General features: G+C 46.3%; 1 protein-coding gene across 1 annotated transcript in view; it reads left to right on the top strand.

Moving 5' to 3' along the window:
• The first annotated feature begins 71,605 nt into the window (after positions 1-71,605).
• LOC136577891 (bifunctional hemolysin/adenylate cyclase-like) overlaps positions 71,606-72,089 on the top strand; it is a 1,494-nt gene continuing 1,010 nt past the window's right edge. The window contains exon 1 of the mRNA XM_066577810.1: positions 71,606-72,089. This exon is cut by the window's right edge and continues 1,010 nt beyond it. Coding sequence (XP_066433907.1) covers positions 71,606-72,089 — 484 coding nt within the window.

Below are 72,089 nucleotides of genomic sequence, written 5' to 3'. Positions count from 1 at the left end.
AGGGGATTCCGAATTTTTTAGGTTGTAAAGATCTGCGTAGTATTTTTGGAAGGCCTCTGCTATTTCTTTTGATGAGATTAAAGATTTCCCTGTATGGTCTTTGATGGAGGAAATATGGTTCTTAGTTTTAGCTTTTTTGATCATGGAGGAGAGCAATTTGCTCCCCTTATTGCCATGGGCATAAAATTTATATTTCAGATACAGGTGTTTTTTGTTATACCTTGATTCTAGCAGGCGTTTAAGCTCACGTCTTAGGTCCGCTAGTTCCACAAGGTTATTTCTTACTTGGGATCTAAGAGTCTATCTATTTCGAGTTGTTGTTGCTTCTTAATTTTAGATCCTAAGGAAATGAACAGGCCCCTCATGTATGCCTTGTGGGCTTCCCAAACCACTGGAAACTCTACGTCCCCAGTGTTATTGAGTTGAAAAAATTCCTCTAGCATACTAGAGAGGCGGTCCCTCTCCAGATCTGAATCTAGCAGGGAGGTGTTAAGTTTCCAAACCCATTCCCTGTGTCCATCTACGGTGAGAGTGAGGTCTATGTGTATTGGGGCATGATCAGATATTGTAATTGGTTCTATTCTAGCTCCCTTTACTTTAGACAGAATGTTTTGGGAGACATATATGTGATCTAGTCTCTGGAGCCAGTTATAGACTTGGGAATAATATGTAAAATCTTTTGTCGAGGGGTTGTTCGCCATGCGTCCACGACTCCCGCCTCCTGGAGAGCTTTATTTACTTTTTTGATTCGTCTCTGGGCGATCCAAGATCTGCCCTTCGACGAATCAATTAGAGGGTTGAGAAATAAATTAAAATCTCCTCCTAGCACAATTGGCCCCTCGGCGAATTCTTTCAGGATATTAAGTTGCTCGACCAGCCAGTCTACCTGGTTGGTGTTGGGTGCGTATAAGTTCGCTATTGTTAGCCTTTTGTTCTCAATAGACCCTTTTAGAAACAGTACTCTGCCCATCTGGTCTGAGTGTTTAGCTTTTAGGGTGAACACAACAGATCTATGAAATAAGTTGGACACCCCTTTTAATGCAGACACAGGGTATGTGCTATGGTAACCCTGGGGAAAAATTTTCCTGTAGAGGTGGTATGATTGTCGGCTTTAAAATGCGTTTCCTGAAGGAGTCATATTTTTGTGTTGAATTTTCTGACCAGCTGAGAAACACTATACCTTTTTTGAGGTGTGTTCAGGCCCCGGACGTTGAAGGACGTGACTCTCAATGGCTCCGCGACCCCAGGGACATCCATTGTTGGCTCAAACCGTTAGACGCTACCTTAATATCAAGGAGGGAAAATAGACAGGTTAAGTCACTACTTATTGGTTCTGTATCAAGGTGCAGTATCTGAGGCAGTGCAGTCACCGCGGTCCGATCCGTCTCACCAGTGGTTGTTGTCAGGGTGGATATGATAGCCCGGAGAAGTGGTAGAGGGGGGGAAAGGAGGAGTTAGGTAAGATGGGGAGTAGGGGGGAAAGGGTTAAACAAAATCAGAAGAAACACATAAATTGTAGCACCAGAGATGTCTGATGCTTGAGTATTTACGGGTGAGTTCTGCAGGAAATTCCAGAACTCAGCCATAAAGGTGGGGTGGAACTAAGGCTTGCAGAATAAACTGTAAAGATTGGTTGTTGCCTGATCGGGGGAGCACAAAAAGGCACTTGCTTGTAGAGAAAACGAGGAAAGTTCTAACTTCTGAAAACTGAGGACTGCAAAGTCCAACTTGAAGGTCAAACCAAAGAGTCCAGTATGCAGGTTTCCACGGGTCTTCCGGGTGGTCATTTCTGTGGAAGTCGAGGAAGTTCTGTTGCCCTGAGGGCCTCTCTTTGCTGCAACTATTTCTGTAGTGGAAGAGGACGATTGTCCGGGTGGTTTCAAGTGTCGCTGGTGGCGTTCTCTTCCCTTTGTTTCTTTCTTTGCTTGCTACGTGGTATCTTTGAATGTGTAGCTGTCTGCCAGCTGTCCTGAGTGGGTAGGTGGGGGAGGGTTGGGAACTCCGGTAAGGGGAGCCAGTTAGGGAGATCCAAAGGTTCAAGTCCCAGATGATGCTAGCTTCCCTGAAGGTCCTCCGGGGACCGTATATTTAGCCTTCTCCCTTTGTGGGTCACGCCTATCCCGAAGGGAAAAAGCCAGGCGTATTTAATGTTTTTTGATTTAAGCGCATCCAGCAAAGGGCGCAAGAGTCTTGATAGATCTGTATGTTTGTGCCTTCGTATTGGAGGTTTCTGTTGCTCCTTGCTGCATTTAAAATAGCGGCCACGTCAGGGAATGTCAGCAGCTTGCATAGAATATCTCTTGGGGGTTCTGTTGGGGCCGACTGCAGTCTCAGGGCTCTATGCACTCTCTCAATTGCGATCCCAGAGGCTCTTTCTTCCCCCAATAGTCCTGCAAAGATTTCCATGCTAATTTTATGCAGCGTCTCCGCAGCCCAGGACTCTGGCAGGCCCTTTATGCGGACATTATTGCGCCTGCTCCTGTTCTCTAAATCCTCCTGCATGAGGAGCATTCTGTTGAGGTGAGTGTGCTGATCTTTTACTGCAGCAGCTAGTTCTCTTGTGTGATTAGTTATGTCTGCCGTGGAGCCCTCTAAATCCTCTACCCTCTTCCCCACACTCCTTACTTCTTCCTTTATAGCTGTCAGCTCAGCTAGCAGCGGTCCCATCGTTGTAGCCAGCAGCTCTCTCATGAAATCCTTTGAGGGGGGATCATCCTCTTCACCATCAGAGGAGATCTCTCCTTCCCGCGCTGTGTTCATAGCTGCTGCCATCTTGCCTGCTGTGTGCGGGGAGCAGGCGCTCCGTTCTTTAAGGAACCGCTGCAGATCCGACTGACCTCGGGCCTGGCGAGGGGTCCCTGTGTGTTCTCCAGTCCTTTCTTTAGTAAGTTTCCCCATTTTCTGGAAAGATTGCGGCTGTTAAGTGCCTGAAAGAGTGCCGTAGAGATGGAGCACAAGTTCTATGCAGCCATCTCGCTCCGCGGTCAGGCTCCGCCCCCGGGGCAACATGTATTTTCTCTGGTGTTACCACAGTTATCTGAGACACTAGTTTGGGCCAAACAAAAGGAGCGTTACTGCATTAATGAGATGTTGACAGCTGTACTAGCATCGGAGTCCGCTTTATGCCCACGATTACTAAGGGTGTGTGCAGAGGCCGAGGTCCTGGGCGGAGTGAAAGCCTGCCATGTTTGGGCACTGTAATTGCTTCATGTTTAATACTTTCCTTGGGTTTCATGGGCTCGCCTATGCTGTGGGTGCACAAAGATTTCCCATTGCAGTGTCTTAGCTATCTGACACAAATACACTGAATGACTTGGGTAGGGCACAGACGGTCCCTTTACAAGAGAAGACTGTCAAGCTCTACACAGGAGTAATAGTCATTCTGTAAATAGAGGCAGAACAGGCCAGGGATCGTTCCAGACCACCATTCTCCATTCACAGTAAACAGTCGCTTAAAGATTGAGTGACTCCTATTTAGATGGCCCAACAATCTGTTGGTTTTTAGGTGAGCTAAAAACCAAGCAATTCCAACAAATGAGCAACTTGTTGCTTAATGCCCTTTCAGTGGTCACATGTACATGGCGCGACTATTGGTCGAATTTGCTGTTTCCAATGGTCATTCTGGCGATAATCGCTCCATGTACAAATACTTTAAGTGATTCAGGCACATTACTGAGTACTATTGTACTTTTGCTCTGAGTACTGGTAAGGACCTAAACTCATGGAAATGCACAAATTTTAATGTGCCAATGGCTTGCTTTAGATGATTGTCCCCTAGAGTACACACAAGTACTCTATTGTTATTTCTATCATACAAATATGTAGGAATAACAAAAAATAGCCCCAAAATTGTGCATTGAAGACTAGTTTCCTATGCTGCTGCTTGAAATTTGCTTGATATAATGTAATTAACAGTGTAGTAAAAAGTCTATATTCCTTTTTAAAGAGGACTTAGCATTTATTTTTTTACTAAAAAAGTGATATAAAAAATTAATGACCTTGTAAAATGTAAAATATATATTTTAAAAAAAATAAATAAATAAAAAAAAACTTGCTCTCACTTTTTGCTGTCTATACAACTTACCCAACGTTTTGAAGGAGTTGAATACAAACATTCAGCAGCTGAGGTAGTCATAATCCTTCAAGCCCCTTCAAGTACACCCCAAAAGCCTAGAGTGTTAGTTTTAAACTGGATGACTGTTTGGCGCTAAAATGCCCAACAGCTGTCCCAACAATCGTTCTTGTGCTTTTTCTCATCCATTTTCCCCTGAAAATTAGACCTACCTCGAAAATAAGCCCAAGCATGATTTCTCAGGATTTTTAAGGATGCTTGAAATATATATTGCTACCTTAAAAAATAAGCCATAGTTACAGTTTATTAAAAAAAAAGTAAATTTAACCGCTTAGTGACAAAGCTTGTTTGCGCCTTAGTGACGGAGCCAAATTTTGGAAATCTGACACTTAACATAGCATAACTCCATAAAGGTTTTGCATATCCAAGTGATTCTGACATTGTTTTTCGCTACATATTGTACTTCGTTTAGGAGGTTAAAATAGATCAATAGAATTTGTGTTTATTTTTAAAAGCGCCAAAATTGGAAAAATTTGGAAATATTCTGGGCGCACATTCGAAAAATTTTAATTTTTTTAACTATTTAGGAGACGTACAAATTTAACAGTGATCATCAACATTTTGAGGAACACTTTGTTTTCCTGCACCAAGCCAAGATTGCAAAGGCTCATAGGTGTCAGAAAGATAGATACCCCCACAAATGACCCCATTTTAAAAACTACACCTCTTAATGTATTCACTGAGGGGTGTCATCAGTATTTTTACCCCACAGTTTTTTCAGGGATTAAAAGCAATTTAGAGGAGAAAAAATAAAATTTCATATTTTTGCAAATACGTCATTTTAAAGGCAGTTTTTTTTTATGGTGCACATGAAAATGAGGATTTACACCCAAAAATGGATACCCTGTTTGTCCTGTGTTTAGAAACATACCCATTGTGGCCCTAATATTGTGTCTATATGCGCAATGGGGCCCAAAATGAAAGCAGCAGCCGGTGGCTTTCGGAACAGAAATTTAGCTTGAAGGCATTTTAAGCCCCAAAGCACACTGGTAGGGCCCTTGAGTGGCCAAAACAATAGAGAACCCCCCAAAAAGGCCCCATTTTGAAAACTAGACCCCTTAACAAATTAATGTAGGGGTCTACTGCATATTTTTACTCCACAGTTTTTGAGTTAATCTAAGCAAAGCAGTAGGAAAAAAAATTCGATTTTCATTTTTTTGGCAATTATGTCAATTTAAAAACTGGTTTTTTTGCACAGCACACATATGGATGAAAACTTGCACCCCAAAATGGATACCCCTGTTTGTCCCCTGTTCAGAAACATACCCATTGTGGCCCTAATCTACGTACAGGATACATGACTAAGCCTATAAAGGAGGGAACAGCCATTGGATTTCAGGGCACAATTGAATAAATTCCAGGCCCCATTGCTCACTTGTGCGGAAAAAAAAACAAAAAATCCTGATTCCCTAAAAATAATCCCCCCCCCTCCTCCGCACCCTTTTTGGCGTTCCCTAAGTCTTAGATAAAAGTAATAATGTAAACTGTGTGGTATGTCTGAAGACAGGGGTAATTACAGAGGCTGGTTGGGATGCCCAGACGTGGCAATTAAACTGGGTATCCCTCCTCCTCTCATGCTTTTTTTGGGGGTATTTCTTGACCTCAGTGGCAGGGATGGGGTGTTAAAAGTGGCACTCTGTGAGGCTTCCTAAGCTTGCTGAGGTGCGACGGTCTCACACAGAAGGCACTCAACAAGCTGCTCCTGGAACCGCAGGAAAGTGAGCGTTCCTGGGGCTTCTTGTAAATTACAGATTATAGGTAGCAGTCTGAATAACGCTGGACTCACACGGTCATATGTGGAATCCACTTGTGGAGGCCCGCAGCTGATCCCAGCTGTGAGCTTGGCCATGGCCCTGCGTACGACCGCATAATGTACTGCCCATAACTGTGTACTCCCACAGGCAGTCATGCACAGTACACGTTTTTTTGTTTGTATTTCCAGCACCGTTGCTTAGCAATGATGCGGGTCCCCCCAGCCCATACACGATGTAGCTACGTATGGGCTGCAGATATATCCATGACCATACAGCACAATGGGCTGTATGTTGTGGATATCCGTGGTGTAATAGAGCCTGCTGCGTTCTATTTTGTGCTAGTGGATTACGTAATTCCAACCCGCTAATGTGAATGGAATTGTGTAATCCAATGCATTTGATTGATCTGCGTATTACCGCAGCTCAGATGCATGCAGAATCCGTAATTCCCATCTGGTCGTATGAGACCGGCTTAAGGTAGATCATTACCTTTTTATCACGTGACCAGGGACAACTCAACGAGGCCACCGGTCACTGTTCCAGGCTCTCGGCGACCTTTGGTTGCCAGGAGCAAGGAGATTTTAAATTTCCCTGGCTCCTGTGAATGTGTCTGGAGTTTTGCTGATGGGCACATGTGCAGGGGCCGGGTAAGGGAAGAGGAGGCACATCGAGTCGGGATTCAAATACCGAGGCCTCTGGTAAAAAGTTTAATCTCCTCTCACCGATTGAATCTGTGAGGGAAGATGGAACTTCAACTTTTTTTTACTTTTACGTGATCGCCATTATCCATTGGATAACAGCGATCACGTGACCAGGAACTGCTCACTGCAGCCCCCATGACATCTCCAGGCTCTCAGCCAAGAGCAAGGAGATTTTAAATTTCCTGGGCAATCCTCGACTTTTGCGCATGCGTCCGCCATTTTGCTGATAGGTGCATGCACAAAAGATGGAGTAAAGTCCGCGGATAAAGATCCCATTGTGGGAAAAATCCGGAAACTTTAGTTATGTAATTTCCTCTCCCCTTATAGATACGATCCATAAGGGAAGATGACACTAACTTTTTACACTTTTTATTTTAACTTTTTTAACTTTACATGATCACTGTTATCCGGTGGTTAACAGTGGTCATGTGACCGAGAACCGCATACAGCTGTCCCTGGTCACATCTCCCTGCACTTGACAGCCGGGTGCAGGCAGATTGTAAATTTGACTGGCTCCTGCCTTCTGCGCATGCGTGCCACATTGGCGCAGAAGCCCGCGGCAGGTCCCAATCTCTGCAGGACATCACGGAGGACCAGGGTGAGTATTTTCAGCTGCCCCCATGGATCCGATCCATAACGGCAGCTGAAGATTAAGCTTTTTTAGCCTTTTTTTTTTACTTTTCCGATCACGGGCCCAGGGACCAGTTATATTAGAATGCTGTATGACAGGTGGACTCTTCACCAAAAAAAAGTAGACACCCCCAAAAGAAATTGCACTCAAAATACCCCACGAGACCAAAAACAGTAAGGATTGGCCAGGTGCTGGGCTCTCGCACATGTTCCCCTGAGCTGGAGACACCAAGGCTTGATCTGCACCATAGTTCTGTATTCAGCACACGTGCATGAGGTCATGGTGGCCGATGAAGAGATGAAGGCACATCGCTGCAAATGCACCAAATACAAAGGTGTGTGCAAGTGAAGTTTTAGGAACACATGGCTTTCCAGCGCAGTGAAGCTGGAGACATCAATCACCAGCCAATGAGTGTGATTCGTGCCGATGAAAGGAGTAAAAACCCGGAGTAGTTACGCAAATGAACCACTCATGTAAAGATTTAAAGCTTATTATCATACATCGCACTTCCATTGAAAACACATCTACATGTGAGGGTAAATTTGGCGTCACTCTACTCCCGAATTCACTATATTAGAGTGTTGTGGCTCTAATATAAATGTAGATTGTTGTTCATGGAAAAACAAGTCATCCCCTTAAGATAAGCCCTAACGCATCTTTTGGAGCAAAAATTAATATAAGACCCTCTCTTATTTTCAGGGAAACACGATAGGCCAATAAGGCAGATGGAATAATACCTCCACAGTGCTGCCCTAATTGCATTTTACCCAGAGGAGCATGAATGTCCTTTTGAGTCTCCTCATTCACCGTCTTGGAGCTCTCCCTAAGGAGAAAAGATAGCATTTCTGAGGAGCCATGATCACTCACTGAATGAAGGCAGAGCATGTCAGAGATCTGTTCCAGCTACCCGCCTCCATTCATGGTATAACAGGCAGTCATTCATAGATGAACAACTGCCTGTTTAAAGAGGCCGACAGTCGCTAGTTTTTAGGTGAGCTGAAAACTGAGCGACTCTGACAAGTGAGAAATTCTCATTCACTTGCTGTGTGGGATCCTGTGTTTGCACAGGCCAGGCGGCTGTGAACTCGAGCTTAAGTACGCTTAGAGCAATGAGAAGTCTTTTTGGCCTCCCTATGGTAATAGAAATCTATGGGCATATTCAGCATGCACTTCTAGAGCTTTCTTGGTGCACACACTAGATATATATAAAAAACCATAATGTAAACAGGACCTTATATCATCACCATGGTGTGTCTGTTTATGTAAGCTGAACTGTAGATATTATAGCAAAAACTATTGCAGTGTAATAGTTTGCTAACTGTAAACCATCATAAGCCAACCTACAAGATCTGCCAATAATTTTCCTAGAAGGTACTAAGGCTGGATTGGTACTGTTGTATCTTGACACCACCAGAAGTGGTGGGTGTAGCCAAGTGTTAGGCTGCTTGACAGCCAGGTGACGCCCTCAGTGGCTGATTGGCTGCTCTCTCCACGCCGGCGTTGATAGCCTGCACTCACCCCTTGGCGCTGCAGAGAGTGATCCCGATGCTGTGTCTTCTCCTCGGCTGCTCCTTTCTTCTGTGCTGCAGATAGTTGTCTGTGGCGGCTGCAGTAAGTGACCCCGGGGCTGTGTCTTTTCCTTGCCTGCTCCTCTCTCCCCTCACATGTGCAGGGCCTCCTGGGTGCTGCTACTCACACCCCCCCCCCTTTGTTCATTCGGCGGATCGGCGCTGGCGTCAGCGCAGGGGTGTGCAGGGGACATTCGGATACACGGGCGGCAAGGTCCTGGTGTCGGTGCTGGCAGGGAGTGGGGCTTCTGAAGGAGTTTGTGCTGGGATGGAGGGTTAGGGTTAGTTTAACTGTTAGGCTTACATTATTAGGTGTAAATGCTTCCATGTTAATGCTGGATGGCTCTCACATGGAAGCATTTACAGCTCACAATGCATGCCTAACACTTAAAGGAGATGTCCCGCGCCGAAACGGGTTTTTTTTTTTTTTAACCCCCCCCCCGTTCGGCGCGAGACAACCCCGATGCAGGGGTTAAAAAAACCACCCGCACAGCGCTTACCTGAATCCCGGCGGTCCGGCGTCTTCATACTCACCTGCTGAAGATGGCCGCCGGGATCTTCTACCTTCGTGGACCGCAGCTCTTCTGTGCGGTCCACTGCCGATTCCAGCCTCCTGATTGGCTGGAATCGGCACGTGACGGGGCGGAGCTACACGGAGCCGCTCTCTGGCACGAGCGGCTCCATAGAAGACTGCTGAAGACCCGGACTGCGCAAGCGCGGCTAATTTGGCCATCGGAGGCCAAAAATTAGTCGGCTCCATGGAGACGAGGACGCTAGCAACGGAGCAGGTAAGTATAAAACTTTTTATAACTTCTGTATGGCTCATAATTAATGCACAATGTATATTACAAAGTGCATTATTATGGCCATACAGAAGTGTATAGACCCACTTGCTGCCTCGGGACAACCCCTTTAAACTAACCCTAACCCTCCATTCCAGCACAAACTCTTTTCTTGCTGCTCTCAGCCTCAGAGCTGTGCTGCCTGGACAACAATGCAGCCAATCGGGAGCTAGGGATGTGACAGGGGCATTCCTCTATCCAAGGCCTGTCAAACCGCTAGCTTCCGGTGGCATCAAGATACAACAGTACTGGCTGGATTAACAGGACCGTATTTGTGCACACAAAATTTGCATGCAAAATATGCAGTGAATACAACTCATTGTATTTCAATGAGTTTTTTCACAAATGTAGATTTGGTATTTGCAATTCCATTGCACAATAAAATACACAGAATAATGTATTTTCTTGCGCATTCATGCAGGGAAATAGAACATATGAAACTAATTACACTAATTGGCTATTTTAATAACTGGGACCATGGTTACTTACATGTTTTTTTGTGTGCACACAGAAGAGAACTCAAAAAGGACAGTAAAAAATACAAAGCTGCTCGTAAAAATGCAACACCCAATATTTGTGGTGTTGCAAAAGAGTGCGTAAGTGCACATATGCTGTTTGAATCCAGCCTAAGGGCTCTTTCCCACAGGCACTGCGATTTTCAGCCACCTGCATTGTGGCCGAAAATCACATTAAAACGAGAGGCAGCCGTGACCAAGTAGCGGCTGCGTCACCTGTTTTCTAGCCCATTCAGACGGCCGGGCAGCGGCGTATATATGGCGTAGCCCCGAATACCATCGGCCCTGGAGACAGAGTTCAGCTCTGCTAAACCCCCTCCCCCTTCCCTTCATCTCTCCACCTCTTGCCAGCTGCCAGGAAAGGGAGGGTGTGGGAGCTTAGCAGAGCTAGTGTGCTAAGCTCCCACCCCCCCTTCCCCACACACACACACACACACTTCCCAGCTTATGGGAGCTGCAGGCAGGGGGAGGGGGTGAGACAGGGTAGTAGCTTTACAGAGCTAGTCATGGTAAACTCCCTCCCTCTCTCTTCCCAGCTTTTGGGAGCTGCTGGCAAGGGGAGGGAGAGGGACTGCTAAACTTCCTCCCCCTTACCTTTTCTGGGAGTCTATGGGAACGGCCAATATATTCTGACAAAAGATAGGACAAGTCCTATCTTTTCTAGCATCGCGTAGAAGCGGACGTCCGGAATGCACACCGTGAGTGCTATCTTTTCTGGCCTGCCAATTTTATGCAGGGGAAAATTTGCAATGGAATCCAACGCTTCAGATGGTTGCAATTCCGGATGGCATTTTATCACAGCAAAATAGCTACAACAAAATGCTTTTGTAAAAGACGCCTCAATGAGATATAGCCTTGTTTTTTGCTCCCCCTCAGGACGCCAGAAGGCGAAACATGTTGGGGTAGCCATAGGTTAGATTTTAATAGGCTTTTGGTGGTGCTGACTTATTCATTTCCACATAGGCTTTTGGAAGTTGGCCGTCCATCTCTATGTTTTAGTGTGTGTATGCATAATTACTAGAGATGAACGAACACCAAAATGTTCGGGTGTTCGTTATTCGGAACGAACTTCCCGCGATGCTCGAGGGTTCGTTTCGAACAACGAACCCCATTGAAGTCAATGGGCGACCAGAGCATTTTTGTATTTCGCCGATGTTCGCTAAGGTTTTCATGTGTGAAAATCTGGGCAATTCAACAAAGTGATGGGAACGACACAGCAACGGATAGGGCAGGCGAGGGGCTACATGTTGGGCTGCATCTCAAGTTCACAGGTCCCACTATTAAGCCACAATACCGGCAAGAGTGGGCCCCCCCCCCCCCTCCCAACAACTTTTACTTCTGAAAAGCCCTCATTAGCATGGCATACCTTTGCTAAGCACCACACTAGCTACAACAAAGCACAATCACTGCCTGGATGACACTCCACTGCCACTTCTCCTGGGTTACATGCTGCCCAACCGCCCCCCCTCCCCCCCACAGCGCACACCAAAGTGTCCCTGCGCAGCCTTCAGCTGCCCTCATGCCACGCCACACTCATGTCTATTTAGAAGTGCGTCTGCCATGAGGAGGAACCGCAGGCACACACTGCAGAGGGTTGGCACGGCTAGGCAGCGACCCTCTTTAATAGGGGCGGGGCGATAGCCCACAATGCTGTACAGAAGCAATGAGAAATAGAATCCTGTGCCACCGCCATCAGGAGCTGCACACGTGGGCATAGCAATGGGGAAGCTATGTGCCACACACTATTCATTCTGTCAAGGTGTCTGCATGCCCCAGTCAGACTGGTAATATGTACCTTAAAGGGGTTGTCCCGAGGCAGCAAGTGGGTCTATACACTTCTGTATGGCCATAATAATGCACTTTGTAATATACATTGTGCATTAATTATGAGCCATACAGAAGTTATAAAAAGTTTTTTACTTACCTGCTCCGTTGTTAGCGTCCTCGTTCCCATGGAGCCCGACTAATTTTCGCCCTCCGATGGCCAAATTAGCCGCGCTTGCGCAGTCCGGGTCTTCTGTAGTCTTCTATGGAGCCGCTCGTGCCAGAGAGCGGCTCCGTGTAGCTCCGCCCCGTCACGTGCCGATTCCAGCCAATCAGGAGGCTGGAATCGGCAGTGGACCGCACAGAAGAGCTGCGGTCCACGAAGCAAGAGGTTCCCGGCGGCCATCTTCACAGGTAAGTATAGAAGTCACCGGAGCGCGGGGATCAAGGTAAGCGCTCCGGTAAGCTGTCTGTACGTCCCTGCATCGGGGTTGTCTCGCGCCGAACGGGGGGGGGGTTGAAAAAAAAAAAAACCCGTTTCGGCGCGGGACAACCCCTTTAACAGTAACCGCGTTGGTGGTAATGTGGTGGTGACTGCGGACCTAGTAGCACGGTTGTATTTTGTTGGTTTTCGGAATGTGGCCAGGATTAAGTGGGCCGTGGCGGGGGGATGGTGTGGGGGCTCTCTTGTTGTGTCGGTAAAGGTGAAATTCTTGGACTGCCACCAGACGAACCAATGCAAAGGCATTTGCCAAGAATGTTTTCCCTGTTGGAGGAGGAGGGGGATGTTTTTGAGGCACTACGTGTCCTCTCCACGTGTCTGTGGTTATATGCACCTTAACAGTAACCGCGTTGGTGGTAATGTGGTGGTGACTGCGGACCTAGTAGCACGGTTGTATTTTGTTGGTTTTCGGAATGTGGCCAGGATTAAGTGGGCCGTGGCGGGGGGATGGTGTGGGGGCTCTCTTGTTGTGTCGGTAAAGGTGAAATTCTTGGACTGCCACCAGACGAACCAATGCAAAGGCATTTGCCAAGAATGTTTTCCCTGTTGGAGGAGGAGGGGGATGTTTTTGAGGCACTACGTGTCCTCTCCACGTGTCTGTGGTTATATGCACCTTAACAGTAACCGCGTTGGTGGTAATGTGGTGGTGACTGCGGACCTAGTAGCACGGTTGTATTTTGTTGGTTTTCGGAATGTGGCCAGGATTAAGTGGGCCGTGGCGGGGGGATGGTGTGGGGGCTCTCTTGTTGTGTCGGTAAAGGTGAAATTCTTGGACTGCCACCAGACGAACCAATGCAAAGGCATTTGCCAAGAATGTTTTCCCTGTTGGAGGAGGAGGGGGATGTTTTTGAGGCACTACGTGTCCTCTCCACGTGTCCGTTCCATGTCAGCAATAGTAGCACTCAAGACAGGCCCCAGTAACAATTCTGAAGCAGCAGTATAGCGGGAGCGCAGTCTTCGTTCCATGTAAGCAATAGTAGCACTCAGGACAGGCCCCATTAACAATTCTGAAGCAGCAGTATAGCGGGAGCGCAGTCTTCGTTCCATGTAAGCAATAGTAGCACTCAGGACAGGCCCCATTAACAATTCTGAAGCAGCAGAATAGCGGGAGCGCAGTCTTCGTTCCATGTAAGCAATAGTAGCACTCAGGACAGGCCCCATTAACAATTCTGAAGCAGCAGTATAGCGGGAGCGCAGTCTTCGTTCCATGTAAGCAATAGTAGCACTCAGGACAGGCCCCATTAACAATTCTGAAGCAGCAGTATAGCGGGAGCGCAGTCTTCGTTCCATTTCAGTAGCCTTAGTATAGCCAAGGCACAAGTTACATTTATGTAGCTAAACTGTAGGCCAACCCCACACACCTTTCTGTACCATGAGTGCAGGCGAAGAACATAGAAATTACTATGATTACACTGTAGGTGAGGGCCCCAAAAAATTGGTGTACCAACAGTACTAATGTACCTCAGTAAAAATTGGCCATGCCCAACCAAGATGGCAGGTGAATCGCTTTGGTTAATGTGGCTTAAGTGGTAACTAGGCCTGGAGGCAGCCCAGTGTAACGAAAAATTGGTTCAAGTTAAAGTTCCAACGCTTTTAAGCGCATTGAAACTTATAAAAATTGTTCTGAAAAATTATTTGAGTGAGCCTTGTGGCCCTAAGAAAAATTGCCCGTTCAGCGTGATTACGTGAGGTTTCAGGAGGAGGAGCAGGAGGAGGAGGAGGAGGAATATTAGACACAGATTGATGAAGCAGAAATGTCCCCGTTTTGGATGGTGAGAGAGAACGTAGCTTCCATCCGCGGGTGCAGCCTACGTATTGCTTACGTATCGCTGCTGTCCGCTGGTGGAGAACAGAAGTCTGGGGAAATCCAGCCTTTGTTCATCTTGATGAGTGTTAGCCTGTCGGCACTGTCGGTTGACAAGCGGCTACGCTTATCTGTGATGATTCCCCCAGCCGCACTAAACACCCTCTCCGACAAGACGCTAGCCGCAGGACAAGCAAGCACCTCCAGGGCATACAGCGCTAGTTCAGGCCACGTGTCCAGCTTCGACACCCAGTAGTTGTAGGGGGCAGAGGCGTCACCGAGGATGGTCGTGCGATCCGCTATGTACTCCCTCACCATCCTTTTACAGTGCTCCCGCCGACTCAGCCGTGACTGGGGAGCGGTGACACAGTCTTGGTGGGGAGCCATAAAGCTGGCCAGGCCCTTAAAGACTGTTGCACTGCCTGGGATGTACATGCTGCTCGATCTACGCACATCCCCTGCTACCTTGCCCTCGGTACTGCGCCTTCTGCCACTAGCGCTGTCGGCTGGGAATTTTACCATCAGCTTGTCCGCAAGGGTCCTGTGGTATAGCAACACTCTCGAACCCCTTTCCTCTTCGGGAATCAGAGTGGGCAGGTTCTCCTTATACCGTGGATCGAGCAGTGTGTACACCCAGTAATCCGTCGTGGCCAGAATGCGTGCAACGCGAGGGTCACGAGAAAGGCATCCTAACATGAAGTCAGCCATGTGTGCCAGGGTACCTGTACGCAACACATGGCTGTCTTCACTAGGAAGATCACTTTCAGGATCCTCCTCCTCCTCCTCCTCCTCCTCAGGCCATACACGCTGAAAGGATGACAGGCAATCAGCCGGTGTACCGTCAGCAGCGGCCCAAGCTGTCTCTTCCCCCTCCTCCTCATCCTCCTCATGCTCCTCCTCCTCCTCCTGTACGCGCTGAGAAATAGACAGGAGGGTGCCCTGACTATCCAGCGGCATACTGTCTTCCCCCGCCCCCGTTTCCGAGCGCAAAGCAGCTGCCTTTATGGTTTGCAGGGAATTTCTCAAGATGCATAGCAGAGGAATGGTGACGCTAATGATTGTAGCATCGCCGCTCACCACCTGGGTAGACTCCTCAAAATTACCAAGGACATGGCAGATGTCTGCCAACCAGGCCCACTCTTCTGAAAGGAATTGAGGAGGCTGACTCCCACTGCGCCGCCCATGTTGGAGTTGGTATTCGACTATAGCTCTACGTTGTTCATAGAGCCTGGCCAACATGTGGAGCGTAGAGTTCCACCGTGTGGGCACGTCGCACAGCAGTCGGTGCACTGGCAGGTTAAAGTGATGTTGCAGGGTGGCAGCGTCCGTGTGGGACTTGCGGAAATGTGCGCAGAGCCGGCGCGCCTTTACGAGCAGGTCTGACAAGCGTGGGTAGCTTTTCAGAAACCGCTGAACCACCAAATTAAAGACGTGAGCCAGGCATGGCACGTGCGTGAGGCTGCCGAGCTGCAGAGCCGCCACCAGGTTACGGCCGTTGTCACACACGACCATGCCCGGTTGGAGGCTCAGCGGCGCAAGCCAGCGGTCGGTCTGCTGTGTCAGACCCTGCAGCAGTTCGTGGGCCGTGTGCCTCTTATCGCCTAAGCTGAGTAGTTTCAGCACGGCCTGCTGACGCTTGCCCACCGCTGTGCTGCCACACCGCGCGACACCGACTGCTGGCGACATGCTGCTGCTAACACATCTTGATTGCGAGACAGAGGAGGAGGAGGAGGAGGGTGCTTTAGTGGAGGAAGCATACACCTCCGCAGATACCACCACCGAGCTGGGGCCCGCAATTCTGGGGGTGGGTAGGACGTGAGCGGTCCCAGGCTCTGACTCTGTCCCAGCCTCCACTAAATTCACCCAATGTGCCGTCAGGGAGATGTAGTGGCCCTGCCCGCCTGTGCTTGTCCACGTGTCCGTAGTTAAGTGGACCGTGGCAGTAACCGCGTTGGTGAGGGCGCGTACAATGTTGCGGGAGACGTGGTCGTGCAGGGCTGGGACGGCACATCGGGAAAAGTAGTGGCGACTGGGAACTGAGTAGCGCGGGGCCGCCGCCTCCATGATACTTTTGAAGGACTCCGTTTCCACAACCCTATACGGCAGCATCTCAAGGCTGATGAATTTTGCTATGCGGACGGTTAACGTTTGAGCGTGCGGGTGCGTGGCGGCGTACTTGCGCTTGCGCTCCAACAGTTGCGCAAGCGACGGCTGGACGGTGCGCTGAACTACACTGCTGGATGGGGCCGAGGACAGCGGAGGTGAGGGTGTGGGTGCAGGCCAGGAGACGGTAGTGCCTGTGTCCTGAGAGGGGGGTTGCATCTCAGTGGCAGGTTGGGGCACAGGGGGAGAGGCAGGGGTGCAAACCGGAGGCGCTGAACGGCCTTCGTCCCACCTTGCGGGGTGCTTGGCCATCATATGTCTGCGCATGGTGGTGGTGGTGAGGCTGTTGGTGTTGGCTCCCCGGCTGAGCTTTGCGCGACAAAGGTTGCACACCACTGTTCGTCGGTCGTCAGGCGTCTCTGTGAAAAACTGCCAGACCTTAGAGCACCTCGGCCTCTGCAGGGTGGCATGGCCCGAGGGGGCGCTTTGGGAAACACTTGGTGGATTATTCGGTCTGGCCCTGCCTCTACCCCTGGCCACCGCACTGCCTCTTGCAACCTGCCCTGCTGATGCCCTTGACTCCCCCTCTGAAGACCTGTCCTCCTGAGTAAGCGTTGCACACCAGGTGGGGTCAGTCACCTCATCGTCCTGCTGCTCTTCCTCCGAATCCTCTGTGCGCTGCTCCCTCGGACTTACTGCCCTTACTACTACCTCACTGCAAGACAACTGTGTCTGATCGTCATCGTCCTCCTCACCCACAGAAAGTTGTTGAGACAGTTGGCGGAAGTCCCCAGCCTCTTCCCCCGGACCCCGGGAACTTTCGAATGGTTGGGCATCAGTGACGATAAACTCCTCTGGTGGGAGAGGAACCGCTGCTGCCCAATCTAAGCAGGGGCCCGAGAACAGTTCCTGGGAGTGTTCCCGCTCCTGAGCAGGTGTTATTGTAGTGGAGTGAGGAGGCTGGGAGGAAGGAGGAGCAGCAGACAGAGGATTCGGATTGGCAGCAGTGGACGGCGCAGAACTGCGGGTAGACGATAGGTTGCTCGAAGCACTTTCTGCCATCCAGGACAGGACCTGCTCACACTGCTCATTTTCTAATAACCGTCTCCCGCGTGGACCCATTAATTGGGCGATGAATGTGGGGACGCCAGAAACGTGCCTCTCTCCTAATCGCGCAGCAGTCGGCTGCGACACACCGGGATCAGGAGCTCGGGCTGTGCCCACACCCTGACTTGGCCCTCCGCGTCCTCGGCCGCGTCCACGTCCTCTAGGCCTACCCCTACCCCTCAGCATGCTGTATTACCAGTGATTTGATTTCACAGGCAGGAAATAAATTGGCGCAAGACTGCAGGCCAAATATAATTTTTGCCCTTTTTGGAAAACGAAAGGCCCCACTGCCTCTAGTGAATGAATTATCTAAGTTTAATAACTGTGCTGTGTCCCTGCTTATGTGTCACAGAACGTGAGGGTAGCAGAGTTATTATAACTGTGGCAGAGCAGGTATTTTTTTCCCAATTAAGGAAAGCAAATGGCGAAGCCAGCAGTAAAGCGTAGCTGGGTGCGTCTGATTTAGCAATGTTGTTCACGCAGCTCACACGTGTCCACAGCCCTTAGGACGGACAGAGGCTGGACAAATAGATTTGTTTTCAGTTTTTTTCCACCAAAAGGCAGCACTGCGTATATTCAATGAACATGAGAAGTTTAATAACTGTGCTGTGTCCCTGCTTATGTGTCACAGAACGTGAGGGTAGCAGAGTTATTATAACTCTGGCAGAGCAGGTATTTTTTTCCCAATTAAGGAAAGCAAATGGCGAAGCCAGCAGTAAAGCGTAGCTGGGTGCGTCTGATTTAGCAATGTTGTTCACGCAGCTCACACGTGTCCACAGCCCTTAGGACGGACAGAGGCTGGACAAATAGATTTGTTTTCAGTTTTTTTCCACCAAAAGGCAGCACTGCGTATATTCAATGAACATGAGAAGTTTAATAACTGTGCTGTGTCCCTGCTTATGTGTCACAGAACGTGAGGGTAGCAGAGTTATTATAACTCTGGCAGAGCAGGTATTTTTTTCCCAATTAAGGAAAGCAAATGGCGAAGCCAGCAGTAAAGCGTAGCTGGGTGCGTCTGATTTTTACAGGTTGCAGACGCAGCTCATACGTGTCCACCGGCGTTAGGCCGGACAGAGGCAGGACAAATTTAATTATTTTCCGTTTTTTGGCACCAAAACGCAGCACTGCGTATATTCAATGAATAACAACTGTGTTGTGGCCCTGCCTATACAATTCTTTCCCTGCAGTATCAATGGAGGGTGCAATGGTCTGCAGAGGCGATTTTGAGAAGCAAAAAAAAATGCACCACAGCTAACAGCAGCCTGGACAGTACTGCACACGGATAAATATGGCCCTAGAAAGGACCGTTGAGGTTCTTGAAGGCTACACTCACTCCTAACACTCTCCCTGCCTATGCAGCACTTCTGTCCCTAATGCCAGGTGCAACGGTCTGCAGAGGCGATTTTGAGAAAAAAAAAATTGCCACTGCTAACAGCAGCCAACACACAGCTATCAGTGGCCCTAATAAGGACCTTTGGGGGGTCTTGAAGCCTACACTAACTACCAATTCTTTCCCTACAGCAGCTCCGGTACAAACAGCACTGTCCCTCATCTAACTCACACCGCATCTGAGGCGAACCGCGGGAGGGGCCGACTTTTATGTTCGGGTGACACCTGATCTTCCCAGCCACTCACAGCAGGGGGGTGGTATAGGGCTTGAACGTCACAGGGGGAAGTTGTAATGCCTTCCCTGTCTTTCAATTGGCCAGAAAAGCGCGCTAACGTCTCAGGGAAGGAAGTGAAAATAACCAGAACACCGCATGGTGTTCGTTACGAATAACGAACATCCCGAACACCTTAATATTCGCACGAATATCAAGCTCGGAAGAACACGTTCGCTCATCTCTAATAATTACACACATGATACTAATTGATGACTGCTGGTCACATTTCATTGCTACCACCTTTTTTCCTTTATTTTAAATATAATTTCATGTTGTCTTTGTCTTTTTTGAATAATAAAGTATTTATATTATATTTTAGGGGACATTACCTATGGGTATTTTTTGCCTTTAGGTATTTTTGCCACAATTAGAATTGTGTTTATATAACCCAGAGTATTCCTAGGGCAATTTCATAATATGTTCCTATTTCTTCAAGTAGAGATGAAGTTAATCTTTGATATGATTTTCTTTGAGTCCGTGGCTTATATTGCAAATGGCAGAGTCGTTGGCACAGATGACTAAAGCTCTACTTGATTGAGCCAGTTTGAATATATACAGATTGCTGGAGTAAAGCTTTCAAAAAAATTGATAAAATGTTATTTACAGAGTTATCTTTAAATTTTCTTTTCAAGGTATCATCAAAATCCAGCTAGATTATCATTAAAATATAATAGAAACAGATTTCACCCTCCATTGTTAGAAGCCCAAGGAACCAGTGAACACAGAAGACAAACAATTCACAATAAAAGCGGGAAGCTTGCTCCTGAGAAAGCTAAGCTCGCTTAGAAAGTCTTATATTAAATCCACTTTGGTTTGTTAAATTTCATGGCATGTATTCCCTCCATAGCCTTCAACACCTGAAAAATTAGTAGAGGAATTTGACTGATTATAGGTCTGTTTTGCTTGTTCTACTGCTACTTCTAAAAGGAATACTCAGCAGAACTTGCATTTTTTTCTTCCATTTTGTGCTGTCTGCATGAGTAATTACCTCCCTGATTTCTGAGATGCAATTGAGTTGCTTCCACATTAGAAAAATCTAAAGATTGATAGAGCCATCTCCCCTAAAGGATTAGTTTGCTGTAGTAATTCCACGGAGTAGGTCATTCTTGTGAAAAAAAAAATACCCCGGCTTAATTTCTACTATTTCGAAATCTAGAAATTCCGTCTGAGACTTTCTTAGTTCAACTAAAAGATCCCTGAGATTGAATCATATCATCAGTTAATAGATGGTCCATTCTAATTGTCTCATTCTGGATAATAAGGATTACAGTGGCTTTTATGAAAATTGATGAAAGGCAAAACATGCCAGGGTTCTTCTTACTAAAAGATAAATCTTAGGATGAGTTCACAGTTTTTGTTATAATTTAACACAAATGAAACATAGTATGTAAGGCCAGAAAACGACATATGTCCTTCCAGTTCAGCCCATTACCCTCTATTGTTGATCCAGAGGAAGAAAAAAAAAACAAATGCGATAGAAGCTAATTTTCCACATTTAAGGGGAAAAAAATCCTTCCTGACTCCAAAACGGCAATCAGAATAATCCCTGGATCAACAACCCTACTGAGGTTATTAATGATTATAACATATAATATTGTATCACTCAAGAAAGACATCCAGGCCCCTCTTGTACTCTTTTATCAAATTCACCATCACCACATCCTCAGGCAGAGAGTTCTATAGTCTCACTGCTCTTACAGTAATGAACCACTTTCTATACTGTGTAGAAACCTTCTTTCCTCTAGACGTAGAGTGTGCCCCCTTGTTACAATCACAGTCGTGGGTATAAATAGATGATGGGAGAGATTTCTGTATTGTACCCTGACATATTTATACATAGTTATTAGGTCGCCCCTCAGCCGTCTTCTTTCTAAACTAAATAACCCCAGTTTTGATGAGCTCTCTGGGTATTGTAGTCCGCCCATTCCATTTATTACTTTAGTTGCCCGCCTTTGTACCTGGTGAAGCTATGATATGTCTTTCTTGAGTACCGATGCCCATTTTTTCCAAAAACGTTCATTACCATTTTGCGTTTGTTTTCTACTCTACCCCCAATACAATACAGTGGGCAAGACTAAACTGACTGTTAAACAGCTGGCTAAAAATGCAGCATATTGAATACTTTTTCGGATTAGCTGAAAGCCATTTGGCACTATAGGCTTCCCTGCATTCTCATACAAAACAGGATGAAGCCTCACAACAAAGGGCATAAAAGCCATAGAGGCAGATCATGCGACTGCTGTTGGGGAAGGCCTTGGAAAGAGGGGGTTCCAGCTCTGAATGAATGATCTGTTCTGCTATTTGGTAGTGAGAATATTTGAACGACTCCCTCCAACAGAAGGACTGTATTGTTAGCAAACACGATAGTGGAGAATTGGTCCAATAGTCATTTTAGAGTATAGGGAAACAAACACCGGGCCTTCCTATCCTGGATGGCCAATTCAGATACCACAATGGGGGAGCTCATTTAATTTTTTTCTATGGGACCCCATCTCTTCTATTTATTCCACTGCCCACGTACATAGCTGTATCATATATCCATATTGTATGGATCCATATCATGCGTTCGTAGCTTACTATGACCCAGTACTGTACTGCCATTGGCCACCTATTTTATAGTTTAATTAGTTTCTGTAAGTATCAATATAATTTTATTTGAATGATCTTTGACAAAAGTCGTCTAGATTTCCTTCCTTTCTCTTCCGTTCCTTAGTGGTAAAATCACAATTATAGCACAGACCTCTGCAGTAAATAACTGTGTCCATTTAGATGAAGGAACAGTTTTTGAAGGTGTTAGTAAGACAATTCTCACATCTCTAGTACAATTCAATATTGATGATCTGAACATTTCTTAAATCCAGAATTAATCAATCTTATGTTCTCTTTTATATTAGGTAGGTGGCTGACACGTATACCATGGAGATTTCAAATACGTTACAAATAGAATTATTTGGAGGGATTCAAGAAAATCTCAATTTAATTGCGTTTTGTCATGATGTTAAAGTTGATACTCTAATTTGTTACCAGGACAGTACTTGAGTGATTTGAAGCCACTGTAATGTAATATAGAAATAATAGAATCATCATTAAAATGACAATGAAAAACTGGTCCTTTATTTTATGTTTTATCTCTACATAGTGATATCATTTTATTTCCATATTTATGTGAAGTATGAAATTGCATAATTGTACATATTTACTTTAATATACATGAACTTCATAGACATTTCTTCGAAGGCACCTGCCTACAAGATATGGTCTTTTTGGCTGCTACAATTGTACTAATCAGTTCATGGAAATGTTTTACTACAGAAAATCTATTTAAAGGTGTTATACCACAATTGATCCCCACGGATCCCAATCCCCATCTTCTCCTCACTGCAGGCTGGCTGCACCCATCCACAGTGTGGAGGGTATTTAATGGAGCAGCGAGTGGGCATGTATATGACTTCTTCATTCATTGCAATGGGGCTGATGGAAATAGCTGAGTACAAGAGTCTAGCTATCTCCAGCAGCCAGAATAAGCATGAATGGAGTGGGACCGTTCATGCATGACCGCCATATTATTCAATCTCCTTCTCATTATAGCGTGCGTAGTAAGAGAAAAACACTGTACCCCCATTCTTAGAATTGGTGAGGGCCTTGGCAGTGAGATCGCTATCAAAGAGACTTAATTCACCTATTTTATGGACAACAATTCTGTGCATGCATGACCGCCATATTATTCTATCTCCTCCTCATTATGGGAAGTAAGAGAAGGACACTGAACCCCCATTCTTAGAATTGAGATGAATGGCTTTCCATGTAATTAATTGACTACTTGAGTACACAAGCATGGTCCTCAAAGAGGTAGCCTGGGTTCTTTTCAGCTGATAACCTATAGTCTGGATAGGTCATCAGTAGTTGATGGAAGAAGGTCTGCTGCTTAGGACTCCTGTCAATCAGTTGATCATGTGACCCACTGTCAACTGCAGCAGGCAGGACGTTGTCATTAGCAGACAAGGAAGTGAGAGCACTGCCTTCAATCCCATTGAAATCAATGGGCGCACCACAATTCTATTCCACTTTCTGCTCCTGTTACTGACACCCTGTCCTAGGGTATTGATTTTTGCGCAGATTCTCAGCTTCTTCTACAATGCTGGCAGGTTCTAATAATGAGGAAGACTATCCACTAAAATACATACTATATATAAATTTAATTTCTAATTGAGCCATATTCAGCGATGCAGCATTCCTGTAGAAGTTCATTATGATTGGTCAGGATGGATCTCAAGAATTTCCAATTAAGATTCTTACTAGAGATGAGCGAGCGTACTCGGATAAGCACTACTCGCTCGAGTAATGTGCTTTATCCGAGTATCGCTGTGCTCGTCCCTGAAGATTCGGGTGTAGCTGCGGCTGACAGATGAGTCGCAGCAGGGAGCAGGGGAGAGCGGGCGGGAGAGAGGGAGAGAAAGATCTCCCCTCCGTTCCTCCCCGCTCTCCCCTGCAGCTCCCCGCTCTGCAGCGGCACCCGAATCTTTAGACCCGAGCACAGCGATACTCGGATAAAGCAAATTACTCGAGCGAGTAGTGCTTTTCCGAGTACGCTCGCTCATCTCTAATTCTTACTGAACTAATAGGAAAAGAATAAGCAATGTTTGTCAAACGTTTACCTATACAAAGATCAACTGCTCACCTTTCCTATCTCAAGAGTACAAACCCAATCACCTGAGCAGAAGATGTACACTATTCTACCAAAAGTTATTGGACACCTGAGCAAGATTTAAGAGTATTATTTATTTACATATGGCAATATTTAGAGATGCCTCCTTTGGCCCTAAAGTTATTGGCTACTCTCTGTGGCATACTTTCTATTAACGTCTGATACACTTCAGCAAGTATTTCCCTCCATTCATCCTGCAAATGTTTGTTGAGTTCTCTCAAAGATGAAGGACACTGTTCATGTTTTCTGAACCAAACGTTCCAGTTTGCCCAAAAATAGTGTTCAGTTGAGGACTCTGTGCAGGCCAGTCCAATCGTGGAACTACCATATCCTTAAACCAATGTAAAACAATGTTGGATGTGTGACCAGGCGCATTGTCTTGTTGGAAGTATTGCTGAGCATTCCCAGAGTATTGCCACATTGTCAGCAGTACATTATTGTAAAGACTGTCAAGGTATACACCTTTTGTATTTATGGTTCTTGTCACTATCACCAAAGGACTGAGACCATGTCACATAAAATATACCCAGACCATGATGGACCCTCCACCATACTTAACTGTTGATACAACACACTCAGGCAAAAACTGCTCCTCGGCATCCTCCACATCCAGGTGCTTCCATGTGATTTGAAGAAGAAGTAGGTTGATTCTTCATTCTATAGAAAGTTTTTCCTTCTATAGAAAGTTTTTCCATTTCTGAACAGTCAAGTGACAACACCCCTTGCACCATTGTAGACGGACTGATGCTTCTTTGAGAAAACTTGCCAGACATTTTCAGGATGAATGGAGGGAAATACCAGCTGAAGTGTAATAGACGTTAGTAGAGTATCCAATGTCCTTACAGCCAAAGGAGGCCCCACTAAGTATTGAGATACAGTATATAAATAAATGCTACTTGTTACATCCTCACTGGACATGAAGAGTAAATAAACATAAAGAAGCACGACCGTCATAACAAAACCAAAACACAACTGTGCACAACCAATAAAACACAACCAAAGCACAACTGTGCAAAACAAACATAGAACTAAATATCAGCTCCACTATAAGCACTGCCGGGTGCAAAAAACAGAAGCAAACAGGAAACAAAACTATGGGTAAAATTCAAGCCTATGAACCCCTTACCCAGGAGGGGACACTACCTGATCAGCAAGCCAATCTCTCTGATAAAGAGCAGACCTGCCCACAAACCTCAGCCACTAAGAAATCCCTACCAGGGAACCCTGAACGAAACACAAACAACAATAATAAATAACAGTGGTACTTAGGAAAGACCAGAAGCTCCTAGGAACAGGCTGCACACCTCAGCAATCCAGGAAGGATACTAAATTGACCAGCACTGCAGTCAAGCCTAGGCCAGCCTATATAAAGCAGGGTAACTAGAACCAGGTGAGAGCTGACATCACTCACCTGACACCACGCCCTTCAGGGCCAGGAAAGGCACAGGTACAGCTCAAACATTGCCTGGCCTGATAGCAAGGGGATGATACCAGAACCGCTGCAACACCACTTTTGTTTCTTGCTCAGGCATCCAATTTCTTTTGTAGGATAATGTATATTAATGGCCAATTTCTGTAAAAAAAAAAAAAAAAACATGTCCGAAAATAAATGTATTCAACCTTTAAGTGGTTTGTCCCATCAAGACAACCCCTGTCCATAGGTGGCACCAGAGAGTCAACCTTCTTTCTCCAGAATGAGAGCATATATGCATAACCTTTTTCCCAGGCAGCATTATGCAGCCTCTAAGACTAACTATGCCAATTTGGTGGTCTCCATAAGGAAAAACATTAACCCAATAGAAGTCATGAAAGCTTAAGACTCTCTAAGTCAGACAGAAAAATTATAATACATTATTCTCCCTCTGGTGGACTCAGGGGTTCCACAAATTATACGGTCGGCCATTCATTGTAGTTGCTACATGTAATACTACATTTGCATGACCAGCTAATAGCAGCTTACACTGGCAGAATCAACTGTAGCCGGATGCACAGCTTTCACATCCAAGGGGCTGTCTGTGATGAGACATTTTCCAAAATTTCTTTTTATTTTTCACTTTCTCTCTCTTTCATTATTATGTTATTGTCAGTTATGTTCCAGATAAAAGCAAATAAATACAATAATAGTGTAATAAACTGCCATATCTTACTTTATTCCGGATCTAAACAATGATAATAATGGACTGCTCTCGTATAATTTGTGTTAAATTTCAGTCCAGTTTTCCTTGGAAACACGGCTCTGTTAACGCCTAATTGTATGATTTTGTTTTTTTTCCCCCTAGAACAGGAGACAGGCTACTGGTACAGAAAAACTCACTAGACTTGCATTTAATTTGCATATCATTAAATTTACATTCATAATGTTTGGAAATCTCTAGTCATGATGTGTGCTATTAATGCGGTTTGGACATTACAAAATGTGGATTTCTAAGGTGAAAATAAGTGTTTGGAAATCTAAAATAGATTTTAATGTAATTCCACTTTTTGACTCTTTCTTATTTTATTTCAATGCGTTTTTTAATTTTATTTTTCAATACATTGTAATACATTTTTTTTAATTCTTCATTCTTACAATAAAATTTAATTACCGGTAAATTCATTGTTATTATTCCAATGAAACTGTACAAAAAAAAAAATATAGTGAATCCTTAAAGTACCATACAGCCGAGGGTATTTTTTTCTATCAGATTATCTTGGATAATACAGAAAATGATGCATATGTTAAGTGTCCCTTGATACAATGTAGTTCCAGAAAAACTGTGTAAATACATGTGTAAGCATTCATTATCTCAAATTCTTTGTAGCCCACTGAGAACTGAACAATAATTTTACGGCACAATTACAAGGCTTTTCTCCCAATTGTTAATCCCATTAACTACATATCATGGAGGCATCTATAGAATAAATAGACAATCACCGATTAATCACATCATACGTTTAAAAAAAACGAAAATTACTTATTTTATGCACTGATCTACACTAAATGACCACTTTAGTAGGCACATGGATACTTTCACAATTGGCACTTCCATGTATGGAAATTAGACCTGTGACCCTGGAGTGCAGCATAAAATCAAGTGACAAGTTTTCTGTGGACCAGTATCAGTGTCAATCCACATTTGATGGGAAAATCCAGCAATTTGATTGACTTCCAGCAAGAACTGGTCATCAGTGCTAAACTAGTCAAGGCTAGGTTTTATGGCACCACCAGCACCAATGAGCTCTATGCACATGTACGTGTCCGGGGTGCCATTACGGCATTAGTACTAGACCAAGTGATGTGCCTGCCAGCACAGGTGCAGTGTCATTTGCTGCTAGATGCTGTGGGGAACACATCTACCTTCAGTTTCTTAACTGAATGCCTATCATCCCAGCCAGTCTATCAGTGATTCGTTTGGGCATTTATTCTGGCTCCTCTGTGTAGAGGATGCAGGTAATACCTTTGCTATGCATTTGTATACTGGTCCTTGTTAGGTTGTGATGCTGGGACCTGTTGTTCTATTGGTTTCTTGAAGCACACCTTTACAGGTGTGGGATAATTGAGCTGGCTGAGTGGGGTTTTTCCAGCCAGCCAATCCCCACTGGTCTGGTGCTCATATATACCAACCCTTCTGGCTAGAGGATGCTGGTTTATCTTCACCCTGGGGTTTTGCTATCTTGTGTGTTGTTCTGTGTGTGTCTATAGTGGCGCGTCCTGTTGGGTCTGTGCTAGTGGCCAGACATGGTATGAACTGTCCTGTTCTGTTCTGCATGCTATTCCTGGTGCATTGGTGTGAATTGTGTCCTGTTCTGCTTTGGTCCATTTAGCATTCTGGGAGAGTTAGGTCTGTAGGTTCCAGCGTGGGGCCGTCTCTACTAGGACGATCACCCTGCATACAGACAGGATTCGTGTGGAATTTGTCTTGTGAGAATAGGGACCAACGAGACAATGACACTTAAGTCCCTTTGTCGCAGGCTTGTGGGCTTGTGTCTTGTACCGTATCTATTTCATCTGGTTATGTGTGCAGGTAGGCTAGGTGAGTGTTTTGGTCGTTTGTCAGTCATTCTGTATGTCTGCCCATGAGTAATGTTTACAGGTCACTATCTCTTGGTGCTCCGTGTGTGCATTTGCACAGTATTTTAACGGTTGCAGAACTAGTGCCTTTGGTCTGGACATATCAGTCCTGCTCTGTGTTTAGGCATATCTTTGTCTTGAAATTTCTTAATACTTCTTTGAACATTCTTGGATTTTGGACTACTACTGTTAGTCTGTCTCAGGAACCTTTCATTGTTACTTTTATACTCTGACCTTTGTTTGTTTATTAGTTTTTTCTGTCTAGTCCTTTCCTTGTAGCTTTCCTTTTCTCCTTATTACATCTAGGGATGGTTAGGGAATCTAGTCAGGTTCTAGCCATAGAGTTGCCCTTTTTTGGTTGGGTGCTATGCTCTATTGCCAGGTCAGGTTAGGGCAGCTATTGGGGAAGTGCTGAAGCATTGCATCCTTATATTTTTCCTATTTTCCTTATTACATCTAGAGACAGTTAGGAAACCTAGTTAGGTTCCAGCTGTGGGAATAGGTTTCATGTCCATGGACATAATTGAATTGCGGAATCACCTGTGATTCTCCCGGGTGGATGATCCGCAGTTCAATATGTCCATCGACTATCATTGGGCATCCACAGATCGTGTGCACAGTAAAAAAAAAGCAGCATGCTTCATTTTCTGCGGTTTTCCAGCTTCTGCAGGCTTCATTTAAAGTCAATGGAAGCTGTCAGGATCTGCGGCATGTCCACAGCTGACATCGCGGACGTGCCGTGGACCGCGGGAAAGCAGGAGTTAAAAAAAGAAAAAGAAGACATGGCATATGTGCGCGGCACAGCGTCAACGTCCCTAGTGCATCCGCCATGCAGAAGAAAGAAGATCTGGCAGCGATGGAGGAGTCCGGACAGGTGAGTAAAATGTATTTTTAGCCTCATGTCGGCGGGCCGGGTAGAATCCACTGTGTGCCCGTGGACATGAGGCCTTACCCTTTTCAGAGAAGGTGCTCTGCTCTATTGGTAGGTCCAGTTAGAGTAGATATAGGGAAGTACAAAAGTCTTGATTTTGTTTCTACAATTGTCCATTATACGGTTTCAAATCGCTATCATCTCTGTTGTTCCCTGTGTTTTACATGGCATTCAACATGTCTCAGTACTTGGCCTCTGGATCTGTTTGTTGGTTTTGCTGAGAGGACTGAATGAATGCGACACCAGGATTTCATACACTGCCAACTTTGAGGGGTTTTATCATGCAAAAGTGTTTAGAGTATATGGAGAATGAGGTGATCGAGGGAAAATATCTAATGTAAGGGGATTCTGTGAATCTAAACAACTCATCAGCAAAAGGGGTCAGAGGAGGATGTCAAGAATTGTTCTGATGTTCTAAATACAACTCATGTTCCTATAGCAAAAACAGATAGAAAGATTACGTAAAGCTTTAAGAAGTTAATCAAAACACATCCTAGTGGCATACTCTATTAAACTCTTGTAATATTTGTAGAAAAATTAACTTTATCTTCAAAAATGAATGTCTATTTAAAGTCTGACACTCTGATCAATCATCTCTTAATTCTTCACAGGAAATTCCCAGCCCAGCATCGTTTATTGTTACATAACATTGAATACAAGAAGTAGTTATTAACCATGTTCTGCGTTATCTAGGTTTCTGTACGCTTCTCTTATGAATATTACTTAATTTATTCATTTTCTATTTCACATGAAAGATCCCAGGAAATAATATTATACAGCAGATATTTTTCACCGTTGCCAGCCTTGTTTTGGTACAAAATTGAAAACCAGTATAAATACTAACATTTATAGTATGCTACATGTTATTAATATAGCACCAACATATTCTGCAGTGCTGTACAAACAGAAAATATTAGGACCCAGTACAGACTTGAAAAATCTCCAAAAAAGTTCAAATTGTACAAGTCTCAGGGCTCCCTTACACTGGGGATCGTGATATCGCCGCGAAAAAATCACTGCAAAATCGCAACTTTTTTCCCTCGATTTTTTAAACGTCAGCGCCACTTGTGCTTTCTTGCATATTTCGTTCACTCGATTTTGCCACGATTTTTTAACACGGAAGTCAATAGGACTTTCTAATGTTAAAAGCGCATCGCATTAAAATCGCAAGTTTTTGTTTTGCATTGCGATAAAAAGGAAGCTCCTTAAGGAAACATGGGGGTTTAAAAAAACAAACAAAAAAAAAAAGCAAAACGCAGGAAGATAGGATATGCCGTGATTTTTTTTTCTCGTAACATCACATGAGTGAAAACATCACAAATGTGAAGGAAACTATTGAAGATCATTGGTTTCATACATTTGCATTTTTAAGCACTCTTGCATCGCTCAAAAATCGTGCGAAGGCGCCCTCAATAGAAGCTGTCAATAGCCTTGCAAAGCTGAAAAAGGAATCAAACTGAGGGCCACGTTATTAGAAATGCCCATCTTGTAGCACATTGGAATTCCTTTGGCCTTCAGAACCAAAGCAATTAATTGCAGTGTAGATTCCAGTACGTGTTAAAATCCTTCTACAGAAATATTGGCCCATGTGGACTGTTATCTTGCAGTTATTGCAAATTAGATGAAATGTTCCGTGGCTGTTTTAGTGACAGTTAGGGTGCCTGCACACGAACGGAATTTCCAGCGCGTTATTTTAGGCACATTATCTGCCCCAGACCGCAGCTAATATACTCCTATGAGGATCCGCAGTTGTCCCCAGACGGACGGATTTGTATCGCGTTTTTTCACGCGCGTGAAAAAATCTGCGACCTGTTCTAATTTGGGTCGGATTCTGCGCGTGAAGCCTCCAATACAAGTGAATGGGTGCGTTTCTTCACGCAGTACATCCGCAGTGCAGCTGCAGATGGAGTCACTGGTTGCTATTACTACAGGAAGTAGGCATGGTAGGAGGCGTCCCAACACACAGCACAGAGCTTCACAGGCAAATTTGTAGAGGGAGATAGGTAGTATTTCTTGCCAATGCAGGATGTAAGAATGCAAAATCTGTAGTAATGAATTCCTCTTGTGAATTTTTTTGCAGTGACTGAAATAAAGTCACGCTGGAGAAGCGCCTGAAAAAAGTTACATGGATCAACCATGCCCACAAAGACATCTGCTCACCGGGTGAAAGCATGTTGTCAGAATAATTTAACGGTGCTCGCACAAGCAAGAGGGACAAAAAGGAGTCTGGGTGTTGGTTTTTAAGCTGTTTTCCAAGGAATGAGCAGTTCTCTAGGGGTTGGGTTTACAATAAGGGGTGTCTGCTGGTTTTTCTGCGAGTTTTTTTCCGCAACACATCCGCGTATATCCGCGCGTGATTTTTCACGCATCCGCACCTATCCGCAAGCACATTTAGGTACCATACGCGCGTGAAAATCCGCTAGCAGAATCCGGAACGCTCGTGTGCAGGCGGCCATAGTAGTATAATGAGCCTTGTGTGGCGCAGCATGTAAGCTCTCGCTCCCAACCTGATGGTTACAAGTTCTAACCCCGAATGGTTCAGGTAGCTGGCTTAAGGTCAACTCAGCCTTCCATCCTTCCGAGGTCGGTAAAATGAGCACCCAGCTTGCTTGGTAGGGGGTAGTAAATAAAAACAATTACCTGAAAAGCGCTGCGTAATAAGTTGGCCCTATATAAATAACAAGATTTATTTTATTTATTTATAATGGAGCGTGCCCGAAGGAGTTGTTATAGGGACGCAGTCGTCGAATAGTGAGGAAAGGGTTTGTGGCAGTGAAAGATGTTGTTGGGACGTCGGAGAAGTCCACAGCCCTGCGGATTCCTGTCAGTAGAGTCCCCAGACCCTGTGGAGTTGTGGCTACGACAGCAGAGTGACAGCACTGATCCCTGGTGAGAAAGAGAGCAAGTAATAACTGAAGAGAGATAAGTATTAGAGATGAGCGAACGTACTCGTCCGAGCTTGATATTCGTGCGAATATTAGGGTGTTCGGGATGCTCGTTACTCGTAACGAGTACCACGCGGTGTTCCGGTTACTTTCAGTTTCCTCTCTGAGACGTTAGCGCGCTTTTTTGGCCAATTGAAAGACAGGGAAGGCATTACAACTTCCCCCTGTGACGTTCAAGCCCTATACCACCCCCCTGCTGTGAGTGGCTGGGGAGATCTGATGTCACCCGAGTATAAAAATCGGCCCCTCCCGCGGCTCGCCTCAGATGCCTTGTGAGTTAGCTGAGGGACAGTGGTATCGTGCTGGAGCTGCTGTAGGGAGAGCGTTAGGAGTTAGTGTAGGCTTCAAGAACCCCAACGGTCCTTCTCAGGGCCACATCTAATAGTGTGCAGTACTGTGTTAGCACTGTATTATTTTTTTTTCAAAATTGGATCTGCAGAGCATTGCGCCCTGCAATAGGGACAGAAGTGGTGGTTAGGCAAGGAGAGTGTTAGCAGTGAGTGTAGGCTTCAAGAACCCCAACGGTCCTTTCTAGGGCCACATCTATCCGTGTGCAGTACTGTCCAGGCTGCTGTTAGCAGTGTTGCATATTTTTTTTTCTTTCTCAAAACCGGCTGTGCAGACCATTGCACCCGGCATTAATACTACAGGGATAGAATTGTGTAGGCAGGGCCAGAAGACATACATTATTCATTGAATAGACGCAGTGTGGCTCGTCCTTTGAAAGGGAAAAAATTCTATTTCGCCTGCCTCTGACAGTCCTCAGGGCTCTGGGTACGTGTGTGCTGCGTGCAGAACGTTAAAAAAAATCAGACGCAGCCAGCTACGTTTTACTGCAGGCTTGCGCCAATTTTTTTCCTGCATGGGAAATCCCTGGTCTGCTGGAGCGAATAACTTTGCATCACTGCAGTTCTCTGACACATTTGCAGGGCCACAACACAGTTATTAAACTTAGTAGTATTCATTGAATACACGCAGTGTGGCTTGTCCTTTGAAAAACAAGGGAAAAAATTCTATTTTGGCTGCAGGCTTGCGCCAATTTTTTTCCTGCATGGGAAATCCCTGATCTGCTGGAGCGAATAACTTTGCATCACTGCAGTTCTGTGACACATTTGCAGGGCCACAACACAGTTATTAAACTTAGTAGTATTCATTGAATACACGCATTGTGGCTTGTCCTTTGAAAAACAAGGGAAAAAATTCTATTTTGGCTGCAGGTTTGCGCCAATTTCTTTCCTGCATGGGAAATCCCTGATCTGCTGTAGCGAATAACTTTGCATCACTGCAGTTCTCTGACACATTTGCAGGGCCACAACACAGTTATTAAACTTAGTAGTATTCATTGAATACACGCAGTGTGGCTTGTCCTTTGAAAAACAAGGGAAAAAATTCTATTTTGGCTGCAGGAAATCAAATCACTGGGAAATCAAATCACTGGTAATACACCATGCTGAGGGGTAGGGGTAGGCCTATAGGACGTGGACGCGGGCGAGGACGCGGAGGCCCAAGTCAGGGTGTGGGCACAGGCCGAGCCAGTGCGGTGGCCAGGGGTAGAGGCAGGGCCAGACCGAATAATCCACCGACTGTTTCCCAAAGCGCCCCCTCGTGCCATGCCACCCTGCACAGGTCAAGGTGCTCTACGGTGTGGCAGTTTTTCACAGAGACGCCTGACGACCGACGAACAGTGGTGTGCAACCTTTGTCGCGCCAAGATCAGCTGGGGAGGCACCACCAACAGCATGCGCAGGCATATGATGGCCAAGCACCCCACAAGGTGGGACGATGCCCGTTCACCGCCTCCGGTTTGCACCACTGCCTCTCCCCCTGTGCCCCAACCTGCCACTGAGATCCAACCCCCCTCTGAGGACACAGGCACTACCGTCTCCTGGCCTGCACCCACACCCTCACCTCCGCTGTCGTTGGCCCCATCCAGCAATGTCTCTCAGCATAGCGTCCAGACGTCGCTAGCGCCACAGTTTGAGCGCAAGCGCAAGTACGACGCCACGCACCCGCACGCTCAAGCGTTAAACGTGCACATTGCAAAATTGATCAGCCTAGAGATGCTGCCGTATAGGCTTGTGGAAACGGAGGCTTTCAAAAGCATGATGGCGGCGGCTGCCCCGCGCTACTCGGTTCCCAGTCGCGACTACTTTTCCCGATGTGCCGTCCCAGGCCTGCACGACCACGTCTCCCGCAGCATTGTACGCGCCCTCACCAACGCGGTTACTGCCAAGGTCCACTTAACAACAGACACGTGGACAAGCACAGGCGGGCAGGGCCACTATATTTCCCTGACGGCACATTGGGTGAATTTAGTGGAGGCTGGGACAGAGTCACAGCCTGGGACCGCTCACGTCCTACCCACCCCCAGAATTGCGGGCCACAGCTCGGTGGTGGTATCTGCGGCGGTGTATGCTTCCTTCACTAAAGCACCTTCCTCCTCCTCCTCCTCCAACGCAACCTCTGTCTCGCAATCAAGATGTGTCAGCAGCACGTCGCCAGCAGTCGGTGTCACGCGGCGTGGCAGCACAGCGGTGGGCAAGCGTCAGCAGGCCGTGCTGAAACTACTCAGCTTAGGAGAGAAGAGGCACACGGCCCACGAACTGCTGCAGGGTCTTACAGAGTAGACCGACCGCTGGCTTGCGCCGCTGAGCCTCCAACCGGGCATGGTCGTGTGTGACAACGGCCGTAAGCTGCTGGCGGCTCTGCAGCTCGGCAGCCTCACGCACGTGCCATGCCTGGCCCATGTCCTTAATTTGGTGGTTCAGCGCTTTCTGAAAAGCTACCCCCACTTGTCATACCTGCTCGGAAAGGTGCGCCAGCTCTGCGCACATTTCCGCAAATCCCACACGCACGCTGCCACCCTGCGGACACTGCAACATCTGCCAGTGCACCGACTGCTGTGCGACGTGCCCACACAGTGGAACTCTACGCTCCACATGTTGGCCAGACTCTATGAGCAGCGTAGAGCTATAGTGGAATACCAACTCGAACTTGCGCGGCGCAGTGTGAGTCAGCCTCCTCAATTATTTACAGAAGAGTGGCCCTGGTTGGCAGCCATCTGCCAGGTCCTTGGAAAATTTGAGGAGTCTACCCAGGTGGTGAGCAGCGATGCTGCAATCATTAGCGTCACCATTCCTCTGCTATGCATCTTGAGAAGTTCCCTGCAAAGCATAAAGACAGACGCTTTGCGCTCGGAAACAGAGCCGGGGGAAGACAGTATGTCGCTGGATAGTCAGAGCACCCTCCTGTCTATATCTCAGCGCGTTCAGGAGGAGGAGGAGGAGCATGAGGAGCATGAGGAGGAGGGGGAAGAGACAGCTTGGCCCACTGCTGACGGTGCCCCTGCTGCTTGCCTGTCATCCTTTCAGCGTGTATGGCCTGAGGAGGAGGAAGAGGAGGAGGAGGAGGATCCTGAAAGTGATCTTCCTAGTGAAGACAGCCATGTGTTGCGTACAGGTACCCTGGCACACATGGCTGACTTCATGTTAGGATGCCTTTTTCGTGACCCTCGCGTTACACGCATTCTGGCCACTACGGATTACTGGGTGTACACACTGCTCGACCCACGGTATAAGGAGAGCCTTTGCACTCTCATTCCCGAAGAGGAAAGGGGTTCGAGAATGATGCTATACCACAGGGCGCTGGTGGACAAACTGATGGTAAACTTCCCATCCGACAGCGCTAGTGGCAGAAGGCGCAGTTCCGAGGGCCAGTTAGCAGGGGAGGCGCAGAGATCATGCAGCATGTACAGCGCAGGCAGGGGAACATTCTCCAAGGCCTTTGCCAGCTTTATGGCTCCCCACCAAGACTGTGTCACCGCTCCCCAGTCAAGGCTGAGTCTGCGGGAGCACTGTAAAAGGATGGTGAGGGAGTACGTAGCCGATCGCACAACCGTCCCCCGTGACGCCTCTGCCACCTACAACTACTGGGTGTCGAAGCTGGACACGTGGCCTGAACTCGCGCTGTATGCCCTGGAGGTGCTTGCTTGTCCTGCGGCTAGCGTCTTGTCAGAGAGTGTGTTTAGTGTGGCTGGGGGAATCATCACGGATAAGCGTACCCACCTGTCAACCGACAGTGCCGACAGGCTTACACTCATCAAGATGAACAAAGCCTGGATTTCTCCAGACTTCTCTTCTGCACCAGCGGACAGCAGCGATACCTAAGCAATACGTATTATGCACCCGCGGATGGAAGCTACGTTCTCTCTCACCATCCAAAACGGGGACATTTCTGCTTCATCAATCTGTGTCTAATATTCCTCCTCCTCCTCCTGCTCCTCCTCCTGAAACCTCACGTAATCACGCTGAACGGGCAATTTTTCTTAGGGCCACAAGGCTCACTCATCTAATTTTTCTAAACAATTTTTATATGTTTCAATGCTCTTAAAAGCGTTGAAACTTTAACTTGAACCAATTTTTAGTTAAACTGGGCTGCCTCCAGGCCTAGTTACCACTTAAGCCACATTAACCAAAGCGATTAATGGGTTTCACCTGCCATCTTGGTTGGGCATGGCCAATTTTTACTCAGGTACATTAGTACTGTTGGTACATCAATGTTTTGGGGCCCTCACCTACAGTGTAATCATAGCAATTTGTATGTTCTTCGCCTGCACTCATGGTACAGAAGTGTGTGTGGGGTTGGCCTACACTTTAGCTACATAAATGTAACTTGGGCCTTGGCTATACTGCAGCTACTGAAATGGAACTAAGACTGCGCTCCCACTATACTGCTGCTTCGGAATTGTTCCTGGGGCCTGTGTAGGCTGCTACAATGACTTAAATGGAACTAAGACTATGCTCCTCCTATACTGCTGCTTCGGAATTGTTCCTGGGGCCTGTGTAGGCTGCTACTATTACTGAAATGGAACGAAGACTGCGCTCCCACTATACTGCTGCTTCGGAATTGTTACTGGGGCCTGTGTAAGCTGCTACTATTACTGAAATGGAACTAAGACTGTGCTCCCCCTATAATGCTGCTAGTGATATGTTAGTGGGGCCTGTCGCTAATGCTACGGCTGAAATGTTACTAATTCTGGGCTCTGCCTATACCGCTGCTAATGGTATGTCTCTGGGGTGTGGAAACAGAGGCTTCCCAAAGACATGATGGCGGCGAGGCCATTTCCCACCAACGCTGTTACTGTTAAGGTGCATATAACCACGGACACGTGGAGAGGACACGTAGTGCCTCCAAAACATCCCCCGCCACGGCCCACTTAATCCTGGCCACATTCCGAAAACCAACAAAATAAAACCGTGCTACTAGGTCCGCAGTCACCACCACATTACCACCAACGCGGTTACTGTTAAGGTACATATTACCAGTCTGACTGGGGCATGCAGTGTGGGCCGAAGCCCACCTGCATTAAGCACGACATTACTACCTCAGCTGTGTTGGGCAATGCAATGGGATATTTCTATGTACCGCCGGTGGCTTCCTGGCACCCACCCATGCTGTGGGTCCACAGGGAATTATAAATGCATCTGTTTCCACTTGTAAAGAACCCCAGTCTGACTGGGGCATGCAGTGCGGGCCGAAGCCCACCTGCATTAAGCACGACATTACTACCTCAGCTGTGTTGGGCAATGCAATGGGATATTTTTGTGTATCGCCGGTGGGTTCCAGGGAGCCACCCATGCTGTAGGTGCACACGGAGTTTAACCTACATGTGTCCACTCGTAAAGAACCCCAGTCTGACTGGGGCATGCAGTGTGGGCCGAAGCCCACCTGCATTAAGCACGACATTACTACCTCAGCTGTGTTGGGCAATGCAATGGGATATTTTTGTGTATCGCCGGTGGGTTCCAGGGAGCCACCCATGCTGTAGGTGCACACGGAGTTTAACCTACATGTGTCCACTTGTAAAGAACCCCAGTCTGACTGGGGCGTGCAGTGTGGGCCGAAGCCCACCTGCATTAAGCATGACATTACTACCTCAGCTGTGTTGGGCAATGCAATGGGATATTTCTATGTACCGCCGGTGACTTCCTGGCACCCACCCATGCTGTGGGTCCACAGGGAATTATAAATGCATCTGTTTCCACTTGTAAAGAACCCCAGTCTGACTGGGGCATGCAGTGTGGGCCGAAGCCCACCTGCATTAAGCACGACATTACTACCTCAGCTGTGTTGGGCAATGCAATGGGATATTTTTGTGTATCGCCGGTGGGTTCCAGGGAGCCACCCATGCTGTCGGTCGACAGGGACTTCACAATAGGGAGTTGTACCTGCCTGTGTCTATGAATTAAAAAGCCCAGTCTGACTGGGGAATGCAGAGACACCTTGACAGAATGAATAGTGTGTGGCACACAGGTTCCCTATTGCTATGCCCACGTGTGCAGCTCCTGATGGCGGTGGCACAGGATTCTATTTCTCATTGCTTCTGTACAGCATTGTGGGCTTTCGCCCCGCCCCTTTTAAAGAGGGTCGCTGCCTAGCCGTGCCAACCCTCTGCAGTGTGTGCCTGCGGTTCCTCCTCATGGCAGACGCACTTCTAAATAGACATGAGGGTGGTGTGGCATGAGGGCAGCTGAAGGCTGCGCAGGGACACTTTGGTGTGCGCTGTGGGGGGGAGGGGGGGCGGTTGGGCAGCATGTAACCCAGGAGAAGTGGCAGTGGAGTGTCATGCAGGCAGTGATTGTGCTTTGTTGGAGGTAGTGTGGTGCTTAGCTAAGGTATGCCATGCTAATGAGGGCTTTTCAGAAGTAAAAGTTTTTGGGAGGGGGGGGGGCCCACTCTTGCCGCTATTGTGGCTTAATAGTGGGACCTGTGAACTTGAGATGCAGCCCAACATGTAGCCCCTCACCTGCCCTATCCGTTGCTGTGTCGTTCCCATCACTTTCTTGAATTGCCCAGATTTTCACACAAGGAAACCTTAGCGAGCATCGGCGAAATACAAAAATGCTCGGGTCGCCCATTGACTTCAATGGGGTTCGTTACTCGAAACGAACCCTTGAGCATCGCGAAAAGTTCATCCCGAGTAACGAGCACCCGAGCATTTTGGTGCTCGCTCATCTCTAATAAGTATCAACACAACCCTCTCGCCATGCACCATCCATTATCAGGATTTCCAGGGAGGCTATTTATGTCAGGAGGCCCCTTCAGCAGCGCAGCCCTCACAATCAGGAGAGATAAAGCTCAAAATTTCCGTTAAGGCCTAACGGTCCAATAGCACCTGCATGGAGGCAAATTAAGGTGGAGACCAGGAGTCAAAGCCATACCTAGGTACAATTGCAAGGCTATCAAAGGGAAGCCCATACAATTAGGTTACCCGTTTGTGGATTTAAAGGAGTAATAGTGTTTAATCGCTGCGGATTGACTTTACTGTAAAAAAATATAATTTCTGCTATAATCTCCATCACAAAAGCAAAAAGAAAAAGAGTAATTATGTTTATTTTACTAAACCCTGGCTCGGTATGATTAATTCGTCATCTTCATCACCCATTACATTTCATGCTGTAAGGCACTGGCGTCACGAACAAATTAATAGGAATAGTAAATGTATTCCACAACATTACCTAAGCCACGTGGAGGACATTGGTGTGGGACCTGCTGGGTGAACACCAGTGCACAGTTGCCAATGTAGGAGGAGGAAAGCAGAACCCCGTCACCAACCATCATCCGCCCCTCCACAAAAATACTTATTAGCCTAGGACATCTCTTAATTTTATTCTGTGGTGATAAGAACATCAGTGCTGAATTTAGCAATAATACACCGATTACACAAAAAAGCTTCATACATGGCGCATATATGTTGCTCTGAGGCGTGTGCAAAAACACATACGCCCGTCCCATAGGCATTTATGCACCTGACAGTTGTCCTGTGTAAAGGTACCTTTATTGATCTATGGGAACAAGTAAAAAGTGTTCCGCAAGAAAGTGCTACCTAAAAAGACAGTAATTTAAACAAAATTTAAAGTTTAAGTAACGGTGCCAACTACTTACCCCAAGAGTGCATCCTTAGAAGCGCCAGCCACATGACTGCTAATAATTAACTTACAGTAAAGAAGACTTCAACAAACTTTAGAAGGCATACAAGCAATAGGAGCCTCCTCAATGAGGACCATTAACAAATAAAGCCAAACTTTTTTATGCAGCATGAGAATTAATACAAACAACTCCCACATACAGTGCAGCGCTCATTTAGCATTCCGAATAATAAAAAGGTATTTCTAGATTAAAACATTCAAGAAAATTTCCTTGTACACATAAGTCCCCATAGGATTCCTACTCTGTGTGAATCCCATTTAAATGAGGAAGAGATTTCTCCTGCACAGATTCCCTTGTGTTTTAAATATTCAGATGTTATGAATCATAGAACGTCTCTAATTGTTTGTACTAATACGTGTGACAGTATGTAATAGCACTGTTTGTGGCATTAATTAGAAGATATGATGGCAGCTTGTTCAGCACATTCAGTCTTACTGAATTTACTTACTTAAAGGGAACCTGTCACCTCCCTACGGCACCATAAACTAAGTTATGGGGGTATTATGGGAGGTGACAGGGAATCAGATGATGTATTTTTTATACTCACCTGCTCCCTGGTTCCCCCGGTGTCGCCTGCTGAAGATCGGGTGGCGCACACAAATCTGACTCTTTTCAGATTGCCTTGTGCACACTCTCCCATAGACTTGTATAGGAGAATGCACAGCAATCTGAACAGAGTCCAGCTACTGTCAGACACCAGATCAACAGCAGGGGCTACCGTGGGAACTAGGGAGCAGGTGAGTATAAAAAATACATCACCCGACTGCCTGTCACTTCCCCTAATAGCACTGTTGGGCTGCCTGTCCACGGGCGGGTTTGAATTGCGTTCCCCGCGGGGATAATCTGGCATTGCTATGAAGAGCGCTTCCCCCCTGTCCACGAGCAGAGAATCATTGCGATTCTCCGTGGTCAGCCTATCTTTCAGAGATACCGCAACACCCGTGGACAGCCTTAGCACTATAACTTAGTGAATACAAGTATGACGAGTTTTGATACGCAGCACCTCTTCCTCAGGGAGATACACTGCAGTACCTACACTTAGGGCTGCTTCACATGTCTGTGTGCGCAACTACGATCCCCGGCACAGAGCGTAGTCGAGCACAAGCGAGGGAATTTTTTATCCCCTTCACCAGACGTTCGAACTCCGTGCCATAGTGCAGGTGTTTAAGAAACACCTTGGGAAGATAGGTCCTGCCCTGTCTTTCCCATGCATAATATTCACTAGGGCCGATCCTATCTTTTAATACTATGGCTGAGAAAAGAGATAATGAAAAGAAAAACACTAAAATCCATTAAATCAGTGTTTTTGTTTTGTCCTGTAATGTGGCCGTAATTATCACAGCTGCATTAGGGGGGAAAAACAATTTCATTGTTTTCGCCCTTAGAGCTCGGTCAGACAAGCGGAGATCCGCACGTTTTTTCGTGCGGAAAAAAAACGCACCGCGTGTACAGACAAAAGTCCACGCCTACCAAAGATAGAACATATGGGTGGCAATGGATGTGGCCATGCAAATTCTTTTCCGCACGCAGTGCGTTTTTTTTTCTTGCTCATCTGACCAATTCCTTAGGGAGGTTTTAGATGGCTGTAGGTACAACTATGTTCTGTAGCTCCGAGGTTTTTTTTGTAACCTTGCCAGCCATTCAAACTCCATGCCATAGCACAGGAGTTTGGAAAAAGTATCAGGATAATAGCTCAAGGTGATAGGTAATAATTAATACTACATGCGAGAAAGATAGGGCAAGTCCTATCTGTTCTCACCCGTACAATTAACGGCGAGAATCCTGATAGTTAAAACGAAACCACTGAAATCCATTGAAATCAGTGGTTTGGTTTTGTCCCGGTATGCAGCCGTGATTATAATGGCCACATAAGGTAAGAAAATAATTTTCTTGTGTTTTTTTCGCCCTTAGAGTCATGCACTGCCATTACCCCCACCTTATACACCAAGAAAGGACTGGATTGTGGCACTGGAGAGTGCTTCTTGCAACTCAACACTTCCTTAGGTAGGCTGTGCAGAGGGGTAAACCCATCTAGTAACCAGATATTATGTGGCAAAATATTTAAATAGTTTTTTTGCATTACTAGATTATTAGAGGGATAAGGTTGGGTGTGTGGATCCTCCCTATGGGAGTGAGAGTGATACTAGATAGAGAAAAGAGAAAATGTTCTCCTGAGGTCTCTCTGTCAATGAGAGATTGGAAATGCCTTATGGGTTTTGAAGGTGAACTACTACCAGAAGTGCATGCTGGATCATTCACAGTTATCGAGAGGGAGAACTGATGACCTGCAGCTGTCCTAGCTGGCCACTACGCCCATCTAGTCTTGCTCTTGCAGCAACCAGAAACCAACCTTGTGTGTGTGTTGTGATTTACAATAAAAGTTCTGTTCAAGCCTAAGAAAATGACTGGAGGTATATCTGCCCATTCAAACCGAGTACCCACCAAGTGGAATGTTGCCACCACCATTAGCCTCCATCCGATCATCATCATAGCTGTGCTGGAAACATGATGTACTGGTTTACAGGAAGCAGTACCCTGACTCAGAGGATGAACTTGTTTCTAGAAGCTCACTGCTGTCTACCTCGTTCACCCCAAGCACCAGAGCCAATATAGAGCCTGTGTGCCGCCGCAGCGTGCCTGAAGAAACGGAAAGTGAGTTGTAAAAAATACTCTCTTAGGGTGGGTTCACATGAGCGTGTTTTTCTGCATGCATATGCACGCATGAAAACACGCTTGTATTTGCAACATCGCATTCCCTATGGTGTGTGCACATGTCCGTACTTTGCAGGTGCGTGCCTGCATATAAACCCTTCCCTGAAAAAGAAACATTTTAGTGTTAAAAAAAAAAATTACCTCTCCGCCACTGCCGTGACCCCCGTGGGCATGAAGGACACATGCGGCAGATGTTTCCTTCACCCCCGCTAGTTAAAAGAATTCCCTGCTGCTACATCTGCCACAATCAGAGCTACCAGCAGCCGGGGATTTTAAATCCCCGGATGCTGATAGCTCCGCAGCGCTACAGAGCCGGAGACAGTGGCAGTAGTCGCCGCTGAGCTCCGGCAGCCGTCAATGGCTTTTCAGGGAAGGGCTTTATAAGTCCTTCCCTGAAAAGCCATTTAAAATAGTGTGGAAAAAAAAAACCAATACTCACCTGCCAGGGCTCAGCCGCGGCTTCTGCAGCTCTCCCCGACTCTGTAGATCTGAACTATCAGCAGCCGGGGATTTAAAATTCCCGCCTGCTGGTAGCTCTGATTGTGTTTGACTGAAGCGGTCAGCCAATCACAATCAGAGTTAACAGCAGGCGGGGATTTTAAATCCTCGGCTGCTGATAGCTCAGAGATACAGAGTCGGGGACAGCGCCAGAAGTCGCGGCTGAGCCCCGGCAGCTGAAGGGAGGTGAGTATGCTTTTTTTTTTAACACTACTTTTCTTGGATTTTCAGGGAAGGGCTTATGTTTAAAGCCCTTTCCTGAAATCCAATGATGGCATGGCGGCAGCAGGATTCTCTACCGCAGCTGTCATGTGTGACAGCTAGAGATGAGCGAGCACCAAAATGCTCGGGTGCTCGTTACTCGGGACGAAATTATCGCGATGCTCGAGGGTTCGTTTCGAGTAACGAACCCCATTGAAGTCAATGGGCGACCCGAGCATTTTTGTATTTCGCCGATGCTCGCTAAGGTTTTCATGTGTGAAAATCTGGGCAATTCAAGAAAGTGATGGGAACGACACAGCAACGGATAGGGCAGGCGAGGGGCTACATGTTGGGCTGCATCTCAAGTTCACAGGTCCCACTATTAAGCCACAATACCGGCAAGAGTGCCCCCCCCCCCTCCCAACAACTTCGTACTCCCTCACCATCCTTTTACAGTGCTCCCGCAGACTCAGCCTGGACTGGGGAGCGGTGACACAGTCTTGCTGGGGAGCCATAAAGCTGGCAAAGGCCTTGGAGAATGTTCCCCTGCCTGCGCTGTACATGCTGCATGATCTCTGCGCCTCCCCTGCTACCTGGCCCTCGGAACTGCGCCTTCTGCCACTAGCGCTGTCGGATGGGAAGTTTACCATCAGTTTGTCCACCAGCGCCCTGTGGTATAGCATCATTCTCGAACCCCTTTCCTCTTCGGGAATGAGAGTGCAAAGGCTCTCCTTATACCGTGGGTCGAGCAGTGTGTACACCCAGTAATCCGTAGTGGCCAGAATGCGTGCAACGCGAGGGTCACGAGAAAGGCATCCTAACATTAAGTCAGCCATGTGTGCCAGGGTACCTGTACGCAACACATGGCTGTCTTCACTAGGAAGATCACTTTCAGGATCCTCCTCCTCCTCCTCCTCCTCCTCCTCCTCAGGCCATACACGCTGAAAGGATGACAGGCAAGCAGCATGGGTACCGTCAGCAGTGGGCCAAGCTGTCTCTTCCCCCTCCTCCTCATCCTCCTCATGCTCCTCCTCCTCCTCCTCAACGCGCTGAGATATAGACAGGAGGGTGCTCTGACTATCCAGCGACATACTGTCTTCCCCCGCCTCTGTTTCCGAGCGCAAAGCATCTGCCTTTATGCTTTGCAGGGAACTTCTCAAGAGGCATAGCAGAGGAATGGTGACGCTAATGATTGCAGCATCACCGCTCACCACCTGGGTAGACTCCTCAAACTTTCCAAGGACCTGGCAGATGTTTGCCAACCAGGCCCACTCTTCTGAAAATAATTGAGGAGGCTGACTCCCACTGCGCCGCCCATGTTGGAGTTGGTATTCCACTATAGCTCTACGCTGCTCATAGAGCCTGGCCAACATGTGGAGCGTAGAATTCCACCGTGTGGGCACGTCGCACAGCAGTCGGTGCACTGGCAGATTAAACCGATGTTGCAGGGTGCGCAGGGTGGCAGCGTCCGTGTGGGACTTGCGGAAATGTGCGCAGAGCCGGCGCACCTTTACGAGCAGGTCTGACAAGCGTGGGTAGCTTTTCAGAAACCGCTGAACCACCAAATTAAAGACGTGGGCCAGGCATGGCACGTGCGTGAGGCTGCCGAGCTGCAGAGCCGCCACCAGGTTACGGCCGTTGTCACACACGACCATGCCCGGTTGGAAGCTCAGCGGCGCAAGCCAACGGTCGGTCTGCTCTGTTAGACCCCGCAGCAGTTCGTGGGCCGTGTGCCTCTTATCTCCTAAGCTGAGTAGTTTCAGCACGGCCTGCTGACGCTTGCCCACCGCTGTGCTGCCACGCCGCGCGACACCGACTGCTGGCGACGTCCTGCTGCTGCTGACACATCTAGATTGCGAGACAGAGGTTGCGGAGGAGGAGGAGGAGGAGGAGGGTGCTTTAGTGGAGGAAGCATACACCGCCGCAGATACCACCACCGAGCTGGGGCCCGCAATTCTGGGGGTGGGTAGGACGTGAGCGGTCCCAGGCTCTGACTCTGTCCCAGCCTCCACTAAATTCACCCAATGTGCCGTCAGGGAGATGTAGTGGCCCTGCCCGCCTGTGCTTGTCCACGTGTCCCTTGTTAAGTGGACCTTGGCAGTAACCGTGTTGGTGAGGGCGCGTACAATGTTGCGGGAGACGTGGTCGTGCAGGGCTGGGACGGCACATCGGGAAAAGTAATGGCGACTGGGAACTGAGTAGCGCGGGGCTGCCGCCGCCATCATACCTTTGAAAGCCTCCGTTTCCACAACCCTATATGGCAGCATCTCAAGGCTGATAAATTTGGCTATGTGGACGGTTAACGCTTGAGCGTGCGGGTGCGTGGCGGCGTACTTGCGCTTGCGCTCAAACACTTGCGCTAGCGACGGCTGGACGGTGCGGTGTGAGACATTGGTGGATGGGGCCAAGGACAGCGGAGGTGAGGGTGTGGGTGCAGGCCAGGAGACGGTAGTGCCTGTGTCCTGAGAGGGGGGTTGGATCTCAGTGGCAGGTTGGGACACAGGGGGAGAGGCAGCGGTGCAAACCGGAGGCGGTGAACGGCCTTCGTCCCACCTTGTGGGGTGCTTGGCCATCATATGTCTGCGCATGCTGGTGGTGGTGAGGCTGTTGGTGGTGGCTCCCCGGCTGATCTTGGCGCGACAAAGGTTGCACACCACTGTTCGTCGGTCGTCAGGCGTCTCTGTGAAAAACTGCCAGACCTTAGAGCACCTCGGCCTCTGCAGGGTGGCATGGCGCGAGGGTGCGCTTTGGGAAACAGTTGGTGGATTATTCGGTCTGGCCCTGCCTCTACACCTGGACACCGCACTGCCTCTTGCAACCTGCCCTGCTGCTGCCCTTGCCTCCCCCTCTGAAGACCTGTCCTGAGTAGGCGTTGCAAACCAGGTGGGGTCAGTCACCTCATCGTCCTGCTGCTCTTCCTCCGAATCCTCTGTGCGCTCCTCCCTCGGACTTACTGCCCTTACTACTACCTCACCGATAGACAACTGTGTCTCATCATCATCGTCCTCCTCACCCACTGAAAGGTCTTGAGACAGTTGCCGGAAGTCCCCAGCCTCATCCCCTGGACCCCGGGAACTTTCCAATGGTTGGGCATCAGTGACGATAAACTCCTCTGGTGGGAGAGGAACCACTGCTGCCCAATCTGAGCAGCGGCCCGAGAACAGTTCCTGGGAGTCTTCCCGCTCCTGAGCATGTGTCATTGTAGTGGAGTGAGGAAGCTGGGAGGAAGGAGGAGCAGCAGCCAGAGGATTCGGATTTGCAGCAGTGGACGGCGCAGAACTGTGGGTGGACGATAGGTTGCTCGAAGCACTTTCTGCCATCCACGACAGGACCTGCTCACACTGCTCATTTTCTAATAAAGGTCTCCCTCGTGGACCCATTAATTGTGCGATGAATGTGGGGACGCTAGAAACGTGCCTCTCTCCTAATCGCGCAGCAGTCAGCTGCGATACACCTGGATCAGGAGTTCGGCCTGTGCCCACACCCTCACTTGGGCCTACGCGTCCTCGGCCGCATCCACGTCCTCTAGGCCTACCCCTACCCCTCAGCATGCTGTATCACCAGTGATTTGATTTCCCAGCCAGGAAATAAATTGGCGCAAGCCTGCTGTTAAACTTAGCTGGCTGCGTATGATTTTTGTTTAAGTTCTCCACCCAGCACACACGTACCCAGAACGCTGAGGACTGTCAGAGGCAGGCCAAATAGAATTTTTGCCCTTTTTTTTTAAAGGAAAGGCCCACTGCCTATATTCAATCAATAATAAATGTGTTGTGGCCCTGCAGTGTGTCACAGAACTGCAGTGTTGCACTGTTATTAACTGCAGCAGAGCGGTGATTTCCCAGCCAGGAAATAAATTGGCGCAAGCCTGCAGGCCAAATAGAATTTTTGCCCTTTTTCTTTAAAGGAAAGGCCCACTGACTATATTCAATCAATTAAAAATGTGTTGTGTGGCCCTGCTGTGTGTCACAGAACTGCAGTGTTGCACTGTTATTAACTGCAGCAGAGCGGTGATTTCCCAGCCAGGAAATAAATTGGCGCAAGCCTGCTGTTAAACTTAGCTGGCTGCGTATGATTTTTTTTACGTTCTCCACCCAGCACACACGTACCCAGAACGCTGAGGACTGTCAGAGGCAGGCCAAATAGAACTTTTTGCCTTTTTTTTTTAAAGGAAAGGCCCACTGACTATATTCAATCAATAATAAATGTGTTGTGGCCCTGCAGTGTGTCACAGAACTGCAGTGTTGCACTGTTATTAACTGCAGCAGAGCGGTGATTTCCCAGCCAGGAAATAAATTGGCGCAAGCCTGCTGTTAAACTTAGCTGGCTGCGTATGATTTTTTTTACATTCCCCACCCAGCACACACGTACCCAGAACGCTGAGGACTGTCAGAGGCAGGCCAAATAGAACTTTTTGCCCTTTTTTTTTAAAGGAAAGGCCTACTGACTATATTCAATCAATAATAAATGTGTTGTGGCCCTGCAGTGTGTCACAGAACTGCAGTGTTGCACTGTTATTAACTGCAGCAGAGCGGTGATTTCCCAGCCAGGAAATAAATTGGCGCAAGCCAGCTGTTAAACTTAGCTGGCTGCGTATGATTTTTTTTACGTTCTCCACCCAGCACACACGTACCCAGAACGCTGAGGACTGTCAGAGGCAGGCCAAATAGAACTTTTTGCCCTTTTTTTTTAAAGGAAAGGCCCACTGACTATATTCAATCAATAATAAATGTGTTGTGGCCCTGCAGTGTGTCACAGAACTGCAGTGTTGCACTGTTATTAACTGCAGCAGAGCGCTGATTTCCCAGCCAGGAAATAAATTGGCGCAAGCCTGCTGTTAAACTTAGCTGGCTGCGTATGATTTTTTTTACGTTCTCCACCCAGCACACACGTACCCAGAATGCTGAGGACTGTCAGAGGCAGGCCAAATAGAATTTTTGCCCTTTTTTTTTAAAGGAAAGGCCCACTGCCTATATTCAATCAATAAAATATGTCTTCTGGCCCTGCCTACACAATTCTGTCCCTGGAGTATTACTGCAGGGCGCAATGCTCTGCACGGCCGATTTGGAAAAAAAAAATGTGCAACACTGCTAACAGCATTCTCCACAGTACTGTACACGGTTAGATGTGGCCCTAAGAAGGACCGTTGGGGTTCTTGAAGCCTACACTAACTCCTAACACTCTCCCTGCCTAACCACCACTTCTGTCCCTGTAGTATTACTGCAGGGCGCAATGCTCTGCACGGCCGATTTGGAAAAAAAAAAATGTGCACCACTGCAAAAGGCAGCCTCCACAGTACTGCACACGGTTAGATGTGGCCCTAAGAAGGACCGTTGGGGTTCTTGAAGCCTACACTAACTCCTAACACTCTCCCTACAGCAGCTCCAACACGATACCACTGTCCCTGATCTCTGTCACAACGCATCTGAGGCGAGCCGCGGGAGGGGCCGATTTTTATACTCGGGTGACACCTGATCTCCCCAGCCACTCACTGCAGGGGGGTGGTATAGGGCTTGAACATCACAGGGGGAAGTTGTAATGCCTTCCCTGTCTTTCAATTGGCCAGAAAAGCGCGCTAACGTCTCAGAGATGAAAGTGAAAGTAACCCGAACATCGCGTGGTACTCGTTACGAGTAACGAGCATCCCAAACACCCTAATATTCGCCCGAGCATCAAGCTCGGACGAGTACGTTCGCTCATCTCTAGTGACAGCTGCAGTTGAGAATTGAAGAATTCCCCTGCTGCATCTGCCACAGATGTGGCAGATGTAGCAGCAGGGAATTCTTTTAACTAGCTGGGGTGAAGGAAACATCTGCCACATACGGCACATGTGTCCTTCATGCCCACGGGGGTCACGGCAGCGGCGGAGAGGTATGTTTTTTGGGTTTTTTTACACTAAAATGTTTCTTTTTCAGGGAAGGGCCTATATGTAAAGCCCTTCCCTGAAAAAGAATGCAGGGGTCCCGGCAGAGCATTGTTTCCAATGGAACTCCATTGACAACAAGCACGCAGCTGTGTTCACGCATGCTTTTGCTCGTACCTAGGTTCGCATGTATGTATGCACCTAAGTACGCACAAAAACACGCTCGTGTGAACCCACCATAAGGCCAGAATCTAGTGCTCTCCTAGTTTATGAGGTGAAGTAATTGTAGTGCTTGGTTATAAGTGAAGTTACAGAACTGTGGTGCCCCCTTAGCATATCTGAGGAAGAGGTGCTGTGCCTCAAAACGTATCATACTTGCTGGATTCAATAAAGAGAAATCACGGTTCTTTTCTTTCGAATTGGACTATTCTTTATGTTCCTTTTACACAAGCGGATTCTCGTTTTAAGTCACCTCTAACTCATTCGCAATGGAACAAGCAGCATGAACCTAGAACAGAGATGTTTGTAACCCCTTGTTGGGTCTTTTATTCTGAAACACTGTGGCTTTTCAGAATAAATACTCTTTTACTTGACTTGGAGCCAAGCTCCGAGTCAGGTCGGAAAGCCATGCCGGCCTCTTCCCACCAGCTACATGAAGACTGACAGCTCTCTCCTTATACAGACAAGGGAAGCAAGCTGTCAATCCATGCTTGTCTGGTGGCTGCAAGGAGCAATGTGGCTGGGTGAAAGTACCTCCATACAAACGAAGTCTGATGTCCAATGCCACTATTTTTTTTTTAATCGGAGGCATACAGAGGTAAAAAAAGAAAGCCGTTTGTATGAACCCTAATCCAATTTTGGAGATAAGAAGCATTAGAGGTCATTGGCTGTTTATTCATAACTTAATGAGTTAAATATATTTACCGTTCGAAGCATTTAATCCTAAACCTCATTAAACAATGCAATTTCAGGAAGTCTAAAAAGTATTTGTTCCTGTGCAATTATTTATTTCTGTGTGTTTAATCAGTGTCGCCAGAGTTAGGGCTCATCATGGGTGTTTTTAAAAGTTTGTCTTATGCTTTCATTCCTTGGACAGCCAACTTCAAGATTCTCAGATATCAAAGGATTTAACTTTAATCTCTCGTGTCTCTCTTTAAGAGAAGCGTTTCAGTTTACATTGTTTGAGATAGGTTTTAGATATTGCTTAATAAATATATAGACAAGGCACTAATCCTTGAGAACATCAAGTCATCCTTCATTATCTTCACCCACAATTAAAGGGAAGATATAATACATCAGTATATTTATTGAGGGGTAAAAAGTTTCATTGTAAGAAAAAATTATCTGTTCCCAGGAAGAAATGAAAGCTTCTTAGCCGCCATTAGCCTATTGAGAGTTAAGTAAACATTACTGGCTGCAAGGTGAATTTGTCTAAAGTCTCGGAACTTTCATTTTCACATACTATTTTGTAGCATAAATGGTCACTGCAGCAGAAGAGGAGTGTGCTGATGTTGAGGGAGACAGTGACTTCAACACTCATGTGACTAGCAAGGATATAGCTAGTCAGTCAGAGCTGGGCTATTCATCATCTGGGGCACAAATTCAGTGTCACACATCAGCCACTTAGTTCCTGCATTAGGCTGAATGCACACGGCCGGGTCGGATTCCCCATGCAGGATCCCACAGTGGAATCCGGCCTTGTGGCCGGGCTGGTGACCCCTGCATACCTGTCTGGAATCTTCATAATCTTTATCGTGGATCTGCCGGCTGGAGCACCCGCGAACAGATTATGCTGCGCCATCGCTAGGCAATGATGCGGATTCCACGACCTTTTCACATTGATGATTGTGGAAGGGCCACAGATTGTACAGCTTCCGTTGACTTAAATGGAAGCTGTCTGTGCAGAATCCACGCTGAAATAGAACATACTGCGATTTTCCCTATGTGAACGGAATGTTGCAATTGATTTCCGCTCGTGGACATGGAAAAGTGATTTTGCATAGCATGTTTATGGGCAGTATTTGCTGCGGAATCGGACGCCAGCGACGGATTCCACAATGCAATACGCCCGTGTACATTCTGCCTTAGGTATAATACAGTATTGAAAAATAAATGAAGACGATAAGGCTGCCGCAGGAATTTTTTTTTTGTATATCCCCTTTAATCACAAATATATTTTTTTAGACATAGTAGCTAGTATTACAGGGTGATTCAAAAGTCATTGCCACTTGGAATATCTTCTGAATGAAAAAGAGATACAAGTAGGAAACTTTGTAGAACACTTAGTTGGATGGGGGAAAACTTTTTGGCATTATAGTGGTGCCAATCTGCCATCTTGGTGGCAGCTATCTTGGATCCAGCCCAAGAAATTGCAATAGAAAGGCAGTCATGGGATGCATGTTTTTTTTTTTCAATATCTGCAACCATTTTTGAGTTATGTATGATGTCATATTGAGTATTAATAAAGTTATGTTAAATTATATGGTAAGGAAAATACCAATTACATGTCAATTCTTGAGAAGGGCTTCATGTGCATGGAGATCCTTATGTAAACCCATAGCAGAACCTTTCTGGGTTGTCATGCATTAAATTGTCAATTCTAACATGGATCTGACAATTTAAAGGCCAATTTTTTAGGTTAATTTAGAATTTAAGTTGCAAGCCCCTATGGAAACAGGAAAGATGTGAGTGATGTCAGTCTCTGTAGAGCGCTGTGGAATATGTTGGTGCTATAAGAATTAATAAAATAATGATAATGTGGCTATGGAATTAGGTTTTGTGGATTCCAAAAATTAGAGAAATAAGCAGATCTACCAACATACCTTATATGCAGGGGCTTAACTATAGAGGATGCAGGGGATGCGGTTGCACCCGAGCCCAGGAGCCTTAAGGGACCCATAAGGCCTCTCTTCTCCATATAGGGAGCCCAGTACTATGAATAAAGCATTATAGTTGAGGGCCCTCTTACAAATTTTGCATTGGGGCCTGGGAGCTTCAAGTTACCCCTCTGCTTATATGAATTTTAAATTTTGCCTCTGAGCACTCCATGGTATCATTTAAGAACTACAGTATATAGCAGCATTATTAGGCCAATGCCAAATGGAAAGGCATATTCAGTCTCGGTTCTTAAAGAAGACCTGTTACTGGAGAAAGTTAGTGCTCCATAGATCTTCAGCGGAAATCCGCTGGCTCTATCTTCATTTTTTCCCCATACTTACCTCCCTACACCCAGATGAGCTCTTCTCTTGTCCGTCTATCGCAGATGAATAATATGGCGACACAGGTTCAGGATATGATGCAGACAAGGGAGTTACAAAAATGTGCAATATTTATTTATGAATACAGAGATGAAAATAAATCCTGTTAATTTAGCAAGCAAACTTGTACCATAGAATTGCCCATCACTAACGATGACTAAGCAGTTCCTAAGTTATCAACACTTCAGATGTAATGCGAAATATTAGTAATAAGTGAGAAAACTAGTAGTGAAAATGGATGAAGTAACACATAGTTCCATTTTAACAGGCTTAGTACTCTGTTAGTTTCAAGACATAATAACCATACTACTTTGTGATCGATGTTGATAACACTCGATAGATAATTCACCTTGTCTCTATCTCCGTTAGCAGGTCTGCTATAACTGTCCTTTTAGGTGTACACACTTATCAGCTCTTAATGGGGTTGGCCTCACTTACGACCCAAACTGCAGAACTCTTAGATGTTCTCTCAACAATTCATTGCTTGGAATCCTACCAGTCTCTCAAGCAGTGAAGCATGAAATGCAAACAGTCTTTGCAGTCCTTTGGCCACCTGCAGACCCTTGCTCTCCAGCCCCAGCTCCTCTCTTTTCACCAGTCTCTGCGCTCCCTTTTTAGCACCTCATCCTCATTTTACACACAGTCCCTGCTGCTCTCTTGTATTCTGGCACAACAGTAAATCCTTTTATATTGCACCTAAGGCACTTAGACAGTGTGGGATCTTCCAGGGGTCGACGCTTGCTCTAGTGCATACAGCGAAGTTAATCTTTTGGCACTTCCTGCACCTAACTAGCTGTGCACCTACTTCTGATGCACAGTCCTCTCTTGTCTTCTCTGCTTTCCCCTGCCCTGTCTGACAGGGGGATGGAACCTAACACTACCAAAGCGGATGCTTGTCAGAGCAGCTGTGAGCCGCTATAGTAGAAGATGGAGAGCAAAGCATCGTTCTTCCTCTTACATTGCTCCCGGTGATCTCAACATATAGGCAGTGGGTGACATTGGACAGTCAGTCATGTCTGACACTACCCATTGAGTGTAAACAATGGGGACTGCCCACTTGACACACTGACAGTGCTAGAAGTCACACCTACGAAGAGCTATTCACGGTGTGAAGGTAGGCGAGTATGTCAAAAAAATGGGGACAGAGTAAGCAGTGCCAAGCAGTCAGCCTCACTGACTTTATCCCGGGACAGGTCCCCTTTAGCAATCATAAACACAGTACATACTATGTATGTCTCCACCACAATAATTTCCTTCCCCTTTAATTATTCCTTCAGAAGCATATGATTCATAAAAGGGTCTAAAAGTACGAGAATAAGATAAGAAATGCGCAGACATGGATATTATGGGAAATAAATGCATAATTATGCACAGTTATTCCAAAGTAGCATTTCCTTTGATAAGCGGCGTGGATGTGTGTCTAGATGAGCTCGTGAGTGCTAGCATTGTATCCTATGCAATATCAAGGGAAACGATTCAAATACCTTTAAATTAGTGTTAAACACATAAACCAGAACTCAAACAATTCATTTATCTTCTTTTGTTGGGAATTCCAATTTTGTAACAAGTCTTGCCGCTTTATCATAGAAAATATCACATAATTCTCTAGGTACAGATACACTGGTGCAAAATTGCATTAGTTCTTGAAAAATTAATCAGCTTCTCCCAGCCTGTTGGTTTCTTCTGTCTGATGTATTTAACTACGGCATGAGGAATCCTGTTATGTATAATTGTCCTTTTTAACTCACATTTCTGTTTTCTTAATAATAGATTGAAGTGAGACCAAGATATGAAAATCGCAATGAAAAGAAAACACATTTCTACTGTAGCGGTCGCTTCTGTAACTCAACTGGTGCGTAAACACCCTGCAGCTTAAAGTCAATTCCTCATTTAATTTATAAATGATTCAACCAGCCTTAAGAGCAGCCACTTCAAAAGGGCTCGTTCTTACATAAGTATCAGGCATTGCAATAGATCATGGTCCAAGAAGTTCAGCAATACATGAAAAGAGATGATGTAAATGTAGTGGGTACCGTATACAGTGTGTAAGAAAAATATGCACTAAATAAATTTTTCTTGTGTTCCTCATATATTTCTGTATTGTACTTGAAGAAGTTAGTGCAGCCATAAAACGCGTTGTCCTTCAATATCATAAAGCGATGCGCGCACAATGAATGACTATATTGGCCTAATTGTTTTGCAATAAGAAGATAGGTGCCTTTAAAGAATTGTACACTATTTCCCTCTTCCCCTTTCTCAATACATATCCAATATGGCAGAAGGTTTAAACCCCCAGATTTATATACAGTGGCAAATTAAGAAAAAAATCTTGTTACTTGTATGGCACCCACTTATTCTGCTACACTTTCAAGTCATTTATTTATTACCCCCACCACCAAGCTGGGCACTCAATTTTACCAATTTCAGAAGAATGAAAGGCTGAATCAACCTTGAGTCGGCTACCTGAACCACGCTGGAACAAACTTGCAACCTTCAGGTCGTGAGAGAGAGTTTAGGACTACATATCTGCTGCTTTAAAGGGGTGGTCTCGCGAAACCAAGTGGGGTTATACACTTCTGTATGGCCATATTAATGCACTTTGTAATGTACATTGTGCATTAAATATGAGCCATACAGAAGTTATTCCACTTACCTGCTCCGTTGCTAGCGTCCTCGTCTCCATGGTTCCGTCTAAATTCGCTGGCAGCTTGCTTTTTTAGACGCGCTTGCGCAGTCCGGTCTTCTCCATTCAGCACGAGCCGCTTCAGTGTGCTCCCCGCTACAGCTCTTCTGCGCATGCGCAGACGAGCTGTCACTGCTCGGGAGCGCGCTGCAGCGGCCATTCTGTACCTTCCTCTGTTAGAGGAAGGTGCAGAAACTGGAGCTGCCCAGCGGAGAAGCCCAGCCCAGCAGCCCCGAGAAGCCTCCCAGGTAAGTGATTTGTCGGGGGAGGGGCTGCCGCTGCGCCGGGGGGGGCTGTCGCTGCGCCGGGGGGGGCTGTCGCTGCGCCGGGGGGGGCTGCCGCTGCGCCGGGCTGCCGCTGCGCCGGGGGGGCTGTCGCTGCGCCGGGGGGGGGCTGCCGTTGTGATGGGGGAACTAGCGCTAGGCCGGGGGTTGCTGTCGCTGCGATGGGGGGGCTGTCGCTAGGCCGGGGGGGCTGTCGCTGCGATGGGGGGGCTGTCGCTAGGCCGGGGGGGGCTGCCGCTGCGATGGGGGGGCTGTCGCTAGGCCGGGGGGGGGGCTGCCGCTAGGCCGGGGGAACTAGCGCTGGGCTCCGGAACCTAGCGCTGGGCTCCGGGGCCTTCACCTGGGCTGAGGGTCTAGCGCTGGGGAGCCGGGGGCTAGCGCCGGTTACCTGCTGCCTGGCGGTGGGCGTCTGGTCGGCGGCTGCGGGGCGTCTGGTCGGCGGCTGCGGGGCGTCTGGTCGGCGGCTGCGATGCGTCCGGTTGCCATGGAGACACAGCTGGCGGCGTCTCGGGAGCGCGCACGTCGGGCTGCAGCGAGCGACGGGGAAAGAGCCGGCGGCCATCTTGAGGAAACTTTTATAAGTTGCTGAAACGCTGGAACGGTAAGTACGAACCAGCTAGAAATGTCATTTACAGGGGGGCTTAGTAATGTGTACTTAATGGGGGGGACTGGGCAAAAAAAAAATTTAACTGCTTCCTCGAGACATCTCCTTTAACAATCTGCGCCACACAAGACTCAACAACACTTTAGAACGACTATAAATGTCCTCTGGTCCTGAAGAGTGTATGGAGCAGGCTTAGGTGTTGAATTCGCTCCATAACTAGCGGCTACCAGCACTTTCTGATAACTAAAAGCTGCTGGCAATTAACACGATTAGAGTTAGCTCTGATCGCAAAAGATAACTGTTTTGGTGCCGCGGTTAAAGTTGACTTTGCATAAAAAGTGTCAGCAAGAGGGAGGGTACCCTATCCCACGTTGACAAACCCCAAAGCACAACTAAAGGGTGCTAATGGGCTAGCATGGCAGCCCAGAGCCTATGAAAGGCTCCCAGGGTTGCTATGCATAGATGTGTTTCAAGTCCTGCCTGTGGTGACGGAAAGCAATTTTTGTTTAAGAGAAAGTATTTTTAAAAACAGAAAAGCATTTTTTTTAAAGCTTTTCCATAGATTATACAGTACATTAAATTCTCTCATTAAAAAATAAATCTTGTCCTGCAAAAAACAAGTTCTCATACAGCTATGTCAATGAAGAAATGAAAAAGGCTATGGATCTTGGAAAGCAGGCATGAAAAAACGCAAAGATAAAAAAATAATAAATCTTTGGTCCTAAAGTGGTTAAGGAAAAAATGTTGCACAACACTTTTTGATCTAAGATTAGCAAAACCAAGTGCAAGTGATCTGCGATCAAAAAAATATATCACACACAGTGATTGGTTACTGTAGTCAGCTGATTTTCCCAAAATTCATAGTGATCTTCCCAGCACTCACAGCAATAGTAAAAGCATGGCCACTGTCAGCAGCAAATATGGGTGCAAATTCACCAACCCGTAAAAGCGTATCAAGCTACAAGACTAGTCCGTCATCTTGGATTATGCCTTTTTAACTTAGATTAATGAGTTTGATCCGTCAAAATTGGGGATCAAATTGAAAGAACCTGGGTGTGAACCTCAATCACAGAGTAAACCATGTTGGTGCAATGTTTTTATACTTCATCTTACATCAAGATTAAAACTTTGATGCCACCAATAGAGATGAGCGAGCATACTCGCTAAGGGCAATTACTCGATCGAGCATTGCCCTTAGTGAGTACCTGCCCACTCGGAAGAAAAGATTCGGCTGCCGGCGGCGGGGGCGGGGAGCTGCGGGGGAGAGCAGGGAGGAACGGAGGGGAAATCTCTCTCTCCCTCTCTCTCCCCGCTCACTGCCGCAACTCACCTGTCACCCACGCCGGCAGCCGAAAATTTTCTCTCGAGCAGGCAGGTACTCGCTAAGGGCAATGCTCGATCGAGTAATTGCCCTTAGCGAGTATGCTCGCTCATCTCTAGCCACCAACCCTAAGTACACCATAGACCCTGAGCTGCTTTTTTTTGTGCCCCCGCAAAGTAATAGAGCTCATGTTGTGCCCCACAAATAAAGCCTGCATTGCACCCCTGTAAGGTAATACAGCCCGCTCTGTGACTCCACAATATCATAAAGCCCACCTCTGTGCCTCCTATGCTGTCACAGCCTTAGAGTTCACCCCTCCTAAATGCCAGCCAGTAGTTGAAGGATAAACTTCTCTTTTTTTAATGTTGCAGCCTCATTATATTCAGCCCATGCAGAGCCTGCTCCTCCCCCTCTCCTGTCTCAGTACAGTATGTGTAGCAGGAGAGGGGGACGAGCTGACTTTGCAAGCACCAACTATAATAAGTCTGCCCCATCAGGAGGGAAGTTGATCTTGTAAATCGAACTTTTCAAGGCAGTTTGGATGGCCATGGGCCCCTTGCGAACTTTACACCAGGGGCAGTTAGTTACCCAAAATGTTCCACCATTGCTTATATAGCTTTTGCATCCACTGTGTTCAACTCTATTAGGTGAGCCAAACTCCTGCAATTTTTTGCATAGACAATACCCTATGAATCATCTTTTTGTGTCTTTTTTCTTTTACTAAGTGTCTCATCTGCTCTGTGTGCCCATAAGTGTGTGGCCTGTAGGTGGTTCGCTGTTTTTAACTTTGTCTAGGCAAGCACTGTCGTTGGCTTTCTCTGTCATTCCTGCTGACTTGGAATAGAGTGGATCTGCAGGACCCAGATTCTGGTGATAGATTAGATCGATAGATAGATAGATAGATAGATAGATAGATAGATAGATAGATAGATAGATAGATAGATAGATAGGAGATAGATATGGCACACATTACATCTGTATGCACAAATAAAGAATACAAGTTCTGTTTCCTGTCATCTCTGCAAGAATAATATTACAGTGAGCCAAAGCAAACAGCGGCAACATTGAGGAACCTGTTATACAGCTTTTTACACATACAATTAGTATACAACATTTTGCCTGCACACAGTATTTAGCCAACATACAAATGATACTTCTTGGCTCTCAGTTAATGTTTTACATTACTTGTGGAAAAGTAAAATCATACATAGCATACAAAACTAGATAGATAGATAGATAGATAGATAGATAGATAGATAGATAGATAGATAGATAGATAGATAGATAGATAGGTAGATATGGGACAGATATGAGATAGATAGATAGATAGATAGATAGATAGATAGATAGATAGATAGATAGATATGTGATAGATAGATAGATAGATAGATAGATAGATAGATAGATAGATAGATATGGGACAGATATGAGAGAGACATGAGATAGATAGATAGATATGATATAGATAGATAGGTAGATATGGGACAGATATGAGATAGATAGATAGATTAGATAGATAGATAGGAAAGATGTGAAGGTTTCAGGGCTCCTGCACATGGCAGAGACGGATTCCAGGTGCGGAATCCCGCAGCCGAATCCGTCCATGGGAGCAGCGGTGTCCGATTGTGCTAAGATGGGCATATAAGCATCATACATTAGGGCATTTGAACATTATACGGCAGGCCCCCACTCAGGCCCCCATATATGTCCCAGAATGGAAAGCTGCTCAGTAATAGCAGCTCTTGTAATGGTGGACCTTCTGCCAGACTTTTATTACAGAATGGCCAGTCATGAATGGCCCTCCTGTAATACTCTATTGGCCACTGCAGGGAAAATGTCTAGCTAACTACTGCTTCCCCATGGAAAAATCAGCTGTTTGCCAGGTGTGGTGAGATGGGACTCAAAGCAATCAGCTGATCCCCCCGAGCCATACATTCTCAAAGGGTTTGTGCATCTTGACACAACTTGGCAGAACTTTAATAATACTTGGAACAAGACTTCAAGTGAGTTCTGGGATTTCTTCCAGGGGCGTAGCTAAAGGCTCATGGGCCCAGGTGCAAAAGTTAATCTCAGGGCCCCCCAACTAACGCAGAGGCGTAACTTGAAGCTCCTGGACCCCAATGCAAAACCTGCAACAGGGCACCCAACTATAATGCTTTATTCATAGTACTGGGCTCCCTTATAGGCCCTCTAAGGCTCCTGGGTCCAGGTGCAACCGCATCCCTTGCATCCCCTATAGTTACGCCAGTGATTTCTTCTATATATTTGTTGCAACAACTGACACTCTACCATTTGCCTATCTGTGCTGTCCATTGTTTTTTTTAACAAAGACGACTATTGTCTTTCCCAAGAAAAAAAAATCTCTTAGTCAGAAGCTGAATTACGCCTTTGTTAACACACTTAACTTTTCCAAAGGAGATACCTAGTTCAATGTGTCCTAGATTTCCATACAGTTGATTTGGCAGGCACGGGGCCATGCAACTAAATCCTCTCCATGTATCTAGCTTCGCAAGATACTAGATATGAAGTGTTTTATTGTAATTATAAAAAAACAAGTATGGATAAGTAAATCAAGCCGCTTCCTGTTCAAGATAAAAGTTGGGCACAGTACAAACCATTTATTCATGGCTTAGTCTATAATTATATTCATGTAGGGAGAGACTGAGATATTTAAAATATAGTTATCTATAAATGACTTATTTTCCCATGACCTTTCTGCTCCACACACCAATAATAATTTTATAGTGCTGTATTCAAGCACAGGTTTATTGATATATATAATATTTTTCATACATATTGTAATTAAGGAGTTTTTTTATAATGCTTCTCCAGAGAGATAAATGAGGATGTCTGGTGTCTCAAGGAGGAAAATATAAACTTTACTCAGTGATATATTACAGGGGTGTAACAAGTAAGCATGGGGGCCTTCGGTAAAGCACAGAATGGCACCCTACTCTGCAGTGCCCACCTTTAGCCATACATTTAGAAAAAAAACAAATTATGATTATTTCGGTCTTTCAAATGCAGAAAAATAATACACAAAGTGATCAACATTGCAGGAAAAGACCTGGACTGTTCATCCATATACTATATAATGATTTCATTCTGCTCAACAGTATTTGTAAACATGAAGATGAGGTTCTTAGGCTATATTCACATCTGAATTTGGAGACTCCATCACAGATCCGGTATGAAATGCCAGAAGAAAAAGACCTGCATGCAAGACTTTGTCTTCTGGTAGAATACCAGACAGCTGAATGGAAACCTAACTGACCATAGTATAGTCAATGGAGTCTGTTTGGCGCCATTCGGTTCTATCATAAAACTGATCTGTTTGGCATGGGGTTTCCCCTTTCCTGCTCCCATAATGGAGCCGGAAAACAGGATCCCCTAATATAATAGTACAGTCCTAGTTAGATCTTGATCGATTGTATATGCCCACAAGCCACTTTATGGCAACTTCTTTTTAATGGGTCCCTATGCCACTGGGCATGTCACTACATGGCAACCCCTACTGACACCACAATAACAGGGCCAACAGGGAAAGCGACCTAGTTACCCAACAACATAAAAGCCTTGTGTGCTGCAGAGTGCTAAGCTCTCACTCATGACCTGAAGGTTGCAAGTTCAATCCCTGATGGTTCAGGTAGCCAGCTCAAGGGCTAAGTAAACAGCTTGGCAGGGAGGTAATAAATAGAGATGAGAGAGCATACTCGCTAAGGACAATTACTCGATCGAGCATTGTCCTTAGCGAGTACCTGCCCGCTCAGAAGAAAAGATTCGGCGAGCGGGGAGGAACGGAGGGGAGATCTCTCTCTCCCTCTCTCCCCCTGCTCACTGCCGCAACTTACCTCTCACCCGCGCCGGCAGCCGAACCTTTTCTTCCGAGCGGGCAGGTACTCGCTAAGGACAATGCTCGATTGAGTAATTGCCCTTAGCGAGTATGCTCACTCATCTCTAGTAATAAATAAATTACTTGAAAGTGCTGCAGAATAAGTTGGTGCTATACAAATAACAAGATATATTTTTTAGAACTGCTAACAGACTAAGCTCCCACAGCTCTTGGCCATACCATTCCACAGACACCCCACCATCAGCCGCCATGCAGCACTGCACTGTGGGAAAAAGCTTCTAGAGCTTACCTTTCCATATGCTCCTAGAAACAGTCTGAGAACCAATCAGTTAATCACCATTATACAGTCTCCTAATAATTGTTGACATTCTTGATGTAACTAAAGAGAGATAATGTACACAGCTAGTATTGAGCAAACTGAACCAGTAGAACCTAGTTTTGGGTCGATCTATACTAAAAGTTTGGTTTGGCACAAACCTGGACCAAGCTTTAATCAAAGTTCTGTCCGCAACACAGTTTTACTGGATCACTTCGCTCAACGCTAGTCTTGAACAGTGGTGTATAATACTTTCTAAGAGCCATAAAAGCCTTTATACTCCAGTTTTAGTGAATTTTCAGTTCAGTTTGAACTAATGCAGAAAGAACTGAACTTTTTGCAAAAATTTGGTGAAGCAGCTGGACCGCATTTTTCAGAAGTTCTCTCATCACTATACAAAATGATGTCCCAGGAAGGAAGAATGCACACAGTGATGTCACAGCCAAAGACATATGTAGCATAGAGACAGACAATACGACTGCTGTAGGACTCTTGTCAAGAGGGAACCCCAGTTCTGATTGCACCATCCCTTTCGCTACGAGCAGTGGGAAGATGAAGATCCCTGTACATAGATGCATTGCATTGTCAGCAAAGAGGGAGTTGTAGAATTGTCCCAAGAGTCATTTTAAAGGGTATGGAATAGGAAAAGAAACCCCAGGGTCGGAGTTGCCAACTCTACAATAAATTCTTGACCAGTCTGTAAAAATAGGAGGCTTTTTGTCAGTGTCTTTTAAAAAAAATTAAAGCATTCGTGAGCAAGTCATTGTGATTGTAATTATCATCATTTTACAGCTCACGTTTGGAAATCAATTCATATTATTCCATTGAGCTGCAGACATATATTACTTATCATCTTTAGCATTCATTATAGTTTTCTAATGTGTCTATAAAAATGCAAGTTGTCATATTTTTTTGATAAGTTGTGCAATAAAAAGGAAAATTCAACTTGGCAACCCTAACATACATAGTATCATAGTAACATAGTTTGTAAGGCCGAATAAAGACAATGTCCATCTAGTTCAGCCTGTTTTATCCTTCTGTGTTGTTGATCCAGAGGAAGGCAAAAAAAAAAACCAAGAGCAGAAGCCAATTAGCCCTTTTGGGGGGAAAATTCCTTCCCGACTCCCTAATGGCAATCAGACTGTTCCCTGGATCAACCCCTAATATTTCCTACCTGCCTGTATACCCGGATTAACAATTAACCTAAGATTTATATCCTGTAATATCCTTCCCCTCTAGAAAGACATCAAGTCCCCTTTTAAACTCCTCTATGGACTTTGCCATCACTACGTCCTCAGGCAGAGAGTTCCACAGTCTCACTGCTCTTACAGTAAATAACCCTTTTCTGAGTTGGCGATGAAACCTGCTTTCTTCTAGACGTAGCGGATGCCCTCTCGTTACCGTCGCAGTCCTGGGTATAAACAGATCTTGGGAGAGATCCTTGTATTGTCCCCTCATGTATTTATACATGGTTATTTGATCACCCCTTAGCCGTCTTTTTTCCAGGGTGAATAATCCCAATTTGGATAGCCTCTCTGGGTATTCCAGTCCCTTCATTCCATGTATTAGTTTAGTTGCCCTTCTTTGAACCCCCTCCAGTACTGTAACATCTTTCCTGAGCACCGGTGACCAGAACTGTGCGCAGTATTCCATGTGGGGCCTGACAAGCGCCTTATATAGTGGGAGGATAATGTTCTCTTCCCACGCCCCTATACCTCTTTTAATGCACCCAAAGACTTTATTTGCTTTTTTGCAGCAGCTGACTGGCATTGGTTACTCCAGTTTAGTCTACAATCCACTAGTACTCCCAGGTCCTTTTCCATCTCACTTTTCCCTAGCAGTACCCCATTTAGTGTATATTGGTGACATCCGTTTTTGCTGCCCATATGCATAACCTTACATTTTTCAACATTGAACTTCATTTGCCATTTTTATGCCCAAGCCCCCAGCTAATCTAGGTCCGTTTGTAGCCGCACATTGTCCTCCGTTGAATTAATTATATTGTATAATTTTGTGTCATCTGCAAATATTGATACTTTACTGTGCAGTCCCTCTATCAGGTCGTTAATAAATATATTGAACAGAATGACCCTGACTGGGTCTTCCTGTCCTGGGTGGCAAAATTGGACACTATATTGGGGAGCTCATTTAAAGAATATCTGTAAGTGAAGAACTGAAGAGGGCCTGCATTGTTCTCTATGGCTATAGCAGGGTCTCAGAGCACAGTAGAACATGTCACAACAACCTGATGCACTGAGCCCCTGACAATGCATTGGGTCCAGTGGGAAGAAGGCACTGTGAAAGGGAGAAGCCGTCTGCAGCATACAACAGCTTCTCCTTCATGGCATCAGGGAAAGAGCCATGAGACTAGCAGAGAGGAATAACACCAGCACATGTGGAAACAGAGTAGCGGGGAACAGGTGGACAAAGTAGGGGGAAAAATTAATAAAAAATATAAAACAAAAATGGGATAAACCAAGCTTGGAACACAGCACTGCTCTGGCCTCTGTGCAGCATCCGGCACTCACAATTGCAAGTGCATCTTTCATTGAAATCAAAGGGAGCTGCACTGGATTCTCATTGATTTCAGTGAGAACAGTGCCTGCAATTCCAAGCCCCGTCCAGGGATCGGAGCAGCACTTCCACGCCGACCCCAGTGTATCCCGGTGGATGCTGCCTGAATAACCCCTTTAAGCTAACAGTATTGGTAGTAGTTTGCAAACTCTAGGTCAAATGCTGTGAGAAGGTGTTATCTTATGTTGTTCTCATGGACAAATCTAGAGTGTTTTTAGCTTGTTCACTTTGTAGTGGCTGCTTATGTACGATCATGAAACTTGGACAAATATGTCATTAACTGTTTAATTTTTGATTTCCCAATTATTTTCTCATTTCCAAATAGAGCACACACACAAAATCACATCCACACACAGGATCTCATGATTGCTTTCATAAAGCCTCAGCTTAGAGAAAATCCTAGTTTTGTAGCATTTGCAAGTTCTTTAACGAAAAATCTTTTTGGCCTGCTGCCATTTCAGGCTGTTAATATCTTAAGAACATTTGTTAGGTAAAGTTAGAATAAGCTCCCTGTGTTTGAGGTGTGTCAACATTGTGAAAGACTCTTTCAGCCATATGTATCCTAAATACAAAGTCATCATGAACAATGGGTAAAGTTCGTACATCTCTAATGTGAGAGTCACTGTTCTGTGAAGGAGACTCCATTATTTGCTCCTATGTTGGTTATGATGACAACTCTCTGAGTAAATTCTGAGTCCTGGGAAATAAGATTTATTTTCAGGGCCGTCCTGCAATGGCTTTTCTTTCGGAGTGACATTTCCCAGTGATAACAGCTGATCACAAGTGCTTTTTTACAAATTGGGCTAGCAGCAAGCAGGTGATCGATGGGACCGGCTTCTTTTTAGAAGGGGGTTTTTAGTGTTAAGTAAATTAAAAGTTCTGCAGCTTTCTCATATACTTTAACCCGTTCCCGCTGCAGCCTTTTTAGGTTTTCCATCCTCACTTTCAAAAAATTATAATTTAATTTTTCCAGTGACAGAGCTACATGAGGCCTGTTTGATGGATGACTTGTAATTTTCGCTGCTACTTTTAGCATAATATAGTAACCATTGGTAAACTTTTAAAGATTTCTAAGTGGGATGAGGTTGAAAAATACGCAATTTCACCGTTTTTGGGGGGCGTTGTTTTTAGGACTTATTCAACAAGCGTAAATCGGTCAGCCGTTTTTACGCTACTGATATACGCTACCGTATGATGCACAGGGTGGCATATACACCATTGGGCGGGCTCTCTGCAAGGGGACTAGGCAGGAAGGGCGGGGGCTAGTGCGCTGAGCTCCTGCCCCTCTCTGCCTCTTGCTGCTGTTTGTAATGGTAAGGGCGGTACGGAGTCTGGGCGGTACGGGGTCTGGGCCCCATCCCACCCTTCCCATTGCAAACAGCAGCAAGGGGCAGAGGGCAGAAGAGAAAGGGGACGGAGTTTAGCAGTCATGCTGCTAAACTCCCTCTCACCTCCCTTCTCCTGCAGCTGTCATTGGCTCCCATAGGAGTCAATGCAGCTGCCGCCGCCGATGTACGAGCGCCCAACCGGGCACTTTTAAGCTGTAGAGATACGCCCCTGTGCACTGATGCATTGTAAATCAAAGCATCAGAGGGGCAGCATATATCGTCCAGGGCGTGATTGCTTGATCATTTATACAATATACCGCAATATTTCCATATTGCAGTATACTGTATTTTCAGAGGCATTCCATTACTAGGCAACCATTCATGGCAGCTCCGGGGTTTTCACAAGGTCCCAGTCTGCAATGACACCTGAATGGCTGCCCACGATCTCATTGCAGGCGAGTTATTCGGGACATTTAAGTGGTTAACAGCTGTGATCTGAGTTCCTGAGCCTGCTTCAAGCAGTGACACCTGGCGTGTACCGTATATGCAAAAGGCAATTCACAGGGGGTGAAGTTTAATTTCCTCAGCATTTTTAAAATGCCGGAAAGCATAAGGGAAACCCAACGGACTCCATTATAGTCAATGTAGTCTCCCTAGAGCTGTTTAATTGCATCGTAGCACAGATCACTTTCAGCAGAGATTCTATTTTTTACTGAAACCTGAACTAAGTCTGAACACCGTTATGAACCCAGCCTAAGGGTGGCATCACGAGTGTATTTTCCCATGCTTTTGTTCACGGAAAAATCATGCTTGCAAAATGTGGAGAATAGAACTCATTGATTTCAATGGGTTTATTCTCATTTCTTCCTTTTGCATATGCGGTTCTCGCAGGCGCAGAAAATCTAACATCCTACTGGTGCAGGATAGGAGCCGCAGGTGAAGTAGCCGTGCGGGACCGATGAGTAGTCAAGAGGAAGCTGGAGGTCATCAGCAGGTAGTCACATTTGCAGTACAAATGGATGAGGCAGGAACCATAGTCAGATGGAAGCCAGGAGTAGATATCGGGTAGTCATGTTTGAAGGAGAGGGGCAGGTTTAGGAGGTGATACTTGATCAAGGCAAAGAACACAATAATCATGCAATGCGGGAGTCGCAGGCCCAGGCTTTTATATGAAGTCCTAATCAGAAACAGGCAGAGCAAGAACAAGGGCTGGAGAATAGGATCTGAAAAACAAGGTCAAAGTATACAGACATCTTTCCAAAGGCCTGGATAGCTCAATAAGAAGGGCTACTGCTTGGAGTGCAGGAGGGTCATGGTTTGAGTCCTGACAATAGGTCCTGCTTTATGTTGTGTGCATTTGCACAAAATGGCCCATAGAGGTCTATAAGAGGTACGCAAATACACACATGGTATGTGCCAGACACTGCACAAACACCCTCACATTGCCATCTCATTTGGCTTAACAGCCCTTAAGATTAACCCCTTAAGGATTAGGCTGTTTGTACCTTAAGGACCAGACACTTTTTAAGGATTTTACCTATGTGGTGGTTTAACTGCACTATTTTTTTCCTTCAGCTACCAAGATTATTTTTGCTGCGTTTTTTGTTCTGTGACATACAGGGGTATTATTGATATCTTTTTCACTGACTTTTCCACCATTTTTTAGTTTTATCAGGGGTAAAAGGCTAAAAAAAAAAGATTTTTTTAACATTTATAATAATTTTTTTTTAAATTATTATAATTATGCTAAAATAAAGTATGGGAATGGGTTCCTCATTTTGTTTTGGGCGGTTTGATATATAAATGTATGGTTTTGGATTACAGGGCGCATAAGGCGACAGTTTTGGTTGGTGTCGGCTTTGGGTTATTTTATTTTTTATGTATGGATTTTTATTTTATTCTGTAATTTTTTTTTACTTATTTATGTATTTTTTTTTACTGTCTATGTTCCACATGACATCATATAAGACCTCTGGAGGACATTCACATGTTTGGGGTTTTTTTTGACACTTTTCCATTGTAGCTGAGGCATCTATAGGAACCCCAGTTACAGGGAAAAACATCCCCTGCAGTGACAACAGTCACTGGCAGAGCTGATCAGGGTCTGCTATGACCTTGCAGCTCTGCTGAAGCAGGGCATCCCGGTGGTCATGTGACTGCCAGCTCATGTAGTGGAAGTTAAACTTTCACTTTTTAGTACATAGCGCTCATTGAGTGCTGTGTACTCGGGAAAGGAGAAGGCAGTAAGGGTTAAAAACCCCTCCTGCTTTCTCCACTGGGTTATCAGCTGTGACTAGGGTTGCCACCTTTGTCACAAAAAATACCAGCTATGGTAAAAGAGGGGCGTGCCAGGGGCATGGCTTATAGCAGCATTTTTTTTCCTCCTTTATCTCCTGGATCCTGTCCAGCGGCTGTGCGCATGTGCGGGATCCAGGCCAGCGTGTTCTCTCGAGTAGATGACGTTTAGTGTGAATCACATGTCATCTTCTCATGAGTACACGCTGCAGATGCTGGCATCGCATACCAGGCCAGCGTGTTCTCGCGAATAGATGACGTTTAGTGTGAATCACATGTCATCTACTCACGAATACACGCTGCAGACACTCGCATCGCATACTATCTACACATATATAATTATGTACATGAGATACCCAGGTTATGGACCCTAGCATGGTCTATATCACTATATACAGGAGATATATACCTCCCCTGTATATAGTGATGCTTATGTAAGGTAGATATGTTCTGTATGTAACTGTATGTACAGATGGTATAACGTATTCCCACCTAAACATACAAGATTACATGAAGTACATGGTACATACCTCGCACAGCATGTACTGCTCCTCCGCTCTCCTCCTCGGGTCCCGACACTGTCACTGCAGCACTGGCCAGACATGCATACTGACCCCCACACATTGAACACACAGCTCCGCTGCATCCATTCTGATCCCCACACATTTCACACACACAGCTCTGCTACATCCATCCTGATCCCCAGACTTCACACACACAGCTCCACTACATCCATCCTGACCCCCAAACATCACACACACAGCTCCGCTACATCCATCCTGATCCCTACACAACACACACAGCTCCACTACATCCATTCTGATCCCCACACATCGCACACACACAACTCCACCACATCCATTCTAATCCACAGGCATCACACACACACAGTTCTGCTACATCCATCCTGATCCCCAAATATCCCACACATAGCTCCGTTACATCCATCCTGACCCCCATACATCACACACTCAGCTCTGCTACATCCATTCTGATCTCCACACATCACACACACAGCTCTGCTACATCCATTCTGATCCCCACACACATCACACACACAGCTCCACTACATCAATCCTGACCTCCACACACATCACACACACAGCTCCACTACATCAGTCCTGACCCCCACACACATCACACACACAGCTCTGCTACATCCATTCTGATCCCCACACACATCACACACACAGCTCCACTACATCAGTCCTGACCCCCACACACATCACACACACAGCTCTGCTACATCCATTCTGATCCCCACACACATCACACACACAGCTCCACTACATCAATCCTGACCTCCACACACATCACACACACAGCTCCACTACATCAGTCCTGACCCCCACACACGTCACACACACAGCTCCGCTACATCCTTTTTGACCCCCCACACACATCACACATACAGCTCTGCTACATCCATTTTGACACACACACACAGCTCCACTGCATCAATCCTGATCTCCACACACATCACACACACAGCTCCACTACATCAGTCCTGACCTCCACACACATCACACACACACAGCTCCACTTCATCAATCCTGACCTCCACACACATCAGTCCTGACCTCCACACACATCACACACACACAGCTCCACTTCATCAATCCTGACCTCCACACACATCAGTCCTGACCTCCACACGTCCACCAACAATAGAGGTTGCGATACCATGTGACCTCTTAACGGAATACAACTGGAAGTGGCAGATCCGACTCTCCGCATTCCGGTAATAAATTTAAATAGCCAGATAACCACTTTAAGACAGGAATAACTCCTTGAGTACCACCATATTGTATACTAGAAGGATAATCACCCTCTAGAAATATTGTCATCCCCTGGATCGCAATTACATACACTTAGGCAGTTTGATAAACCATATCTCTCAGTATGTCTGACTATAATATTCAATCATTTACAACAAACCAAGTGTCTTGTGTGTTTCTATAACATACCTCCATAGTAATGATTCATTCATTATCAGCTGCCATTATAACACGAATGCTTGACATCTAATACACATCTCCATTAAAAATAAATACGAATGCACAGTCCATCAAGACTTCCCAGCGACTGTCTTGCTATGTGTCAATTTTCTGTTGTGAAATGTTCATCCATCTCAGATAATATAACTGGGAACAGGGAGCTGATACTTAGCTGGCTTCATAGCCTTTTGATCTTCAGTCTTAAGGAAACCTGCTGAGAGGCAGCTCCGCAAATAACCTCATTGGAGAGCCAACTCTTCAGTGTGTATGTTTCCACCATACATAATTGATTAGAATGATAAAAGCAATAACCTCGGCCTTATTTTTCTTCTTGGAAGTTGTCTCCTAATCCCCTACACTGCAATTATTAGGTTTTTACACTTCTATGGCATTAGTACTCTATGTATGTCGGAGGACTGATACTCGCTTCATTTGTTCGCACTTTAGAAAAGTTTAAAAAGTTTATTGTTTTAGATATTAACACCAGTCTTAGAGACCTCAGTAGTAATACATAAAAGACATAAAGACCTAAATCAGAAGTTTTTATTGATGACTTCAGGAAGAGGGGAATTAGTGAAGATTGGTAAAATATGAAACTTGGACCTTATGCACATACTTATTATGGGGTTATTCCTTACAATATCTATGAGAAATATCTATTCCTTACAACATCTATCTTCATCTATGAACAATTGCCTGTTTACTGTGAACGAAGGCGGGCAGAAACAATCCCCGGGCTAATTCACCCCCATTAATTGAGCGATGATCGTTCCTGTGTAAAAGCACACAAACAATCATTGCTGGGGTGACCTGTTGGGTATCTGCACTAGACATGTCGTCCAGTGTAAAAGGATCTTTAGGGTGGTGGTTTAGCTACAGGGGTCGCAGAGGTCGCAATTGCAACCTGGCCCCTAAGCCAGGGGGACCCAGAGGCCCCCCTCACCACATTACTTTTACTGCAATCTCCCGGCATTCCACATGTTTTTCTAATTGGAAGTCATTGTGAAACCACTAAATCTGTCTTGATAAAGCTCGCTGCTAGTTTGCCTCAGTGACTTCCTGCACAGCATAGCCCGTCTCCTTCCTCTGCCTCTGATGATTGCAACATGCGCAAAGGAAGTAAGGAGTCGGGCTGTGTTGTGCAAGAAGTCACATAACCCAACTGACAGCAAGCTGCATCAGGACAGATGTAGTGAAGAAGGGACAGAGGTCTCTGCTGGACTGAAGGTGTGAGGTTTGGGGGGCTGGAAAGACAGTGCTGGATGAAGGTGCAGGGGAGACAGTACTGGATGGAGGTGCAGAAGAGACAGTACTGGATGGATGTGTGGGAGAGACAGTGGTGTATGGAGGTGCTGGAGAGACAGTGGTGGATGGAGGTGTAGGAGAAACAGTGGTAAATGGATGTGCAGGAGAGACACTGCTGTATGGATGTGCAGGAGAGAAAGTGGTGGATGGAGGTGCAGGAGAGACAGTACTGGATGGAGGTACAGAAGAGACAGTGGTAGTTGGAGCTGCAGGAGAGAGTGGTGGATGAATGTGTATGAGAGACAGTGGTGGATGGATGTGCAGGAGAGACAGTACTGGATGGAGGTGCAGCAGAGACAGTGGTAACTGGAGCTGCAGGAGAGAGTGGTGGATGGATGTGTATGAGAGACAGTGGTGGATGGAGGTGCAGGATAGACAGTGGTGGATGTAGGTGCAAGAGAGACAGGACTGGATGGAGGTGCAGGAGAGACAGTGTTGGATGGATGTGCAGGAGAGACACTGGTGGTTGGAGGTGCAGGATAGATAGTGGTGGATGGAGGTGCAGGAGAGACAGCTCTGAATGGAGGCGCAAGAGAGACAGTGGTGGATGGAGGTGTAGGAGAGACAGTGGTGGATGGAGGTGCAGGAGAGACAGAGGTGGATGGAGGTGCAGGAGAGACAGTGATGGATGGATGTGCAGGAGAGACAGTGGTGGACGGAGGTGCAGGAGAGACAGTATGGGATGGAGGTGCAGGAGAGACAGTGTTGGATGGATGTGCAGGAGAGATGGTGGTGGATGGAGGTGTAAGAGAGACAGTAGTGGATTGAGGTGCAAGAGAGACAGTGGTGGATGGATGTGTAGGAGAGACAATGCTGGATAGATGTGCAGGAGAGACAGTGGTGGATGGAGGTGCAGGAGAGACAGTACTGGATGGAGGTGCAGAAGAGACAGTGTTGGATGGATGTGCAGGAGAGACAGTGGTGGATGGAGGTGCAGGAGAGACAGTACTGGATGGAGGTGCAGAAGAGACAGTGTTGGATGGATGTGCAGGAGAGACGGTGGTGGATGGAGGTGTAGGAGAGACAGTGGTGGATGGAGGTGCTGCAGAGACAGTGGTGGGTGGGGGTGTAGGAGAGACAGTGCTGGATGGATATGCAGGAGAGACAGTGGTGGATGGAGGTGCAGGAGAGACAGTACTGGTTGGAGGTGCAGGAGAGACAGTGTTGGATGGATGTGCAGGAGAGACGGTGGTGGATGGAGGTGTAGGAGAGACAGTGCTGGATAGATGTGCAGGAGAGACAGTGGTGGATGGAGGTGCAGGAGAGACAGTACTAGATGGAGATGCAGAAGAGA

This window comes from Eleutherodactylus coqui, chromosome 8 (genome assembly GCF_035609145.1).
Source record: "Eleutherodactylus coqui strain aEleCoq1 chromosome 8, aEleCoq1.hap1, whole genome shotgun sequence".
In the NCBI taxonomy this organism is placed as follows: Eukaryota; Metazoa; Chordata; class Amphibia; order Anura; family Eleutherodactylidae; genus Eleutherodactylus; species Eleutherodactylus coqui.
Note: the sequence above shows the minus strand (reverse complement) of the source record. Positions and strands in the feature narration are given on the sequence as shown.